Source organism: Cygnus atratus, chromosome 10 (assembly GCF_013377495.2).
Source record: "Cygnus atratus isolate AKBS03 ecotype Queensland, Australia chromosome 10, CAtr_DNAZoo_HiC_assembly, whole genome shotgun sequence".
Classification (NCBI taxonomy): Eukaryota; Metazoa; Chordata; class Aves; order Anseriformes; family Anatidae; genus Cygnus; species Cygnus atratus.
The window spans coordinates 4,252,218-4,322,544 of NC_066371.1; the positions used below are offsets into that span (position 1 = coordinate 4,252,218).

Below are 70,327 nucleotides of genomic sequence, written 5' to 3' on the forward strand. Positions count from 1 at the left end.
GGCAGCCCTGGGGCTGTGGCTCTCCTCCTCCCCAGGGCAGCACGTTTGCCAGCTGGGACGGGTTTCAGAGTTTGTTGAACACTTTTAGGTGAAAATGATTAAATCTTAGTCACCAGCCCAGACCCGTGCCGCACCTGGGGCCCAGCACGATGCCGCTAACCCCGCGTGCTGTCACACGGCTCCTACACGAGGCACTGCTCAGGTGCAGGCGCTTCTCATCCTGCAGAGAAGGAAGCCAAGGCGCTCCCAGGGAGCAGGAGCGAGGGATGCTGATAATCTCAGCGGCTCCGTTCTGACCGGTAATGGATCTGTTAACGTCTTCCCTGCAACGAGGAGAGACAGGTTTATTTCTGTGCCTCTCAGGAGACAGGCTGGAGCTATTATAAGAGTTATTAAGCTATTATACACAGGTATTAAGGCTGAAAGAAGTCAGGTGTTATGAGGGCGTATGAAAGAGAAACCTCAGAGGTGCACAGGAGATAGGCAGAAGAGGGGAAATGGTGGTGAGACATCCACGTGTGTGACCAACCAACGCTACAGAAGGTAAACCAGAAGTCACCTTCGAGCTCCTGACAAGGTGTTTAAACTTTTCTTCTGCCCTAGGGCAGATTCGTACGGATTCCTGCAGGGAGGTGAGCAAGAGAGCTTGTGTTGAGGATGTTTTGCTCGCCAAATCCTTGCTCTTGTTTTGGGCTTCTGCAAAAATTGTGTTGTAGTTAAAAAAGCTCGTGTTTTTGGTGTTGGTGTGAGCGAGAGTGCAACGTCTGTATCCGAATTAAACTGTCTGGCTGGAGGAAGGAAGCTGGGCGAGGAGGGAGGATGCTAGGTAGAGCTGGTACGTGGAGAGGATGCCTCAAAACCCAGCGTGGGCAGCATCTTGGATCCACTCGGCATGTAAAAGCTCTAAACACAGTGGGATGCAGCAGCTGGATCTTTTTACGGCCATCTGAACATCCACCACGGGGAGCAGAGCCAGCGCCGTGACACACGAGCGCAAAAACGCTAGTCAGAAAGGACAAATGGAATGTGAAAAACCAACAGAAACTCCCAAAGTGGGTCAAATTCCTTGATGCTTCTAACAATAGATGCAGGACGGGAAGGGCAGGGTCAAGCTGGTTGCACGCCTCCCCACGCCTGGGCTCGGTTGGGGCAAAATTTAGGGGGGGCAGCAGAAGCCCCGGTGGGCAGAGCCTCCGGGTGCAGCCCCTGCCCTGCCTGCCGTGCCTTCAGCTTCACGCCTGGGTGATTAGGGCTGGGTTATTAAACGTGCAGACCTGCCTCGTGCTAGCCCTTGGGTATTTCGGACCGCGGGGTCTCTGGGGCGGGATGCTCTAATGCTGCTTTTATGCCCTGCCTGCTGCAACAGGGCTGCTTAATGGGCTTGTGGTTCCCACCAGCGCTGCGAGCACGGGGCGAGGGATGGAGGAAAAACCCAGCAGCACTGGGGCAGCGTTAGCTCGTGTGTTGTGCCTCTCACCGAACACACACAGCTGAGCAGCCAGAAAGGATTGAAGGGAGGAACACAAAAAATCCAGCCTCAGGAACCTGGGGATAGGCCCAGTCCTTGCCAGCGTGGCCAGCCCTGCTTTCTGAAAGCCCTGCTTTCAGAGCACGGGGGCATGAACTTGCAGTGAAACTTTCTTCTTTTTTTTTTTTCCCCTCTCATTTCAAAAAGCAGCCCCCCTCTTCCCTGCCTTAATCACTTTTAAAGCATCCTGGAGGAGCGAGACGAGAGTAAATAACTGTGGGAACCAGGGGAATTCTTGAACTGTTAAAGGAATCAATATAAATCTCGAAGTAACCTTGCCCTGATATCTTCCTTATCACCTCTGAGGCTCTACCTGCCTTTGTCTAACAACAATTTCAGTTAATTAGATAATTAATCTAATTATCTAATTAGGTGGAATAGCTAATGGCGATTCCACCTAATTAGGCCAGTCACGGTATCTCGGCAGCGGCGGTTCTCTCTTCCTGGCCAATTCTCTACCTTCTGCCACGACTGAGACCAGGCAGCGACACAACTTATGGCTCTGCCTTTGCTTTAACCAAAACCACCTGGAAACGTTTTTATGTCATCTCTCAGTTTCTCTCAAAGTTCCCATTTTCACTCAGGCTTCCCTTCCACCTGGCAAGGTGGCCACTTGGAGAGCAGACAGGGAAGCTCTCGGCACAAGATTAATTTCTAGCAATGAATGCAGCAACCTCTTCCTTTTGTAATTCATCCTCCTGGTGTAAGATTAATTTTGCTACTGAGCACAGCAGCCTGTTAGGTTTGAATTGATTCTAGGGAAGCGTATTTCTCCTAGGCTGGGGGAACATTGTAAGCAGCTTTTTTTTTTTTTTTCCCCTTTTTTTGGGCAAGTTTGGCTAACTTACGGCTTCAGTCCTGAGCACAGCCCCTTCTCCCGGAGAGATGCACAGCGCTCTCCTGCCGCTGCAGGGCACGAGCTGCTGTTCCTGGGCTCCTCTCTGCGGGGTGCTGCAGCTGGTGGCACCCTCACGCTGCCTTTGGAGCAGTGACCACAGCCCTGCTGCCCTCCCAGGAGCTGCGGGGGAGCCTGTGGGCTTGCAAAGCTGCCATACGGCTCTTGTGGTGTTTTTTTTTTTTTTCTTCCTTAATGCCTAAATTGGATTTAAGGCCATTTTTGTACATTCCAAAACAAATCAGCAGCTGTCTGCCAAGCAGGCAGGCAGACGCGGCCCTGAGATAACGCTGCCGTGCTCGCCCTTTGCACCCAAAGGTCCCAGCGCCCCACCTTGCCAGCCCGAGGGCAAGGAAAGCCGTGCAACACCTGAGCAGTGAAGGACTCCGACTCTTCCCCCTTCGAGGCACGTTTTATTGCTAACGCCACCGCCATCGGTTGCTGGAGGACGTTGCCGGAGCCCCTCCAGCTGTGTCCAGCACCCCTCGGTGCTGAGCTGGGAAAGGAGGCGACTGGGAGCCAGCGCTGTGTGCCGCGGAGCCCCAGCGAGATGAGATGGGCAGGTGTGCTCTGCAGGCACGTTTCTGCAGCAGGCCACCTCTCTGTCCTGGAAAATCTTCCTTCCCATAGTGGTCCTGGGTTCATCTGCTCCGACAGCACCCCGACCTGTGACATGGGTTGGCGGAGAGAGCCCCGCTCCTGACTCTATCCTCCTGCACGACGAGCAGCAGATCAACCCACGGTTTGTCATTTTGTTCTCCTTGTTTGGTTGGTTGTTTTTTAATATATATATATATATATATGTATGTATATAACTGAAACACCATAAAATGTCTCCTTGGGGTAGTTTGATTTTTTCTTCTGTTCAAAAAAAAAAGAAAAAAGATTATATATATAATATTTCTATATATTTCTTAGCTGTTTGGAGCAAAGTTGTCTCAGCATTCTCATTTTGAGCCCCCCATATTGAGATGTTTATTACAGCGTGGTGAAAATTTACATTTAGTTGAAACTGGGCAAGTGCTTTTTGGCTTGAAGCAAGTTTTCTTTCGAAGGAGTTTACTATTAAGTGTTCAAGGTTGTTGATTTTTTTTTTCCCTTTCTCTTTCCCTTTTCAGAAAGCAGCATCTTTCAGAGCCAAATTCAGAAGCAGTAGGCCAGCTTGGCAGCAAGTGTGAAAGGTGCAAGTCAAACACGGGGCCGCAGCCATTCATGCTTTTTTCTGACATCTGTTGAGGGAATGGGAGGAAGGGAATTCAGCTGTACTCTAGAAGAAAAGAGAGGCTTTTTTTTTGTTCTTTTGGTCCTGTGGAGCTGCACTCCCACCAGATGCTGGTGATCCTAATGCCAGCTGCACAGAGCACAGCATCTCTGATTCCCCGGTGCTGGGCCCTTCATAAGCCCCAGAGCGAGCCAAATTCGCTGTACCTGTAAGAAAACCGAGGGCACGACAGGCTTGTTGCTGTTCTGTGGCTTGGCAGCGTGCTGGATAGCGACATCCCTGGCAGGGCCCGGCGTCGTGCTGCTGCAGTGCCGCTGAAGTGAAGGTGGTTGCTGCCCATCTGGCCGGCGCTACGGCCCCAATGCAGATGACACAGCCTGTGCTTGGCTTTATACTCTCCAGTTTTTCTTCTTTCTCAGGTGGGAAGACCCAGCGTTTCAGTGTGAGGACACGCAGGTAGATGATAGGTTTCCTACAGATGCTACTCAGGAATAAATAAGGCTTGTACAGACTTCCTAACTGCAGGGGAAGATGCCTCCTGCACAAAGATTCCTTTTTGGCAAAACTTTGCAATGCCTAAGGACTTAGAGGAATTTTGTGTGGGCTGTGCAAAACTGCTCCTGCCTCCCAAAAGTGTCTCGTCTGTGCTGTGGAGGTCATTTGGGTGCCTGCGCTACAGAAGCTGTGAGTGCTGCGGAGCCAGGAGCTCCCAAACCCTGCAGGAGGTAGCAAAGGGCTGCGGGGGGCTGGCGGTGCCTGTGTCTGCAGAGGGATGCTCCTCCACGTCCCGAGCGTGTTTGTGCTGGGGTGCTCAGCCGGCAGGCAGTGAAAATGGCTGAGGATGGGGATGGACGGAGCAGACAGCCAGGCAGTGCACCTGCAGGGGTGGTCTAAACGGCCTGATGTCCCCGTACGGAGGTGGGCAAATATCTCCGGGGGGAGCCAGGACCTCCCTGCTGCCTGAGACAATTTCTGACTCTGGAACCAAATGGGAAAAATTTCTTCTGAGATTCTGAAATATTGTAGAGGGGGCTCGCTTTTCTTTTTCTTTACTTTTTTTCCTCCTGCCACTTCCACTTTCTAGCAGCAGCCACAACTGGAAGTACCAAAAATCTGCAGCGAGCCTGCTTTCTCAGGCTCTGTCTTGAAAACCCAGGAAGTTTGAAGAGGTCTGATAATCACCCCTGGTTCCTTATCAGCTTTCCCCCACCCAGGGGTCTCCCAGCGCCCAGCGGAGGTGGCTGTGTGGCTCGGCCGACATCACGGTGCCAGCTGGCTGCCGCAGCAGCGCTCACTGCAATGGGAAAAAAACAGCCTTCGTACTTTTGGTCCAGCCTTTGTGCTGGTTTTTCTATTTTTGCTCTCCCATTGAGTTTCCACAACAGAACTGTGCCCGTGCTGTGAAGACACCAAACTATTCTCATGATTTTGTATCAGGGATACGACAATTTCGCAGCAATACTTAAGATACCTTGCTGGTATACCTGAAGTTGGACAAGGAAAAATTGGGCTCTGTTTGTAGTGGGGCTTTTCAGCCCCTTCCATACTTTATTTAGGTGGCTGAATACCAAGGGTGACTTGTTATTTTTCCCTCCTCTTTCTCCCCTCGTGTTAACCTGTTCTATTTTTTTTGTTTGTTTGGTTTGTTTGTTTTGTATTTTACTAGATATTACTTTTTGACACAGCGCTCCCATTGCTATGCAGATGCTGCACAGGTCTATTTATCATTTCCCACTCACCGTGTTTCAGAAGTCTGTTCAGCAGCGCCGTGTCTTTCCTTGTTGCAAGCTTCAGTGCTCCACAAACTGCAGGGAGCGAGGATATCAAGGTACTTCTTCTTGGCTGCCAGCGTCTAACATAAAGGGGGAGGCAGATTTGGAGACGTTGCTTGTTTCTATGGATAATAATCAATAAGGCCCATTAGGGAGACAACTACATACATCACTAAACTTTGACCTCTGCTCTCCAGAGCAGTCCCAAGATGCCTATTCATATGCTGGTGACATCCAGATTGCGCTATTGCAAAAGCCTCTTTGCTCGGGAAGGGATTACAGATTTAAATTGCACAGCCCTCGCTATCTGTACAATACAGCATGCAGGATGCTTAAGTGGTGCCTCTGCTTTTTGTTGGCTTTCCTTTCCCTCAGCTGAGTTCTGTATTTAACACTGTTGCGCACACAGCTTGTTATGCCTCCCTACCTTTTCAGGCTGTTTGCTGCTCCTGCCTGTCTGGCATTTTAAGGGTTTGCAGCCCCTGGGATTCTTGGCACTGGCTCTCGCTTGCATATTGCTCCTCATCTTTCAGATCCTTTTTCTACTAAGTTGTTCTTCGGCAGGCTGTTTCTGATAGAAAGTTTTTGGCTTGCTGTTTGAAGTTCCTGATAGTCGGCATTTGATCACTTGCTAATTCAGTTCTAAAACTATTTTCCAGAGAACCCATGAAAGACCATCTATAAATAGATCATATTAAAAGAGAACTTTAAAAAGACCCTTATTTTGCCGAACAGAGGAAGTTTTAGGTTTTCTGGGATGGCAAAAAGACACGTTCCAAATTTAGAATCAATTTGGAAATCCCTGGGTGTTTGAGAAATCTGTTTCTAGAGGCAAAAGCTGGATGAAGAGCTCTCTTCCTCCTGTATCTGTCCCCTCCTCTTGTGAGAGCAGTGGGTGAGGAGGAGATGCAGACCCGATCCCACGGGGATCCAGGGGCAGGAGGGACTGGGGCAGCTGCTCTGCCGTGTGATTCCTCCTGCAAGCGATCAAGGTCCATATTGACATCGCCTGCCTTTGCTCCTCCCATGGCAAGGCTGTTTCTGTTCCTTGCTCCTCCGAAGGTTAGAAACAGATGTCTGATTTCCAGCCTACATGGCCAGCATAGCTCAGTTGCGCTCTTCATTCTCATCTGTTAGCTCTTCTATTACCCCATTGTGCTGCCTGCTTCCTCAGAGTATTTTTAGAGAGTAGCCATATCCCCTCTCAACCTTTGTTTCTCCAGGCTGAGCACGTTGAACTCATAGAGACTTATTTTATAAAACAGGCTTCCCACTACTCTGACCATCCTCGAACCCCTCCGCTGTGCTTGTTCCAGCCCGCATGCAAATTTTGGTCAAGAATTGCCTGGAGAATGGCAACTCCAATAAGATCTTGCCTGCGCACTGCACAGTGCCATTAAATGCTTCCTTGTCTCTGTTTGTTGGGAGTTCTGATACCTGCAGCTTGACATGTGCCTTTCCAGGGGCTAAGTCACACCAGTGGCACACAAACTACTGAGACAGCTCTTTATCCTCCTGTGCGCCAAAGCAATGGGCTCCTAGCAAAGTCAGAAAGTTTTCTCGTGAGCACCCCACTGAGTAAGTCAGATAACACTGTATTTCACCCCATTTCCATTTCACTTTCTCTAGAAGTTATTCTTTTCTTCAGCTGTGACATCCACATCTCGTCTTCAGGCTATTAGCACAACCCCTCGTTTTCCTGATAGGGTCACTGATGAAAACACCCAAGGCATGTTGATGTTCATCCCAAGGCAGGTTTTTGAGGAGCTCTGCTGAGGATTTTCCTGCAGCCCAGTGGTTCTCCTTGCCTCATGCCTTGCCTACTGTGCCATGCCTGTGCTTCCAGCTCAGCTAAAAATATCCCATCTGACAGTGTAGCGGAGTCTTTACTGAAGTCTGGAAAATGGCATGCTGTGTGGGAACTCTCTCTTATCATTTGCTTCTCTCCCACAATTATCAGTAAAGTCTCTCAGTGTCTCTGTATTAATTCAACTCACTTGTTAACTCCGTGTGTTTTGCAGGAGCATGCATCAAGCTCGGCGGTGCCCCGGGGCCATCCATCAGCAAGTTCTCTGTTTACACAACTCCTAGCACAACCCTTTCCCCAAAAGCCTACAAACTCAGCCCGGGCCACATTTTTAAAGGTCCTGTCAAGTGCTAAGTGAGATTTCCAAGAGTAGTTTCCTCCTGACTTCTTGCTGGCATCAGCACCTGCGAGCCAGTGGCAGCTAATGCTGTGCTTTGAAAGCAGAGGAGGGTGCGGTTAGTTGGCCACCAGCGCCTCTGGCTAACGCGTGCTCTCCGGTTTGGTGTTTTGTTTTGTGGTGAAGACTTCCAGGCTTCTGAGCGCAGGCTCCTGCTTCCCTTGCCAAGGATGCTCTTACTGTATGGCAAACATTACTCTAGTTTGCGTGGAGGCCACCGGCTTTCACACAGCCTCTTTTCATTCCACCCCTTGATGTCTTCTCCCCAGCTTGGAAACCTGGGGAGGCCAGACATTTAATCCCATTCAGCGGGATGTGTTGGGCACAATGAAGCGAATGCTGCCTGCTGTAGCTGGCTCACCTTTTCACCCTCAACTGCTAATTTCCCTTTTCACCCACTTCTACTAAAAGGTGCTAATCACGCGGTGAGACACAACTTTCCTGCCCCAGAGCATCACTTCTGAGCCTTTTAGCTCTGGCTAAACTCACAGGGACCCCTGTGTCCCGAGCCCGATTCCAATTCCTGTGTAAGAAATTCCCTATTAAACCAACAGAAAACTCATTTACAAGTGGTTAGAACTCAGGCTGTTGAGGACAGCAGTCACTTCCGAGAAGTTACGCAGATCTGATGCAAAATCACAAAAATGCATCTTTACCACAGTGACTAATGGGGCCGAGAAGCTCGAGTTAATATTTATATTTGGCATTGAACCCTATGCACAAATACTGACTTTGGCTGGGTGTGTAGCGTCCTGCTTTGTTTTTAAACCCATGTATACGAGTGGTCCAGGTGCATGGAAATATCCTTGTGCTCTCGGCACCCCAGGTTTCGGAGCTCTTTCCCCTCTGCAGGGGTTGTTCACGGGATGCTCAGCTCGGGGCGGGAGAGCTGCCAGCGTGCCCCGAGCATCTCTGGCCAGCTGCAGAGGTGCAGACTGGAGCTTTGGACCAGTGCCTGCTCTCGAGCTGGAGTTCAGAAGCAGGAGCAGCTGCGGTGCTGCCGGAGCGAGGGAGGTGGCTCTGCGAGGGGCTGCTGCATCTCGGGTCCTGCCTGGGAAGCGTCTGCAGCCAGCGGCTCTGTGCAAGACCTTTGTTTTTAAAATGCATGTGATGGGGGAAGGGGAGAGGTGGAAAGATGTGGATTAACAGGATCCTCTTGCAGTTGGGAGAGCTCTGAAGCAGGCGGTTGAACACGGTACTGCTGAGAAAGTGGCATCTTCTGCATCCACGGGCAGGAATTTCTTCAGCTAGACTCACCACCAACACGGAGTCCAAAATATTTGGCTGGAATGAGTTCGGTTTTACAACTGGTGCCATGGATTTATGTGTGAGCTTAGAAATTTACTGCATTCACTTTTCAAATCAAGAGTGTTGGAGTTAATGAGAAGAAGTGCTAAATGACTTGCCCAAGGCTGCCTTGCGAGCCTGCGAGAGCCTGAACCCCATTAAAAATCGCCAGATGCTCAGCAGGGTACGCTGCCCACGTCATCGCGGCGACTTCTGAGGCAGGCAGGATAATCCACGGTGCAAGCAATGTGGTGTGAAATAAACACCCTACCAGCACAGCTACAATTTAGTTTGCTTTAATTTCCGCAAATGGCTCTTCTCTTGGTGTCTGGAGGGGTTAAGAGTGAAGCGCTTCCCATGGGATGCAGCAGCTCTGGAGCTTCAGCTGGACCCGTCCGCAGTCACAGTGCTGCTCCAGGAACCATCCCAGCTTTGCCATCCGGCCTGTGAAGGTAGAGAGACCTAATTGCTACTTGAGGAGTGTTTAATAAACCGGGAATGATTACCTCCTGTTGGATGTACGTGATTAAGTGAAGTCACACTGTCCAGAGGTTGCCAAGCTTTTACCATGTGACTTTGAAAACTTACTTGCTGAGGAAGGAAGGTTTCCAGGGGAATTGATAATAAAGGATGTAGTAGGTTTTTGGAAAGAAAACAACTTTTGCTGTGAATACAGCAACCCTGAAACTTTTTGAGGAGATAAACTGCTTTCTAAAAATGTCCCGTAGCTCCTTTGTGTTTCCACAATAACTTGCTCTGTGCTTGCCATGGCCATTGCTCTGTTTAACGCGGTAATGGAGAGCTCAGGTGAATAGCTGCAGCCTCTTCTTGCTGTAGCAGAAAATGGGAATCAGGCAGTGCTCAGACCTGCTTCTGAGTTGAAGTTTCAGGACTTTCTGCCTTTGTGTGCTTCTTCTCAGGTTCTTCGCTGATGTTGTCCCCAAACACATTATTGTTGTGCCCGTAAACATCACTGCAGTGAAGTTCTGGTAGCAATTGCACAACGGGACTTTGTGCTCAGCATACCCCTGTGAATGCTGCTGAGTGACTGTTCCCACACAGATTCCTGAAGCAAACATTGCTGCTACAATCTAAAAGAGCAAAAATGTTTGGAAAACAGCAGATGCAATGGGAAAATGACACTTCCTACATGTGATAACTACACAACCTTAACTCTGCCCTTGGAGTATGTCTGCTTCTCGCCATATTGTTTGGAAACTTGCACAGAGTACAAAAAAGTCATTTGAAGTCTTTGTCTGCACAAGCCATGGTTCAAGAAGTGAGTGGAGGTGCCAGCAAGGGTTAAGGTACCTGCGTGTGGATGTGGGGAACTGGGCACGGTGAGAGGATTACATGCAGCCCTTAAATATGGAGAGGTGACAGTCAGCACCACGTGGCTGCTCAGTGGGCACTGCTGGAGGGGGATAAAACCTCTGCCTGTGAACAACTCCAGATTGCTAACGCTTTAAAGCACAGGACATGGTTATGCTTTTGTCCTGTCATGGTAAGAGCATATCCTGTCTTAAGTCCCTTACATTGGTTTGCTTTTTAAGTAGCATTTTGTTTTTTCATTTTTTCCTTGTACTCTGCCAGGGGTTAACTTTGTTCAGACTGTCTCCATCCACTCCCTGCAGCCCCGCTCCTGCTCTCATCCTCCTTTCGCAGGCTGCAGGCTCCTTCCTGACTGTGCTGTATTTCTTGTCTGGGGTGAAGTCTGCTCCTCGCTGGCAGGAGCTAACTGGGCTTTGTTGCCACTGAAAAAGTGGGAAAATACAGTGGAAAAAAAATGCCTGTCCTCTGTGGCTTGCACGTGTGCAGCTACAAAGAGTTAAACCAAGTTTTGTCTTTATTCTTTGCTCTTTGTAAGTTGAGGGAAGGGGGAAAAAACATGCTCTGCGCCATGTCTGCTCTTGCTTGGATTGTAACAACGTGAATATTTGGAACTTCCACAAACCAGGAGCTGCCCCAGTCCTTTTCCAGCCGTTCACTCCTGGCCCTTCGGCCCCATCTCCTCTCACACAGCTGCTGCAGGGGACACTGAGGGGTTGTGCAGCGAGGGTGACATGGGCTCATCCTCGACCTGCCACCCCAGGAGCGTTTCTCCAGGCCCACGGGGCAGGCATAGCGCAGGCCTGGGGCCGAGCTTCTGGGGAAGAGCCACTCTTTGCCGCCTCAGGAGTTTCGCAGACCCGCGGCTTGTGCTTTCTGGTGAAGCGTGCTTATGGATCTGCAATGGATCGATGAGGATGTTGTTGAAAGACTAGGGAAATGCTGTCAAAATGCCTTAAATTCAGAGCAGCCTCTGCTTGGGTTGGTGACTTGACCCAAAGAGAGAAGGGAATTGGTGAAGGCAGTTGTTGAGGTGCTGGTGGACGCAAAGGAGGCATGTACCCCAGGAATGCGAAGCCCTGAGGCGAGCGGTGCCCCCCTGCCCCTCAGCGCTGCCTGTGGGCACCCTGCGGGCCACGTCCCGCTCCCCTTTCCCGCACGGCAGGAGGAGGCAGGCTCCGGCCTGCCTTCTTCCCCCCGGCCCCTCTGCCCCCTTCAGTGCCGAGGGGAGCTGCCCTACACCTCCCCGGGCCGCCCGGCCCCCGGGGCCTTCCCCGTCCCTCAGCGGGGCGGCGTGGCAGGGGCGGCCTCCTCCTGTTGCGGGCCCCGGGGCGGGGGCGCCTCCGCCCTCAGCCCCGAGCCCCTCGGGGGACGGGCAGGCGGGGAGCGGTCCTGGGGGGAACAAGGGAAGGGAAGGGAAGGGGTCGCCTCCGGCTCAAAGAACCCTCCTCGCCGGTGGGGTCCCGACGCGGGGGAGGTGGTTGTGTGCAGCCCCCCCCCAAACCCGAGGGGCACAGCCCCAGCTCCGCAGCCCCCCGGGGCTCCCCGCCGCCCTCGCCCCGGCCCGGGGGTGGGACCCCGCGGCGAGGGGGGCGCCCCCCTCTCCGCTCCGCTCCCCGCCGGGGCTGGCGGCGGGGCCGCCCCCATTGGCCGCGGCGCGGCGGCGAGCTCCGCCCGCCGGAGCGGCGCGGGGAGGAGGAGGAGGAGGAGGAGGAGGAGGAGGGAGAGAGAAGGAGAGGGAGGGAGGGCGCCGGGCTGCTCTGCTAGTCTGGAGCGGAGCCTGGCAGCGGCAGGAGCGGCGGCGCGGGGGTGAGGAGCAGCCGGAGCCCGCTGGCCGCAGGCAGCCCCGTCGCCCTCCCCTCCACCCGCCCGCCCTCCCCCTCGCGGCTTTCTTTGTGCGCAGGGCAGGGGCGGCCCCGATCCATGGTCATGGGCGACAAGAAGAGCCCGACCAGGTGAGAGCGGCGGGGGGCGGCCGGGGCTGGGGGGGGAGGGAGAGAGTCGGGGTAGGGGCCCCTAAGATGGAGGTGAGCGCGGGGAGGGGGCGGCGGGCCGGCGGCTCGGCGCTGCCGGGCGGGGGCCGGCGGCGGGTAGGCCCCTGGCTGGCAGCGGTGTGCGTGCGCTCCGCCGCGGGCGGGCGGCGACGAGGGGGCGCCTAAGATGGAGGGAGGGCGGGCGGGAGGAGAGGCGGGGGGCCGCCGCGCCGCCCCGCCAGGTGGGCCAACTCCGCGCCGCCCCGGCCCCGCGGGGTGGCTGCGGGCTCGGAGGGAGGCTCCTAAGATGGAGGGGAGCGTGGAAGGGCAGCAGCGGGAGGAGGAGGAGAAGTGTTTGTGCCTCCCCGCCGCCGGTGCCAGGGCTGCTGTGGTGTGAGAGCAGCCATGGCGGCTCCGCTCGCACACGCACTCCCGCCCCGCACACTCACTTCTCCCAGACAAAGGGAGATTTAACAAGGTGGAGGCGGCGGGCGGGTGCCGAACACGCCTCCCGGCCTTCAAACTCTTCGCCGCCCGCCCCTCCGAAAAAGGAGGGCGAGGGGGAGGCGGCCCCCGCCCCACCGGCGCTGCCCCCGCCCCACCGGCGGCGCCCCCGGGGCCGGGGGGCACGGGGGGGGCCCGGCCCGGCTCGGCTCGGCTCGGCTCGGTAGGGCCCGGCCCAGCCCTCGGGGAGGGCCGGGGCACGGCGCCGTCCCGCACCTCTGCGGGCCCCCGCGGGGCTCCGGCGACCCCCGGTGTGCGGGGGGAGCGGGGCGGGCGGGAGAAGGCGCCGGGCTGGAGGGCTGTGTAATATGGTTTCTAATGTGTGTGTTTTCCTTCTCTCCTCCTCCCCTCTCTCTCTCTCTCTCTCCTCCTCCTTTTCTCCTCCTCCCCAAACACACGCATACACACACACACACACACTTTCCCTCTCCCTCTCCCTCCTCAAGGCCAAAAAGGCAAGCCAAACCTGCAGCCGACGAAGGCTTTTGGGATTGTAGCGTGTGCACCTTTCGGAACAGCGCCGAAGCCTTCAAATGCAGCATCTGCGATGTCAGGAAAGGCACCTCCACAAGGTAATGCCCACCTTTAAACGCGGCTCTCAGCCGTGCCTTTGGTTATGCTGACTTGTTGATTTCCACCGTTTTCCAGATCCCCATTGTTCGTGCCCCCCCCCCCCCCCCCCCCCCCCCTTCCCCGAGATGTAGTCCCGACTGTCCCCGTTTAAAATATTGTGGTTTTTAAAAATTCTCTTTCAAGCACTTAATTAGACCTGGAAAATGTGTTTCATGACTGTGGCAGCGACCTGAATCTTTTTGTTGTTCCGTTCTGTTGCTATTGTGAGAAAGACTTCTTAAAGCTCTGCAGGCAGCCCAAAATGTTCGGGCTGTGTTTTGGGGCCGATGCTTTTCTGTGTTTTGGGGAGAGATCTACCTGTGTTTTCCCCAGGAGTAAAAAATAACTGAGGATTAGGGAGTGAGAAGGGAAACAGCTGAAACCAAGGATGCCACAAGAACAACAACTCCCTTCCTGAGATGTTGATCTCTCTGTCTGTTGTCATCTCAAAGGAATCGGCTTTCGTGGGAATGGTGCGGATTGCTGAAAGCTTTAGCTGTCAGTTCTCTCTGATTGCCTTACGCTGAGTAACTGGAAGTCTTTGCAAGGTTGTGCAGCTGAAGTACAGTGGCTAATTTAATTCCTAAAAACCCAAAATTGCACTTTTGCAGTTTAATTGGTTCAGAAAGTTGGTTCTGGAAATACCAGTTGGTGCTGAAATAGGCATGTCGTTGTCTGCTTTTTTTCTCTTTCTTCTGATTTGTTCTATGATGTTGTCTTCTGATATGCTTTTTGTAAATGATGTATGGCCTGAATATGAGTTCACGTTACTCTTCTCTGTCAAGGAAGCGGTCTGTAAGACCTGCGTTGTGAAAGGTGTCAGTTTTCTTCTTTGAAAGTGTGTTGAGATGTGCGTTGAGATGCTCTCTTGGGCAGGCTGTTCTCGTGACTTGGGTGTCTTGACTTGATTGACAAAGGAGGTTACAGTGTTTTTGGTTAGCTATTGTTTGCACTGTGCTTTAAACAATGTGAAGTGCCTGCATTTTTAATGGGGAGCATGCTTTTGGGCCATGGAAGCTCTCTGAGTTACAGCAATAGAGTTGCAGCACTTCGCTGTGTGTTTCATGATGCATGTTGATTACAAATATCCCTACACGTTTTACAGAATATGCCAAGGTGTTGAACTTAACTATGCTATTTAAAATTGTTTTACATCATTGAATAAGGTCTGTCTTTCGGGACAGTAGCGTTCTGTACACGCGTAGATCTGATTCTTCACCGGCTTTGTTCAATCTTGTTTTGCCATGCAACTAAACCTTCAAAGCGTGCTTGATTTCTGTGGGTTTCTGTTGTCTTGGCTTCCCCATTGATTCAGGTAAAACACGTTGATCCTGCAGTTGTCTGGTATTTTACTGTGCTGCTACAGCACAGTGCAGCCTTGCAGTCGCTGAAAGTTCTCACAGCATAATGTCGAGCATGTGCACGAGTGTTTGTAGGAGGAGAGTCTTAATGAGATGTAGGAGTCCACATGGATTGTATCTGCTATCATACCAGATCATTTTCATTTGGCCACCATACTGACATTCATTTTGAGAGCAGAAGGCTTTTTTTCCTCCCTTTTTTTTTATTTTGTAATGAGAAGTTTCAAAAGGTTTGTTGAGATAGTAAGATGTATTTCTTTTAAAGGGCCCTTAAAAGGGATAGCAATTGATTTCAGGTTAAGAACTGTAGCCTTACTTGCCAGATGTGATCCTCATGTCTAGAACGTCATACTTCTGCTTAGCTTTTAATAGACTCTTCTGAATGGCTTCTAATTTTAATTCATTTAATTCATCAGCTTTCTATTCATTTTTGCTGCTTTTTAAATTGCTTTTGTTTGTGGAGTTTGAGAGAAAGTATTCTAAATATTCAACGGACCATCATGTCTTCTTGCATATTTATATGATTTGTGAATAAATCTAACCGAAAGCAGGAGTGGCTGGATGTTGAGTGAACTTTGTGCATTGAGAAGACCTGGGAGGTCAGAGCTCTTTGTTGTGGTATTGCTCTGAGTGTTACAGTACGTGAGGTACAAGTCAATGGCTGGGAAATTCATCAGAATTTTTTAATAAGTCACTGGTGGAAGAAAACCTAGTGAGTTATGATTGATAATTTATTACTTCAAATATGAGATGAGCTTGACCTTTAAGTTGTAATTTGATGAGTTGATGACACCTATCCCCATTTAAAACCACCGTGCTTCATTAAGGCTGGCTTTGGTAACACTTAACAGAAACTTACCAAACTCTCTTTAAAAAAAAAAAAAAAAAAAACCAACTCAACAGAGTAGTGAAAGAAGAACATTGTAGATGTGATGGGGCAACTGGTTTTCATCAAATTGTAGTGGGAAATAACAGTATGCTCAGTATTTTAATAAGATTTAGTATGATCTACATCCCCCCCCCCCGTGAAGTCAGTTATTTGCTGTAGAATTTACTTTGGCGGACAAATATTCTCCTATTTGAGAACTAGTTAGGATGTTAGCTAATTCTACTGCGCGTGTGTTTTTTTCAGACTTGATACAATCTTTGTGTGGTGTGTGTGGGAGGGGTGGCTGGCAGCCTGTAGAATTTTTGCTTTCTCAGATCCAACTATCCCCTTTCCTTAGGCTCTTAAAAAAAGAGCTTTAGCTACGTACAGTAACTCTTAGAGATGTACCGAATAAAAATCGCTGTGGATGCTAGACAGTTAAGCTGCACCTGAATGCTTTTTCAAGGGATTGTTTGTAAATATTTCAGGTAGACTTAAAAAAAAAAAAAAAAAAAAAAAAAAGTCAAATCCATCTCAAGAGAATTGAGAGTTTTCAGGCAAAGCTTATATTAAACCTGTAGTACTCAAGTACTGAATTTGTTACATGTTGCCAGCACGCTTTCCCCAACTCTATTCCTGCTTTTTTATGGTTAAACTTCATTTCTCTGTACTTAGGTAAGTATATCGAGTATGGAGCACCTTGAGTTTTCCTTAAGTTTTCCTCTCAGAGGCTAGCAGCAAAGATGCAAGCTGTGTTCAGCACAACATCCAGTTCAGCGAGATGACAATTTAATTGGCTAGCTTGGGAATGAATAATGGTAAAGTGCTTGCTGGGGTTTGCAATAATTTTCTTTCCTGGAGGTTTTTGTATTGGTGTAATGGCTCAGGGAGGTGGTGCTAGTCACTGCTTCCACTTGTGTCCCTTGGCTGTCCTGGTGGTTTGCTCTGCTAGAGCCCCGTCGGTTCCTACCCAGAGGAAGACTTGAATTAAAACTTCTGCTGGGAATTTTGCTCCACAAACACACGTTCCCTTCCAATACCCATTACTACTCCAGACATGGAAAGAAAGTTTACTTTGGATTTCCTGAGAATGTTGGGGCAGAATTTGGCCTTGCATTTCCTATTAAGGGGAGTCGTAGGTTCCTACGTGAGACCGTCTCCCTGTTTCCTTTTTTTTTCCTAATGGTGTTCTTGCTCCTCTTCCCTGTTCTTTCTCTTCTGGTTCACATATGTTGTGTTCCTATGCACTTGTAGCTTTCTCTCTCCTCCCAGGCATGGCTGTGCAGAATGTTTCTGTGTGCTTCAAAGCATCATCATGAAGCAGGTTATTCCCCCTTCCCTCTGATTTCTCACAGATAGTTATTTTCTGCAGTTTTCCATTCGGTTTAACAGGCAAGCAGTGCGAGGTGGCGGAGCTTCTCTGATGTTAGGTTTTGTCTAACTTGAGGATAAGCACTTTGTTATCTGAGCTTCGTGTCCTTTATAGTGAAGAAACACACTGAAAGTACTCACCAAAAGGTGTGAGAGCAGCAATTAGATACCTGACGTGCAAATTAAGAAGAAAAAAGGGGGACTTTTTAATATAATTTTAAGATAATAAATCATAGCATACCTGTCTTCTGGAAGGCATACACTTAGTAATAAGCATTTCTGTTGTATTTGTTGCTAATATCTGTATACCCAAAGTACGTGATTTGGAGGTTGCATGGGGAGATGAACATGTATTTCATTGTGGAGTGCTCAAGGAGCATGCATCCGTAGTGTTTCACTCTTCTGCCATACTTTGGAGGGGAGGCCAAGCAGCGTAATTTTAAAATGAATTTTGTTTTGTGTGGAGCAGGTGCCTCAGAAGCTGCTCTTCCTTCCTCTTCAGTTCTTCAGAAAATCCCTTTGCACGTCTGCAGTATCTAAGCTAGCACCTTGAAGGACATCAGCTGCTCTCTGTGTCACCGGTGCAAGTACTCTTGTTCTGCACCCAGGCTGGGCTGACCAGAATAGACACCAGATAGTCCTGCTATTCCTGGAATGAGGAATCAGGCTTACGAGCCCAGCCTCTGTGGAGCTAATATGTGCCCTGCTTATTTGCCGTCTATTAGCAGGACCCTTCTAAAAATACGTGCTGGTGTGTCGTGGTGGTGTAGATTAGAAGCAAAGTGGTTTTCATTCAGTTCTTTAAAGTTAAGTATCTTTCACCTGTGTTAGGCGGGGTTTTATTTCTGCATCAGGGCTGTCCTTTTGAGTGGGCTATATCTATACAAATGGGGTAGGGGACTTCTAGAAAGAGCTGTTGGGGAAGGGAAGTTGGTGCTCTTCTCTAGAATATTAGCTTTACTTACTGGCTGTTTAGGACTATGTGTAAGTCGTCTCTGCTTTTCCCGTTGGAGTTAAATGGCAGCTGGGTTGTAAGGGAGCTGAGCAAGGTCTGTCCCAGCCCGGAGCCGTGCGACTGCCCCCTGGGCCATCTGGGTCTGGAGGTTGAGTCCGCTCGGGGACTGCTTGGTTGGTAATGGATGAGAGCAACGTAATCGTGCCTCGGTCACTTGGAGTGCTGGGATTCACAATATGCGTTTGCTAAATGTTCGACCGCGTGGAGGGAGCTCTTCAGACCACGGTTTTCTCAATTCTTGTTTACCAGCACTGTCTAAAACTAATTGGCTCTTACTTTCTGAATTTGTAGAGGAAGAGTACTTTCGCTAAGTTTGGCAAACCCACTGTGGCACGGGAGCTAAGAATAGGAGCCTTCTGCGAATCTTACATACAATCAGCCCTTCACAAGCAGAAAACGCTGATTGTTCCCAGCCAGACCTGAATTCTGAGGCTGTACTTTGACGATACACTGTTTGACTTCATGACTTATATTGTCAGACCCGAAATGCATCAGCCATGAGCCATTATAAGCTGTCTGCTGGTACAGATTCATGGTATGCTTTTTTAACCAGCATAGCCTTAGTCTGTAAGACTTCATCTGAGCGGATGAAGCTATTCAGCTTCAGATCTGGTGTTATCTGTCATACTGGTGCAGGCAAAAAGCTGGCATAGGATCAGTCTCTTGTGCTTTGGCTGCTGGAAGGAGTACGAGTTGTGTCCTGATTTGCTCTTTGCTGGTGTTTGGGTCTGGCATTGATGATCTCATTACCACAAATGTGTTTTTTTCTCTTGGGCCTCAGCACCTCTGGGGAATCGTTCTGAGCAGGGAGGATCCTCTGCATTGATGTGGAGTGTCTTGGGATGGCTCCTAGCTCTAGCTTCCAGCTTTGGGTACCTGAAATGCTGTAGGTGACGAGCATAGCAGGGCTGTGTTGGCTGCTGTGACTCTTCTACCATGTTTTGGTCCTGAAGATCGTGGTAAGGCATACTAACTGCACCTACTGTGGCCCTTTTGTACTAGGGAAAGAAAAAAATATGTTTAATAGCATAGTAAAATGCTCAGTGTGGATAAGGTGTATTACAGTTTTCATGTAGGTGACACGTTTGGGTTAAATGATCGCAGGTGGTAGGATTTAAAGCTCCGTCCCCTGTTTCCAGTGGAGAGAGTCTAAAGGTCTAATTGATAAACCGTGGCGCTGAGTGTGTTAATCTGTCATCGATAGTATGCAGCGTGGATATTATTCATTTTCTCCTTCCTCCATAGGCTGCTTTTTTTGGAGACAGGAATCTAAATCAAAGTATGCATGCGCGTGTGGGAGGAGAGGGCACGCAACTTTCTCCTAGAGCCGAGAACAGCCATCGCACCCAGTGGGACGCGGGCCTCGCTCTCTGCAGGTCCTCGTGGGCCGAGGAATGCAGCGCGGCTTTCTCTGCGTGCCTTTCTCAAACCCACCGGATCGTTTCGTGCTGCGGAAAGGCTGGTCCAGCTGCAAGATCGGCGTGTGCGTCTCGTGCCCTGACGCAGGTTCGTCAAATAGCTGGGACCTCGTATGACCTGGGAATAGGAACGTTTTTGTACAGCATCGCCCTGAGGAGTAGCTGCAAGGAGGGAAGTGGTGGATGCGAGGAGCAGTTCTCTGTGGACACGCTCGGCTCACGCATGATCTGACTTACTGTCGTGTGCTGCATATTAACGTTCCCCAACAACCCCAAGTGCTGTGGGGCTCTGTTTTGGCTGAATTATTAGGTCTCTGAAAACAACGCCTGTGACCCGAGACCCCGGAGGGATGAAAGGTGTCGGGGAACGTGCAGTGGGCCAGATGAATTATTTTGGTTGTCTCTATCCAGACTTGGTGCTCGGGTACCTCTGCCATAACTCCAGGCCAGTTTGCTGCTGGTTATGAATCAGGTGTCGCTTGTGCTCTGGCTACTTCAAGGCCCCCTCCGCTTCAGGACTGTGAATTGCTTACACAGCTTCACGGGTGTAGCTTCTGCGCGTGGGGCTGCTCCTTTCCTCCCTGCCTCACCAGACCTGAAGGAGCAGGCTTCTTCCAGGGTCCCTCAGTGAGAATCAAAGCAGTTCGTGTTGCTTGTGGGAAGTCCCGCCTGCACGCAACGGTGGCAACAGGGTAAAAAAAAATAGGATTTGCAGCGTGCTCCTGTATTCGTTAGGTGAAGGACGCAATCTCAGTGTTCTTTGTTACGTGTGTGTCTTTTTGGCTGTGTAATTCTTCCTACCAGGAAACCCACTGACCTATTTTGTGGGCTTTCAGATGGTTCTGTAGGTTAGTGGGTTTTAATTCCACAATGTAGGTCACTTGCAAGGTGTGCTGGAGTTTCGTAACACGCAGCTCTGACCTGAAATAAGACTCACACAAACTACAGATGCGGCTGCATCTTGCAGCAGCACTTCGCATCTCTTTGCACTCTCCTTCTTCCCAAGGCGAAAGGAGAAATTTGGGCATTTTTGCTCAAATACTCATGTCCTGAATATACATCCCTACCGTAAGCAGGTGTCCAGGATTAGATGGTATAACAGAAATAAGGTGAAAATGCCTGTTTCGCTTATGTAAGTCCCTTTTGCAGGTTACATCTGCTAACTACAGTGATTTTCCTGTATATCAACCACAGCTAGATTCACTCTTTTTTGTTATGTCTGGAGGTATGACCAAATCCTCAGCACTGTTCTTCCCATAAGCCAGCTATTAATTAGGAACGTGTTCTTTGGAGAAGACTGCTAATTGGCATGCCAACAAATTCACTGCCTGTTAACCACTGGGAAGATTGTAATTCTGAGCAGCTCAACTAAAAGGAGGAAAAGCTTCATTTCTTGCTGGCCTAGAGTGTTTTGTTTGACTGCTCACTAACTCGGTATCTTCAGAGGTGGATCTTAAGTCCTTAAAAGAAATGAAACCAACTGGATAAAATCGGACCTTGTTTGAGTTTGACAGTGTTTTATTATTGAAGGTGCTGCCCGTGTTTCTGCAAGTGAAAAGTAAACCCACGGTTAATCGTCTATTAATAAGCAGTACTGGATTTACCTGAGGAAAAGGGGTTGTACGGATTTGAAGTTCAGATCCTGAAACCAGGAGGCCTGATTTGGAGAAGTATGGTGTCTTGCTTGGGGCACTGGCCTGTGATTGCGGAGTAACAGTCTGTGCTGCGAGGGTCAGAACAGTAAAATGTGAAATTAGGTACCGCAGAAGCAGAAGTCATCTGACTTTTAAATGAATTTTAACTTTGGCTGATGTACATTTTGAACCTCCATTGTTGAGCACTTTGCTGAGAGCCGGGCTGTTCCGTGTTTAAGCACAGCGTGTGCTTTTTGTCAGTTGCGATACGGAGGTGCAAACTTCCAGAAGTCCAACTTAACGCTTGGGTATCTCCAGGAGTTCCAGAAACTCTAGCGTGAGGATCTTATCAGACTTGTTGGAGTCCCTTTAGGGGTAAGCGAGGAATAAATATTTAGATGTGTTTTCTGAAGCAGATTGTTCGTTGGGATTTCAGAGTTATGATGGATTGCTTGTAATGTGCAGAGGTGCTAAGTGAGACAAAATGTCTTGCCTGAGATAAAAACTGCCTACTTCAGATTTATATTGTTGGGCAGACAAATGCGAGACTGATTATAATCAGAAATTTTTCCTCAACTAAATTATTTTTGCGCAGGTGGAGCGATGTCTGGGTAATTCATGTGCAATTTAACATAGTCAAATCGCAGAAGTGGACCTATGATGTGGGAGGACTGTATTAGAAACTCGATCAGAACGTTGTTGGATGGGGTTTAGTGCCTGTGTCCTGTTCCTGCTGAAGGATGTGCAGCATTTCTGGAATCACAGGGGTAGTTCCTAATTGAATAGATCCCTCCTTTTCTTTTTTTCCATGTTATTACCGATGTAGTAGATAAATGAGAAAGATCTGTACGTGCTCACTTCCGTTTGCAGGTGTCACTGGGGATAATACTGCATTAGTGTCATTTGAGCCTGTGTCCAAGGAGCTGGAACTCATCTCTTAGCAAATCAGGTAGCTAAATACCCTCAAGGTTCCCTTCTTTAATCTGCATGGCTGTATTCGCCGTCTGTGTTTTAGCTTGACCAAGTAAATTATGCCTGTAGTAGGTGTTTCATTCCTCTTTTTAAAAACAAACAAAAAACCCACCACCACCGAAAGACCTGGATTAGCATAAGGACGTAAATCTTTCTTGTCCTGGTTGAACAAAGCATCCATATATATGTTGGGGTTGCTGGAAACGTGTGTTTCTGCTGAAACATTTGGCTCTAATTGCGTGCCTTGGAGCTCTTATTCTGAAAGCGCTTCCACTGTTTTCCCGAAGTGGTACGAGTACTTTCTCTTCCCGAGATGAGATTTCAATAAAGGAGGCAATACATTGATGGACGATGGCCCCGTGATGGAGTCAATCAGCCAGTGCAGTCATTTGTCTCCTGGGGATAGCAGGGTAGAGCACATCATTAGCATCGGCAGGAGAGGCTCTCCTCTGTGATGCTAATCCAGCCAGGGAGCTTGCTGGTGCCTGTTTGCTGCTATTACTGAGTTATTACAGGTGCCGTATGGAGAAGGGAGGGGAAACAGCCGTTGCCAGTTGTTATCTGCAGCAGGCACGGGTGTGTGGTTCAGCTTAACAAAAATATTAAATACGCTTTATGAGATGTTTCCAGTTCAGCATGTTATTAGCTATAGGGAAACCTACAGCAGATAAAACTTTGTCGTAAAGATTGAGGCTTGTTTGGGGGGAATTATGTGCATCTTGTGTGTAAAAACAACCTGTTCTGAAGGAACTGTAGGACTGGGGTTCTGCTTTTGTCTAAGAAGTGAAGTATAGAAGGAGCAAGAAGGACATTTTAAAAAGTTACTGGGTTTTGTGTTTTGCCTCACTGTGGTAGGAAAATAAAGCAGGACTAATTTATCTGCTTCAGATGCATCTTCTGCAGCGAGACTTGCGTTGTCAGTAAGAGTGGTACTTTACGATTCGATCAAATATCGTGTGTGCTGCTTACACGTGGAGTTACGGTGTAAAATTGTAAACATCCCTGATGTGGAACAGCTGAGTGCCCGTAAAGCTTTATCGTGTCACCGAGGAGTTGTAGCCTGCGTAACTCTGGTAATCTTGTCCAGTGAGAAATGATCATTGGAAAATTGTCAGCAATTCAGGCGGCTGCAGCTGGAATGGACTTCTTCGGTGAATAGAGCCAGGCTCCTAAAAGCTGCTCTCCTCGGTTATTTATTTATTTCTATTATAACCTGTGGCACAAATTGTTGGCAGTTTTTCCAGTGGTTTATAAACCCTAAAACGTCTTTGGAAAAAAGTAGCTGCGTGGGATTTCTCCCACCCTCAGAAGTGCAAAGAAAACGTCAGAGCAGGAGCGTGCCAGCACCTTTAGCGCTGAGCACAGCTGTGAGAAGATGCCCTCTGGTAGGGGCTTCTTCCCTCACACGTACCTCGTGTGGCTTCACGGTAGGGAGTCGGTCTTTCGTGCTTCATCTCCGCTCGGCTTGCTGGTAGCAGAGCTCCCCGGTTTTGCAGGGAATATCTGCTCGCTTGGATTCAAGGATGGCGTGTCTTACTCAGAGGAAAACCACTGGAAGTGAAGCCTGCGGATCCCAGAGGTTATTGTGGTCGGATGGAGCCAAAGCACTTGGTGGGCGCTTGGAGAGGCTGCGGGGTTGCGCTGTGGTGTGTTCGCAGGGCACTGCTGACCGGCGTGGGCTGCTCCCCCATGGCTCCTGGCTCTCAGCAGCATAAAGGCTGCGGCAGGGACGCTTGCCAGGAGCCAGCCCGGGCTTTCCTGAGGCGCAGGAGCTGTCCCCAGGGTGCAGGAGCTGTCCCTAGCTGTGGCAGGTGCCTGCAGGGAACCGCTCGCCTCCGCGAGCACAGGAGTGTCTGGGGTAATTCCTGTGCGAGATGCAGGGCTGGGCGTTTTATGTGAGTAGTGCCTGGGTGTCCGGAGCTGTTTGATTGCCACGTGACACAAAACGAAACCGAATTCGGCAGGAGTGGTGGCAGAGGCATGGCTGAGCCGGGCGGGTTGAGCGGGGAGGGCGAGGCGGGGCGGCTGGGTCCCTCTCCTTTTCCCCTTTAGCTCCCGGTCACATCACAGGTAGGTGATGGCGTGCTTTGGCTTACCTGCCTGTCGAGCAGATGTAATTAGAACTCCCACCGCATATGGCTTGCAGGAGGCGAAGTCAATTTTTGGAAACCGCGACAAAATCCCGCGATGTTTTCTCAAAAACTGCACATGGAGTCAGACTTCAGAACGAGCCTTCTGCTTTCTGAACAGCATAGAGGTGGTCATTCCGAACGAGAGCAAGCGCAGCAAGAAAGTGAATGAGGATGCAGCTGCGAAGTGGTTCCTGGAAGGAGGTGGGCAGGCTTTGTCCACTGCTTCGCCGCTGTAAACGGTGATGTCTTCGCTCCTCGGCTCCGGTGAAACCTCACAGCTGCCTCCCGCACGGCTACCAGAGGCACGGCACCATTAGAGTTGCATAACTTCACGTGTGGGCTAGCAGAGCGAGGAGCATGCTCAGCTGTGGGTGTAGGAATATAGTACTCTGGGAGCAATTAAGAGTCATTAACTCCAAGTACTTGTTAGCGGATGTGACGCAAGTTAGTTGCAAGTTGCTTAACTTCTGAGGTCAAGATGAGCTCAGGCATCTCCGGTGAGTGCGCTTAGTGCCCCTGAGGCTGGGGGGCTGTCCGCGGGGACAGGCTGTGACACCAGGGCTCGAACTGCGAAACCCTGAGGTTCGTTACATGACTTACGTGGAATGGCAGCTTCACAGCACCTCTGCAAGCTGGGACCGCGCGTTTGCATTGAGAAGTGCAGACCCGTGGGTTCCTAGCTTGTGTCTCCTGTGTTGAAGTGTGCAGGGAATTCACAGCGCTGTGCTGGGACTCGCTGTTATTCAGCCGGCGTTCAAAGAAGCGATAGCGAAACTTCGTAATAAACAACAGCCTCCTTACCTGGGTGAAGAGGATGATGTTTTTTTTTCCCAATTACAAATTAACCAACTGATACAAAAGCCAACAATGAACAGAGCGGTAGAGCATCATGCCCACATTGCCTATTCTAAATGCATAGGAGATGGCACCTTAATATTCAGTGTCTGCGTTTATAACGATTTAAGTGTGAGGACAGTCTCACCACCTGTGCTTGGAAGACTCACGCTTGTGCCAGATGTCAGTCATGGAAAGAAGTCCATAATAAGGTACGTGTTACGTTTCTCTGCCAGTTCTCAGATTTTTTTCTAATGTGTAGGGATAACACTTAGCAGTACCTGGGTTTTGTTTCCATCTCTTCAGTTTTTCCCCTCTTGCCTTTTTTTGCACTGTAAACCAGGCACTCTGAATTCAAAGTTAGGAGATTGTACAGCTGTGTACTATGCTTGCTTGTTTCTAAAAGCCTGTCACAAGCAGGAATGGCTTTTTTTTTTTTTTTTTTACGTGAAGGTATATAGCGTAAGGAGCATGCTTATTTAGTCATGGGTGTGGGAATCCAGAGTGCTGCTCTGAAATTAGTTTAATAACAGTTGGTGGCTTTATTTCTGAACGTGCTAGCTTTTGAAACTTCATCGTGGTTCGGCAGGTAGCTGACGCACGCAGAGAACGTGACCTTTTGTTGTTCACACGAGATTTTTCTGAATCATGTCCAGGGGCTGCAGAAGTGAGGGCAGCGCTTGGCTGTCAGTTGCAGGAGCTGGGTTAGGCGTCTGAGACTGACACTTCGAGAAGGATGGGAGTAAGATGACATTAAACTTAAGCAAGATCACAGAAAATAACTGCGTTTTTTCCAGGACTATTTTTTTTTTCTAGAGAGTGTTTTTTAACAGATAAAAAAGAATTGAGAAATGAATTGTATTGTGTAAAGCCCGAAATGAGGCTCTGGGGAAGAGTTCTGTGTCCATTTGAGCAGAGAACTCCTTCAGATTTCTCGTTGCTTTCCTTGTCCTGGTAGTCTCTGAAGTTAGGACAGTGCTGAGACCGATAAAACTTAAAATTAAAATTTTTTTAATTTAAACACACGTCATAGGTAGCAATCGAACCCAGCCCAGATGATTCCTTGTTACTAAGTGGAAGAAAACAACGTGCATGCTCCATTATATTCACAAAATAAGGCATGGTCCTAGCTTGTGATGAGTCTCGTCTGTCAAAAGTTTCTTCTTTCTGCTGCTAACTGAGTAAAGTTCTTGGGTTTTGATCTTAACGTATAAAGACCGTATTCCTTCTCCTGAGTTGTATCCATGCCTTTCCTCATTTAGGTGGCAGGTGAGCGGTAGGTATGATGAGTAAACTATCAGCAGCACGCTGCTTTTCCTTGCTTCTCCTTCCTTTATCTTCAGTAGCTCAAAGCAGAGCTCCTCCTGGAAGAATTTCTGGCTCAAGGCAGAAAAAAAGCTTTCTTACCAGTTCTGAACTGCTGGGGCTATTGTGTTTTTTGAGATCCTATTCATCTCTTCACAAAAGTTTTACAAGTACATCTTGAATCATGCATAGCCTGAAGAATATCCCGGGGGCAGGGTGGCACAAATAGCTGTTTTCTTGGGCTGCTCTGGTGTGTGGCTTATGTCGTGCTGAGTGGACGGGCAGGACTGATGTTCATTTAGTGCTGTACTAAGAGTTCTCCCAATCTCAAGCTGAGCATTTATCTTGGTAAAACTTAGTGTGCTGTTAAGCAAGACCGTGCAAATATATTTTGACTTTAGCTTTTAGTTTGTGAAAAGGTTGTGGGTCTCTCACCTTTCAAAAACTGGGCAGTTACACCCATTGGAGTCTTACAAGTCAAATGAATTCCTATTGTAAGGAAAACGCTTTCTGGTTAATTATTACATTAGTTAATATATAATTTTCTATCTCGCTAGTTTTCTGAAAAAAAAAAGTCTCATTCAGTGGTTGTTAGCAGGGAGAGCAAAAATGTGAGCAATATATCAACATTGTTTTTATTAAAAATAAACTTAGCTTTTCGTACTGCAGGAAAATAAATTCTTGTGCTCAAAACATGCAGCAAGAGCAATCCCATGAAAATCAATTAGAATAATAGAGTACAGCCATTGCAAAATATCATTACAATAGTTAAGTAATTATCCCACTGCATGACTTAGCAAGAGGGATAAATAATGCATGCAGAATTGTGTTGGAGCTTGCGAGGGAGCTTCACGCTGGCAGAGCGGGTGGAAAGGGCAGACAGAGCGCTTCCAAGGGAGGGGGCTGCTGGGTCCAGTGGATGCTGATGATTGAGATCTTGTAGTGCCCGTGATAAGTAAGATGCAAAAGAGATACAATTTTCTATGTTTCTTACTGGTTTTGAGATAACCTTGAGGAGGAAGTCTTTCTTTGCTGTGTTAACCAATGTACTTGGTGTGTCGGTGTGGCGTGTTGGAGGAAAAAGTGCATTCAAAAAAAAATAATATGAAATTTCATTTCAGACTAGTTTTAGCTCAGAATATGTTGAGGATTTGTCTGGTGAGTGTGCTTTGCGACAGCCCTCTGGCCTGGAAAGAAGGAACGAAGCAGTGCCTGCAGGACCAGAGCAGAACCCGCGTGGTGCCGCAGTACTGAGCAGGTCGCGGGGATGCTCAGCTGTGGAAGGAAAGCACGGGCAGGGACAGTGGAACCAGCAACCTGCAGGAGCCAGCTTTGCTTCTCGTAGAAGGGTAGCGAGGGGTAGAAACCCCTGACAGGGCACTGTGTTGGGGTGCAGATTGCCACCAGCTGGCCCAACTCTGTGTCATCTGGGCGAGCAGGTGCTTTCAGCTTCTTGCTTTACTTTTCTACATTTCACCTGGTGAAGCTGTGGGGCTGGTCAGCAGGATCACTAGCCGTTTTTTTCAGCCTTATTCCAGGGCTGATGAGGGTTTTGATTTTTTTTTTCTTCCTTTTGTTAGGAGCTGAGTACTCTGAATCTGTCAGTTGCTGTCAGAGGATCGTACTTTGGGTTGTTAAACTACTGGAAGCAGTTTGAACCATTGCAGATGAATTATGCTGAACTACAGTATAATTAACGGTTATATTATATAATGTCATCTGCAAGCTTATAAAAATAGCAGGTAAGGTGAAAAGAAATGTCCTCTTGAGGGAAATTGTCCTTACAGCCCCGTGCAGTTCCCGCACAGCCTGAGGCGCGCGGCGTATTTAAAGGGCGCCACGTTTCTGCCTGGGGCTGTTACGATTTCAGGGCAGGATGTGGTCCCACCTATGTGATCTTTAGCTTCTGCTGTTCCAGGAAAAGGCATGTGAACAAGACCAGCCACCACACGTGGCTTTTTGTGAAGCTGACAAAGACTTTGGTGGTATTGACAGAGGTATTGTGGCTACTCCCCAGGAAACGGAGCTACCAGGACAGATTTTTTTGCTGTTACATTGGTTCCATCACGAGACGCGTGGTAGCAGCTTGCAGTGCCTTTCCCCTTCCCCTCTTTGATACCTTTCCCACCAGCACAGGATCAAACCAAGAATCCTGCCCACTGGTTGGATCTATTCGTTGCTTTTGTAATTGCAGAAGTCTTCCATTATTGTGTAATTACAGATAGCACGTGAAACAAATCTTCAGGCTGAGGTTCATCAGCGTTTTTGTGGTTGCGTTTGGAATAGAAATTTCAGGGAAATTGTACAATAGCCTTGTGCTGTGCATTACTAGTAAAGCTGCACCACTTGTGTTTTTGGGGAAGCCAAAATGGTGATTGAGATTTCCAAAGTAGCTGCTGTTCTGTGGTGAGCTCAGACCTGCTGGGAAAAGCTACGTATTGCAGCTGGACAACAAATGAGACCGTGCGCCTCAGGTGTGCCTTGTCGGTATCAGACTGGGTGTGTGATGCTTTCAGGTTAGCAGTATTTACTTCTGTGACTGTCCAGGGGACACGGATCAAAATTCCGAGTTGCTGCTGGAATTCTGAACGAGTTTGATGAAAGATTAACGCCATTATTCCACTTGCTGACTTCAGTTGTCTGAACCGTACTCCAACACTTGAAAACATTTCTTCGTCTTAAAGAAAAAAAGGGGAGAGTTATGCTGGTACATAACTTGATAAAGGTTTCTAAAAATGGCGCTTTATCAAATGTATTGATTGATTATTCACAAAGTGATTCCCGTGCCTAAAAAGAGCAACTTTCTGTTAAAATGTGCTACTGCTGCTAAGCACGTTTGAGACTGCCTGCCCTCCGGTTTCGCATCTACACGGATTCCCCGAGTGTTAGTTTGTTCAATATTCACTGCCGCTGACCTTGGATAATTAAGAAGAAAGTCTGCTGTTCAGAGGAGATAAATGCAGCTTCTGTTTGGAACGTGGCTGATTAGCTCAGCTGGGGAAGCGTAATTTCTGCGGGCCCTGGCAGGATGGATGCTGCCTCTGCAGAACTCGGCGTCCCTCCCTCTTCTGCTCCCCGACACGGCGTAAAGATGCTGGGGGAAGTCTCCCGGGGCTCCAGAATCTGAACTGTGCAATGAGCCTCTTCCCTTTAGTTAATACAAGCTGCTTTTAGTTACGGAACCGCTCGGCTGTTCTCAGGGCAAACACAAGGCTGCTGTCGTACGCTGAACCAGGCTCGAGATCTGGGCAGCGGGGTGGCCGGAGCAGATGCTGGAGCACGCGCGCTTCTTCCAAAGCAGCGCCACTCCTGGTACGCTCCTTAAGGTACATGCTCGTTTGCAGAGGACTGCGGCGTCCTAAACATCTCCGCGATGATCACTCACTCATCTGCGTGGTATTTCGGTGGGCTTTTTTCTTAGGGTAGGATTTTCACTCGAGATACTGAACTGTACTTGCAGGGCGTAGTGCTCCGGAGGTGGAGGTGGCTAACAAGGTTGCATTTCTGGGGGGGTTTCTGGTCTCACTGATTTCAGTGAAACCATCCTAGTGCTAGAAGAAACTAGGCAAACCTTAAAAGCAACTTTAAAAGTGTAGCTGCGTCCATGCTGGATTTTTGTAGCTGGTGTCAACCACTCTACATTCTTGAGAGACAGATCTGCGGTGGTAAGTTGTGGATTTTGCTGGGGTGTCTTTTGGTTATCCGCAGTGGGACGCTGTTCCTGATGGGATCTTTGGGTGCTGATGCAGTGTCTGTAGTTATCAGGAAGATTCGGGATGGCATGCAGTTTTTACAAACTCTTGGCCTCTGAAACCAAATCTGTAGCCTTGAAAGTCTTGGGGACTTTGTAATCTTCCCTCCTGCAAGGGTATTATTTATTTGGGAAATTGCATAACACTTGTTATGCAAGCGGTCTCTTTTCAGCCACTGTGTAAAGTTTATTATGGAGAAAAATGTAATACATTTTAAAAAAAAAATCAGGCATCAAGTGGCACAAACTAAATCCCACAACTGAAATGTTTTAAAGAAGAGGGGCTTTAAGGAAGGCTGCATTCTGTTTATTGCAGAAGTGAGGCAGAACGGGATGCAGCTCTAACTTCCACACCTGTTTCCACAAAGAAGTTCACTTCCCACTGTGCTTCCAGTTCTGAGAAATGGTGATTAAGCGGACGGGCTGTGTTGCAGGCAAAATCAACACAGGGCTGCTAAACTGATGCGTGTTTTTTCCTGGAATGTTTTTAGTAAACAAAAGTTTATGGTAAATACGTGCCTACCTTACTCTGTGGCATGTCACTTAAGGATTTGCTGCTTACGGTAATTTCTGGGTCCTTATTCACATGCCTGTGCGTGTCCTGAAACAACTCATTTCGTAGGCTGGGTACCTGATATGCAATTCTCCTTTTCCTTTGCAAACTGCTGCACGGTTTTGTTTTCAAGTTTCCCCGAGAATCTGGATTACAAGCAGCAGCAGCTAATACTGTGGGCAGTGACTGCTGCTGGGGTTGCAGGAGGACACTCTCACATTGTCCCCTTTGTAGCCATTGTCCCCTCAGCGGGCTTGTGCAAGACTTGGCTGCCTCTGAATTCACCGGGATCTGGCTGGAGGAGGTTGGCATTTGAGGAGTGGCTACTGAGGAACGTTTTGGCCAGTACAGCCAGCGCTCTGGAGAAGGAGGGGATAGATAACACGCGTAGCTGCTTTCCAGCTCACCTTGGTGGCTTACCAGGTGGCTCTGGGCCACAGATTTTATATTCAAACTAGGTTTTCCTTCAGTGTATCTGTTTAATTCAGAAAGGTTTGTTTAATGCAGTGTAGCTGAGTAGAAGACTTAGTCACTCGAACAAAAGAGACTTAAAACGAAGCTGCTGTCACAGCCACTGACTCCTTTTTCTCCCCGTGTGTTGCTGTCTGTTGAGAGCTTTTAAACTTGCCTCCAGCACAGGAGATCCGTACCCCTTAATGTCAGCAGTGGAACCTGTCTCACAAAAGCAGCAGATGAGTGCGTTTGTGAAACTACCCCGGTGGTTTTGTTTGTTTATGAAGCAGTACAAAATAATTTGTGGAAGGCTCGGGTCCTTGTTTTCCAGTGGGCTCTGCACAGGCATGCTGCTGCTGCTGGTGAACAGGCCGGCTTCGTTAGACTTGACGTTTTAATGTTCTTTCTATAAACTTACTTTATGTCACCACATATCAGTCATTAAAATGATGGCTTTTAAGAGACAACGTCTGTTAACATTAAAAAGCGACTATTTTTTTTCCTGAAAGCTTTTTATATACGAGAAGCACCTTACCTTAATGACTTCTTTCTATTAGGGACTTCGATGGGAGTCTGTGTCTGTTTCGGTAAAACTCTTTTTACAGCTGTTAACTTCAAACACCTTTACTTAAGAGGAAGAAGGAGTGCCCCAGAGTGGACCAAGGTGACCGCCACCGTATGCATGTGGACGGATGGCGTCTCTGAGTTGTGTCCCCATCCTTACAGCAGGGTCACCGTGCCAGCCTCCTAGCCGGCAGCCGGGCTTTACAGCAGGCTCACCGTCAAGCTTATGTTTTCTCCTCCCCGCTTGTATCCCACCACAACACAACCAGAGCTGCTTTTCCATCTTTTCCATCTGCTAATGCCACATATAGACCTGGTGGGATGTTTATTTTATGAACAAAGCCAGCAGCAGGGGAAGCAGTGGCTCAGGGTAAGCCTCCACGTGAGGGGATGACCTCTTGCTAGACGGTGCCTGCACTGCCCAGCCTGTAACACGTCCCTGCCTACGTCCACACGGTGTCCATCACTGGTTTTGTAGAGCTTGGGGGGAAGAAAAAAAGAGAGAGTGCTGAGGTGTGGATACCTGCCAGGCACGGCTGAAAGGGCTGAGGATTTCTCGGCCACCACTGCAGCATGGCTGAAGTTCAGATGAGACAGAGGGGCGGTTAGCTCGTGTTCCGCAATAACCCTTCTTTAAATGTTTTGTCTTGACTTCCAGGGTGGGTGTTGCAGAGTTTTAAGCTGCCAGCTCTGCTGCTGTTCCTGCTCTGGCTCCCCTCGCTGGGAAGGGGGTTACACGTGCCGAGCCCAGCAGGGCTGTTGGTTGGGTGCGGGTGATGGAAGAGCGTTGCTCAGGCCGAGGCTGTATCCGTGCAGTGAAGTCAAACCACGGTTGCAGTCCAGCTCTTGACGATGTTAAGGACAGGGCAGCACGGGCTGGCAGCAAGGATACGCGTGCCTTCCTGCGAGCATAATTCCCATTTAAACCTGTGCTGCAGCGCTCGCCACCAAGCTCTCACCGCTCGCTTCGCCCCACGTGATAGTTTTGGCTTTCCCTCGCTGTACGAAACGTGACGGTGAGTTTGAACTCTGGACCATGGCACAGGCCTGGCTGCGTGCCTGTGCCCCGCTGTGGGTGGTGACACCGGCTAGTGCGGGCGCTGCCGTGTCACCGGAGGGCCCTGGGGCTAAGCTGTGTCAAATCCCAGCCCTGCAGCTTTTTGCTGCTGCTTTAGCCTGTTACAACACCACGAGCAGCACAGGTGTCTTATATATCCTGCAGTCGTGTTTCTGCCTGGGTGTGCCTGAGATCAGGAGAACTGTACCCCTGGATTCACACCTTGATGCAGGCACAGAGGTCTGAACAGAAGGGGAACGAGACCTGTACTCTGTCAAAAATCTGGTGTTCTGCGGAAGTCCTCACAGAAGAGCTGTACCATTAATGTAAAAATGAGGGTATTTGGTAGCCAGCCTTCCTGCTGCAAATGTGTCTGCTTGAAAGGTTTGCCGTGTTACTCTTCGTTCAGTCCTAATCCTGCAGGAGCGCAGTCCTTCGCCTGCACGAGTAGTTCCCTTGCAGGTGGTGGCACTGATACCCAGAGGTAAAGCTCCAGTATGGGATGGATCATCTGAAGCACCGCTGAGGTGTAGGCGTCAGTAACCAGAGGGATCTTGGTGCTTGCAGCAGCAGCAGAGACCTGGGTCTGGCACTTTGTAAGAGGTAGCATCAGGGTCCCTGGGTGTAGCACAGGGCTTAGACTGTGTAACTCTTGGTAGCTGCGCCCTCTTCGCTTCTGTTACTTTTTTTTTCAGTTCAATCTGACACTTTGGTTTAAAAAAAAAAAAAAAAAAAAAGGTTATTTTTTTAAAGCAGCTTGGGAGGTGATTTTCCACCTTCTCATTAAAAGCTACGAGAGTCCTTGCCCGAGTCGGGCAGGGAGCAGCCCCCCGGGCTCGGGGCAGCGCTGTGCGTGGCGGGGCTGCGGGAGCGGCTGGCCGCAGAGGGAGTTTGTTGGTTTTGGACGAGGCCGCTCGCCCTGCGCCGCAGCCACCAGCGAGGAGCCCATGCTGCTCGGCCTGCTACCGGGGGAGGGAAGAAGCTGAATAAACAGGGAAGCTGTGAAATAAACAGAAACAAAACCAAACCTAGCCCCTGCGTAGGGGAGCGCGTCCTGGAGGGAGTGAGGCAGCTGTTCCAAAGTCAGGCTTTATTCTGTTAAAGTGAGGCACGTAAAAGCTTTCTGCTTTTGTTTTTGTGCCGTAAAGATGACTTCCATTCATTTTTCTGTGTTACTTTTGGGGTTTCTTTTGAGGAAAATCACCTGCAAAGCGAATGGCTCTTTTTTGCGGTTGTTCCTGCAGTGTTTACTGAAGGTGGCTGCTGCAGCCTTTTCTGCTTTGCACACCCCTAGCGCTCCTGGGAGAGGTCATAATTTCCGAGCAGTGAATTTAAGCCTACACCGTTTTCTAAGTTACAGCATCTTCATAGAGTCAGTGGTGTAGACTTCTGGGGTTTGGGGTCAGGCTGGAAATCCTCATGTCAGGGCGGTCCTGTCCCTGTACTAGCAAAAGGCTTGGTTCAAATTCTGTGACTTACCGCTACTGAGAGTCACCCCGGAGATTAATAAGGGACAAGATAACGAGGAAATACCTTCTGCTTTTCTTCTAGATGGCTTGTCGCAAAATTATGCTAATCCAGTAACTTCTGCTCTTTTTCAGTCCCTGGCTTTGGTGCCGTGTGGGGTTATGAACTCCCTAGGAAGTGGTTGCTGCAGTCACTCCACGCTGTTTTGTGCAGCGCACTTGAGTAAAAACACGGTTCTGTTTTTAGCTTGCTTTTACTTGGAAATCCTGATGGTAAGCAATTAGCTGCACAAATCCAGGAAGAAATTAGACGAGGAAGCAGTGTAAAATGGTAGTATCTCACTGACTCATTTTTGCAAATCTGTAGCAGCAAGTAGTATCTCTAATCTTGGAGACGTGCATCTCTGTGGTGTAATCCCGGGGTTCAGAAAGCCTTCATAGATTTTCTTCTGCTGTAGTCACCCTCGAGCAAGTCACTGTTTGTCACAGCTTCGTCACGGTTAGATGGAAATGAACCTAACTTTGATGCATATACGCGCGACTGAGGTGCCTGGATGTTGTGGTGCCAGGAGCTGGTAGTCTGACATGAGCTGTGAGAAATTCTTGGTGCGTGTGGGCAGCGGGGGATGTCTGGGGGTTGTAAAGGACGCGCCACGTGCTGCTCTTGGCCTCTCTGGTCGTGTTGTGCTGTACAGAGGAAGTGAAACTTCAGATGTATTTTGTGTATCCTTTTCTTCCATTTCCAAGAAAGATCTCCCCTGGCATCCGTATTTCATTCATCTACAAACAGGTTTCACTTTCCTGACGCTTTTTAGTTGGGCACAACAGTAAATGTGCACCCGTCTGCTATTAGCACGTTGTCTGGTATTTCCTTTTGCCCTCGGTTGTGTATTCAGCCTGTAAGAGGGAACAGCAGGATTTACAGGGGTGATGTATTGCCCCGCACTGGAAAAGGGCTGTGTATGTTTCGTATACAGAATGTACCGATGCCTCCTCTCTGCCTGCCGTAACCAAGTGCCTGGCATAAGAAAAGGTTAGCGGCAGCTCCTTAATACAGCGAGCACCAGTTTTTGAGCTCTCACTACCCCAATTTCGTTAGCAGAAGACGGGCTACGTGGCAAAAGGAGTTACTCAACCCCAGCATCCTGACTTCCAGGTCCCGAGGCAGTGCAAGGCGTGTGCGGGAGCGCCCGGTGCCAGCCGGGGCTCGGTGACGCCGACCCCAAACCCGAAGCCCGGGGAGCGTGCGGCGGCGTGCTGGCGCTGCCCTTCCCCTGGTGCTCGCCCCTCGGGATGCAGGCGGCGGGAGGCACCCGGCGGCATCCTCCCCGGCACCGCGGGAGCTTTGGGAAGCCGGCGGCCGCTGCAGATGACATCTTGCATTAGGCTGACGGTCCCACACGCGCTGCGGGTCGGGCGCGCTGCCAAGCGCTCAGCCGGCGGGGGGGGTGGGGAAGCATCAGGAATCCCAATAATCCACACGTCGGTCGCCGCGCGGTCCTTGGTCAGCGGAGGCCGGGCGAGCGAGCTGCGGAGAGATTGTGGGTATTAAGTGGGACGGGTAATGAAAGGCTATCCCGGCGTTGATGTGAGGCTCTTTAAATGGAAAATGACTCGAAATGATGGTGCCAGGGTGGTTGGAGTGATTCGCAGCTGGCACAGGTTCATGGTTTAACTGGTAGCTTTCAGCGAGGCTGACCGCTTCTTTAGGATGGAGCACCGGGGGAAAAAAAAAAAAAAAAAGAACTTAACTGAGTTTGCTTTCTTTCCCTCCTTGGGGCCCAGAAGGAGGGCAGCTTGAGATTTTTTTCCATCTGTGCGTATACAAATACGTGCAGGCTGTGCGAGCGTGTGTGAGGCTGCAGCGCAGTAATCAGCAGGATGGTAAATAACTGACGGTATGCTCAAAACGAGGAGAAAGGGAGTGGTTTAGGTTCGAGGCTATCTGAGGGCTTTATTTAAAAGGGATAGTTTTGTCTGGACAAGCAGTTATGATTGTTATCTGCCGATCAGAAGTTGACTTGTAGAGGACTCGGAAACGTTTCTGTTGTTTTAATCAACTGCTCCCAGCTTTTTGTTGTGTGGGATAGCGCTCTGCTGGCTCCATTCGGAGAGGTAATTGAGTTTCCTTATCCTGTGGGGTGTGTGTTAGGCACATGTAGGCATCAGCACTGCTGCTCCAAGTGAGGAGTCGGTTGTTTATTTTCCTAAGGCTTTTCTAGTTAGGGTGAGAAACTGAGCTGAGGTCAGCTCCTTCAGAGCCCAGGAGTGATAATTGTGAAAACACAAGGTTTTGTGCTTCTTTGCATTTCATGCAGGTGCCTGAACGTCAGCTGCTGATTGCAGCTGAGCACCTGATTTCTCTCTGGGCTTCCTCTGGCAGAAACACGTGTGCAGGGCAGGGATTGCAGTGCCTCGTGCCACCTGGCTGGGGCTGCAGCTGAGCTTTCGGACACCAGAAACCAGCCTGCTACGTCTGCCCTGCCACCGCGTGCCGGCCAGCCCCTCGCCGATGTCCAAGGACTCTTAAAACGTCACCTAATATGAGAGGAAATCCTGCCATTGATGTTCCTTTACAAAAAGGTCTACCTCGCTGGAAAAACTCCAGGTCCCTCGTTGAGGTGAAGCCTGCGGTTTCTGATGTAGCTGAATTAAAATTTCTGCCTTGCTCAGCCGGCTCTTTTTTTATTGCATCCCTGGGGATTCAGAGCCTATTGAGACTCTTCGGCATCTGTTGTAGAACAGGTAGTTTCTCATTTTGCTTCTGTGGGAATTTAGGCTGGCTGGTAAGTGATAGAGAAGCGTTTTCCCCAGGTGTATGCTGTTCCAGTGTCTTGCCAGTGCGGTACAATCTTGTTCTGAGCAACTCGCGCGTCCCTGCATTGCCACGTAGCTCTGCAACACAGCTACTCCATAGACGTTTTGTGCTTGCTTTTAGGCAAAGCCCTCATGCTTTTCTGTCGGAAGGATAGGTGTTCAGAGTGTCTGCATTTCTCACAGGCTAAGTGCTATGCAAGTTTAGGCATTATGCTTTCCAACAGCGACTGCAAACCACGTCCCATAGTTCTTGCTAGTGCCCATCGCTCCCGGGTTTGCAGGCTGGTTCAGTCCTGCCGCTGCTTGTCTTAGGACAGCAATTGAAGGGGTGGTGGTGATGGCCAAAAAAAAAAAAAATGATCACCTTGCATCAGAGCTGATTTACAGGAGGATAGGCTCTACGTTTTACAATTTCAGTCCCAAAGTTTATAACTTCCCATCATTTGAGGGTTTAAAGTTTACCCTCCTTTTTCTAATAGAAATTATGAATGTTTGGAATGTGTTGTCAAAGTACAAAATCTGCACCGATACTGGTGTGCAACTTGTAAGCCTTAAAATGCTGTTCAGCACTAGCTGTACAACAGGTTTTTAGGTGGTATTGAAGTATTGTTTTTTGCAGATACAGATTAGAGCATGTTGACTTTTCTTCTCCTTTAAAAAATATTATTAGGCATTGGATATCTGATACACACTCAAATTTTGAGGTGCTTGAGGATGTTCAGAGAAAATGCTGTTAGAACGTGTGTTCCGGTAAGAGAAAAACGTGCGTTATTTCTGCTTACATGACAGCATGCTTTTAAGAAGGATGCTTTTGGGAAAAGTATTCTATGTAGAGACTTTTGGGGATGGGAGCAACTTCAGAACTGGGTGTATTTGTTGTGGTTTTAGAGAATAGTCTATCACATCTCAGGACTTCAGGTAGTAAATTTGACAGCTGAATCTGTATTTATTTATTTATTTATTTATTTATTTTAGGGACCTCACTTCATCAGCATTTCTCCTTTTCCTTGCTTGCAGCTTTTTCAAGTATGGTCTCATTCCTGCTGCTTTTTTTTTTTTTTTTTTTCTCCTTCTTCCACATCCCCTGGTGGGGAAGCTGCCTGCTGCGTGTAGCTTGGGGTTGGTTTGGTTTTCCTCTCGGTGGATGGGCTGCGGGAGCGGGGACGAGGAGCTGGTGACACCCGTATGAATCCTTCGTTCAGCTGCTGCTGAAGGCAATCCCCACCCGAGCCTGAAGAACCGTCAGGCTAACCTTGGCTTTCAATTAGCACGAAACAAGAAATGTCTCAAAGCCTCGAGGCAGATGCTCCTGGATGGGACGTGTCAAGCTAAATTAAATGATGATCGATACTTGACAATTTCCACTTCTACTCAAGGTTTCAGTGTCAGAAACTGAAATATGTATTAGCAGTGGTTACAAAACGCTTTTTTAGTACCAAGTCTGGTATTCCTGGTTTTTGGCTTCAGGTAGAGTTGCTAGAATTACTGTTTTCCTCAAATTCTCATTGTTTCAGTCCATAATAAAATAGACGTGAGTGGTTGTTCTGGGGAATCTGCATTTCATCTGACTCGTTTATGCTTTGTTGCTGCTAAATGCACCTTGTTGCTAAATAGGAAGTTTGAGACTTTGGCTTTCTGCAGGATTATACATAGCTTAATAAAGAGCCAAACGGGAAGGAGTATTCAAGGAATTGTTTTTGTTGTAAATAGTATGCATCTTGGTTGCTGCCACCTTCATGAACTGTTTTCAAACTTTTCCTAGTGTGAGCAGCTTATTTTTGACAAGCAAGTGAAATCACTTTAGTTTTATCACCGTTTTGGTGGTGGTAGGCAAGTAAGCTTTGTGCTGGTATCAGTGAATTTTCCATAACAATTTTGTAAGTCCTTGTAAATCGTAGGTTTACAATCGATAGTTTGGTATTGCCATTTTGCAATCAAGTGTGTCTGCAGATGAACGCACCAGAAGCAACCGAGCAACAACAAATTGTGCTGTGCCTGTCTACAGCCTGATGCTGGCCGGAGTTTTCGGGGGTGGGTTAGCAAGTACCTGAAGCTCAGTGCATCAGCGAACGGGGCAACAGCCTGGTGAGGGGGGCTGCAAGCAGAGTCTAAAAGTAAAGCTTGTGCAGTGCTTGCAACGTAAGAGTGAGTGTGTTGGAGAGCAAAGAAAATACCTAGGAAACACGAGTTCACAGTCTCAGGGCCATCTTTTTGAGTTCAGCTTTGCTCTGATCTTTACAGCTGCATCTAACTTCATACAAACTCACTTGTGGATTTTTTTTATTGCAAATTTTGCAGGAGAGATTGCGCTCTCTTTTCCTAAATTCATATTTTAAAATCTGCCGTTAAAAAACCCTAACCTTAGTGGAAGAATAATTTTTGTGTAAAATAGAGAAAGAAAGCACCTGAGAAGCTGTAGTTCTGGTTGTCTGCTTTTGTCTGAGGTTTCATAAGTGGACACGAATCAGCAGTAGCTTTACAATGTTCGCCTAGTGAAGCGTGATGCCTTCTTCTGCACCTTGATTTAATTAGAGATGCCTAAAATCTTCACGGGGGGAATAGATGTGTTTGAGCAGGTCTCCATTAAGACAAAAAGTGTGCTTAAAAGGTAAAATTGGGAGTGTTTTTGCCAAACCTTGCTTCATTTCACAATAGTTTAGGAGTGCATTCTGAACTTGGTGTTCAGGGAAACGTCCTTTATTTTGTAACGAATGAAGAAGATGGTCATTCAGCCTGCCCCATCCTGAAAAGATGTTCCCATGAGAAGTAACTTCAAGAAATTAACGTGGCTACTTTTCCTCCACAATCTGGTATCAAAGGAGCCTAAAGAACAACGTGTGCTCAACTCTTCCTCCTGGCATGTAGCAATTTGTAGTTACGTAGCTGCAAGGAAGGGATTTCGCTCTCAGAAGTGCAGTTTTGCAGAAGACCTTGTAAGGCTGCCTTGCTGCTCTTGTGTCTGCAAGAGGAGCTCATGTTTGCCGCTCCCACGTGCTCAGTGCTGTGAGCTCTGTCACTTGTTCTAAGTATGGGAAACTTCAGAGGAAACTGAGGGGGACTCTTCTGAGGCCTTTTGCCATGGCTTATATAAAATATTACTTGAAGGACTTTAATTTCTTGCCTGTCCCATATATTTCTTTAAGGATGCCAGGTCTGCCCGGTTTCAGGAGCCAGAGTGTAGATGGAGGTGGGTGCAGCTGATTCTGTAGAAGTGCAGAGGCATATCAGAAGCCTTTAAACTTTTTTTTTTGGTGTTTGGTACCTAGAGTATGTCTGTGGAAAGGACACAGGACAAAGCACAGCCTCGGTGTTTCGTTACAGGTGTCACTGTTCCTTGGTTCTCTGGCATCAGCATTTACCCTAGTCAAAATCCTGCACCATACACTCTTAGTCATAGTTTTGATTTTTTTCATAGGGGTGTGCAGTAGAGAAGTAGAAGGGCACAGGGCAGTAATGCTGGCAGAGCCCGTGAGGTTGGGTAAAGGTCCAAGTTTATGATTGCTCCCTGGCTCAGTACATTTTAAACAGAGAGTCTCTTCTGTGATTTATCACTTTCCCTTTAAAGAAGGAAGCTTTGTGCCAGTCCCGTACGCTCACAATAAAGCAGACAGTGGTGCTTCCCCAGTGAAGAATATCCCAAGAAACACCCCATATCCCCGCTCTCTGGCTTTAACCTCGCAGCTGGTTATTCCTGGGGGCATTTCTGGGTTGGTGATGAGTGCTCCAGAAGTGGCCGAATGAAAAGCCTTGGTCTTCAAACAATACCGAGCTGCTTTGGGAGGCTTCTACTGAAGAAAATCCACCACGCGAACACATCTGGTGCAGCTGCACGTTCCCGTCCCCATCAACCCAACAGCTTCGGGAGAGCTCCGGGCTGGGGACTCGCTTCTGGCTGGTGCTCCTCCAGCTCTTACATTGTGCTGTGCAAGCACGGCATTAGGCATATTTTATTTAATTTGGTGCAAGGTTAATGCTGCCGATTTGTTTCCACATTTGGATTTGCGGTGGTGCCCGTGCAACCGATTACATGAGGTGGTATTTGCAGCTTTCAGCTTTGTCCTGTGCTACAGTGAGCGTTTTGAGGAATTTGTGACCACTTGCAGCTTTACCATGGGAAAGCTCTAGTCAAACCGCTTCCAAAACCACCTTCTGGCCCTCCTCTTAGTCTACTTTGCAATGGGATTCTATGAAATAGTGCTATGATTTGTACATAAACCCAAATAATTAGGAATAAACAATGTTGAGACTCATGGTAGCATGCAAGAATTGGGTATTCTTTTTACAGGCATCATTGAAAGAGCCTCAAAAAGCACAGAGTGCTAGCTGGGCTGCAGCTGGCTGCTCCCTGCAAATGCTTTCTTCAGCAATACTTGCGTTTTATTTAATAACTTTATATTATTAATTAAAAAAGGGAGGTGGGGAATTGGAAGAAAGCAGCTTTTTCCAGTAAGAGGCAGGGGACCTAGCAGCTTTGAGGGACCACTGAATAATTAAGTACTGCTAATAATTTCAAACTTCTGGAAGTTTAAAATCCTAACTACTACAGGAGGTATGCAAACTTTGAGAAATGTCCTAAAGTCTAACAACTTCTGGTAGACAACCGGAACGTTCAAAATACGGTTCCTTGGGAAGTCTAACAAGCTCAAGGTTTGTTGTCAGAGCCAGGACGAGTTATCAGGAAACTGAGGCTCCTTTATCTCTGCTTTGCCTATTCTTAGCTCCTAAGAGGACGTGGGTGACAGCAGGTGGGATGGTCAAGGAGTCACCGAACGGTTTGTTGGAGGCTCTCTGGAGGTGGCCGTGCATTTTTAAGTGCACTTAGTGAATGCTGTGGTGAACAGTTGTTTGGGGTTTTGTGAAATTGTTGCTTTCTTTCACGTTTTTTCTAAAATGTTCAGACTTAACACTAACAGAACGCTTTGGTGTGTCCTTCTGTATAAGGTCAGCAGCAAATCCTGTTCTTTCAGCTGAAAGATAATTGTCTTGCTCATGATGCTGTGAAAAAGTAAACCTGCAACCCAAGAGAAGTGTTCCTTAGGTTAACTTCTTTATGTTTAAACGTCTATTTTAAATAACGGTACAGCATTAGTACATCAGTGCTAAAGGAAAATCCTGTTCTTTCGACAAAATATTGCTCAATCCCATATTTCTTTCTGTTTGTCCTTCTAGTGCTGGCTGTCTTGCGGTCTTGTATTGCACAGAGAACTTCAGATAAACGTATATAGCTTCCATAGTGCTCTGCAGTTGGGCACGAAGGACAGTTTGTCCATTCATCTGTTTTCTTGTTGCTAAAAAGGACAATGTGTCATCACAAATGAGCTGGAAAATATGCATACAAGAACGAGTGCTCACCCCGTCATGCTTATGGCTTAATTTCTAAAGTTTGGGGTCTTCTAGATGTGAAATTCTTTTAAGGAGGTGATTTATTTTTCCATTTAACATAGTAATGGGTTAGTTTCTAACCTCCCTGTGCAGTATTTCTCAGAAGTAGGCTTATTGTACTATTGTTCTGGCACTAATGGTTTCATAAATACATAAATACTTTTAGTCTTGTTTTTCCTTTGAGCAAAGACATATTCATGTGTTACTAGGATTATTAAAATAATCATGTACTTCAACTTTACACTGTACTGCATATGAAACAGATTTCCTCAAAGAAACAGAGAGCCTCTCAGAGGTCTGCTGTATCACCACTTGCATCAAAGCTGGAACAGAATGAAATTATCCAAATCCTCAGTACTTCATGTTACATGAGGCTTTTGACTCTGAAATCCCACTTGATGCTACTTTCATTCTTCTGATAACATAGTTGTAGGAAAGTAAGAGCAATTTTAATTAGATCCACAGTTCTGGGGATTGGTGGTGTCCCTCAAGGTCTGCGGGTGTTGCTGTGGGTATGAAGCAAGCTGCGATTTCTGCTCCTCCAATGCTTCCAGGAGATGGGTGGCTTGCATTTGCTCAAGCAGGACCAAAGAAATCTCAAACAGATAAAGAAATTAAGGTTACATGGAGGAAAAAAAAAAGTGTAACTTATCCTCCTTTATCCTTCTGTAAGTTCAGATCCACGTAAACATTAACAGCATGAATGTGTGGGGTGTGATCTGTGCACGCAGCTGGTTGCAGCGGTTCCACGTAAAGCAGCAGAATTCCTGACCGTGTGTGTTCTGCATTTAGTCCTGAAACGGGTTTTTAAAGGCATGCTTTGAGATGTGGAAGAAAACGCACTGGGAGATATTTGCAAAACCTTAGAAATACCGATTTTTTTGAGAATGTAGTAACACATGCAGAGAGCCCTTCGTGCACGGGCTGGTGCTTACACTCCGCTCCCCATGAACCAGCCTTGGCAGTGCCACCTCCTGGGACAGTCCCAGGAACGGTAGGTGCAGGCACAGCACTTCTGTTGGTGAAAGGCAGCAGGGACTATTTGTGTGCAGCATTTCCAGTAGCTCATGTTAAGGACCTAAGTGCCAAAATCACTCTAAATAGAAAAATGTTTCAGCTTTTGCATGTATCAGTATTTCCTTGCTGCAATGATCATGAGAGTTTTGCAAATACCTGCTCCTGTGCTGCAAATCGCAGTGTAACACTTTAACTAATGTGAAACAATTTGGCTGAACACACCTTTGAAAGCACAGTTTAATTTAGTTTAATTGCTCTTAGTTTTAGAACGGGAGAAGACGATCTTTTTCACGTGATACTGAAGAAGTGGGTAATGCTCATTTGTTTGTCACATCAGGGCTGGATCGTGACAGCTGAGTCTACCCAGGCTGTCACTTTAATTAGGCTTTGCTTGGACAATTTTCCCTTTACTTAATGTCAGGTAGAAGAAAACTTAGCTCTTTCAGACACGTGTGCTGAAGAACTGTTCTTACGCTCATCTGTTGGCATCGTGATGGCAGTTTTGGTTTTCTTGTCCCTGGTGTGGGCTTTTGAGACCGCTATGGAGGTGAATGTTGTAGCTGGAAGGAAAATAATTTGGTTTGGGTTTCAGGTGTTGTTTTTATCCTTTTCTCTTTTTTGAGACAGCGTGATATCATACTTAGTATTTCCAGAGGAAAATACTTGCCGTTTTCTCCTTTCTTACCTCTTGGTTTGAGCCATTCTGGTAAATCCTCACTTCTGGCTGGGCTCTTGATTAAACCCTGGGATGTGTGTGCGTGGAGCATCAACTGGGAGAATGCACATTGTCCTGCTCTTGGTGTCTGCGAGATGGGGCACGGCACCGGGGCTCAGCTCTTGGATCTGCGTGGGGATTCGTGCACCGAATGCAGCACCGAGAATTTCATCTCTTCGCATAGCTGCTTTTGGAAGCTGAGGTTTGCTGGCTGTGCTTTGTGTACAGTGCTGTTACTTCAGACCTACTAAATGGCACGGTGAGATGTTCCTAAAGCGTGAGTGCCGGTTGGAAGGCTTAGAAGAGCCTGAGCTGGGGTTTGATTTCTGTCACCTAAACGTGTTTGCGGTTTATATGAATTGTTTTAATGTTACAGAGAGTAAGGTGACAGGCAGATTTGGGGTAAAAATGGTTAATGCACGTTTCTGAGGCTCTTCAGTCTTACAAAAGATCTGGAAGGGGCTTCGAATTTCTGTTCAGGTTATTCTGCTCGAATGATACACCATTATTATTTTAATATAAGTTATTTGAGTTGAAGCATTCTCTTTGGAGAGTGCCAAAAAAAAAAAAAAGTGCCAGATGGGAACAAAATGAGGGGCAGAGAGACTCAGCCACATTGTACTGTTCAAAAAAAAAAAAAAAAAAAAAAGGAAAAAAGCAGTAAAAAGGGATCCTTCTGGTTTTATGACTTGAAATTCTGTGGTGTAAGCCAAAGGATGCTAAATCATTGTAGCCCACGTGGGAATGAGACTTGTTTCTCCGCTGTGTTTTTTTTTTTTAATTTTTTTTATTGCTCATACTCTGAAAGGGAAGACGGCTAGTATCCACTGCAAACCCTTATTGAGTTTATACCCATTCCTGTTTCTGGAAGGCAGTGCAAGCTGTCGCAGCTGGAGGAGAGCTGACAGCCTGAGGCAAGGGGTGGCAGCGAGGTGCGCTGCTGGTCGTGCCTGGGGAGCTGTGACTTGTGCTGCTGAGCCCAGGTGACATCGGTGCCAGCCCTCGCCGTGTGGTTTTGGTGGGCAGGGAGACTTGGAGCAAGGCTTGGATATCGCAGATATTTCGCCTGATTGTGGTTACTATGGTTATAGCTCGCGGTGGTAAAATGTGCTGTTGTACTTGCTTTGCTTGGCTTTTTCGTAAAGGGCTTGTAACCAGCGTACGCTGGCTGTAGTAGGAGTGTGGGCCTGCCTCTGAGGATTTTATGACTCCAGTTATTATTACTATGCCAGTTGCTTAACGGACCTGTTCTTTAGCCTTCCTGAGCTTGCTGCTAGTGTGAGTGAAATGGCCAAGTCATGAATTGGAAAACCACTCGGGCATTTGCATCATTTAAACAAAACAAAAACAATAAAAAACCTGTTCCTCAGATCCTGAAGTGTGTTCACCAAAGCCCTGGCAGTTTTTTGGCTGGGTGCAGAAGACGCCCCCAGCGCCGCCGGGCCCCCTCTCCTTGGGCACGCGCCTTCCCGCCCGCGGGGCTTTTGCTTTCACGTCTGCTGGTAGCAGCGAGCAGGGGAGTGCGTAAGGAGGAGTATGCAAATGCGTTTTTTGGAGAAGTTGTGCTAGTTATGTCAGTGGCTGGCCAGAAAATGATAAAACTTAATAAATGGAGTGTGCTGTCAGACGCACAGATAAGGAGTGGGAGGTCATGGGGGGAGGCGGCTCTGCAGGAAGCTTTTTTTTTTTTGATGTGTAACCTTCCCTGGGGAAATACGGTGTGATTATTGCATTTTTCTTTTAGTTGGTAAGTTTCCATTTTAAAATTCACATCTTTATTCAAGCAGGGCAGTGCTCCTGCAACGCCAAGTGCATGTTGGTAGCCGTTAAGGTTAGAAATAAGGTTTGGAAATAACATCACAACCAGGCACAGCAAAAAGACTTTGAAGGTGCTCTCAGATTCTTGAATTGGGATTTCCCATGAACGGCTCAAGTTTCTGATTTAACTGGCTGTGTAAACAGCAAATAACTGTAAGTCTGGGCAGAGGAGGCAGCTTCAAGCAGTGAGGTTAATCACGTAGGGAGATAGTATCTGCCCTTCCTTTGAAGGTTTCTTGACACTTTTTTTTTTTTTTTTTTTTTACTTTATTTTTTAAGATATGGGAAATGAAGATCAGAAAACAGTGTGTGAACATCCTTTTTTTTTTTTTTTTTTTTTTTTTATCTAATAGAATTTGCTGCTGGCAAGGAAAAGTTTCACAGCTCTGCCATTCCTGGAAGAGCAGCAGGTCAACAGGTTGCTTTAGACAAGCTGCTGCCAGCTTTTATTGTGCTCGCATCAATCTGAAAATCACTTCTGTATAACCAAAACGCTTACTCTTACGTGTTTATTCACAGTCACCCAGACAGAAGTTGCTGTATACCAGGATTTTAAAAGCAAGGATGCTAAATACTTTCGCTATTCTGTAAAATATTTGGTGGAACAGGTGGCTGCTTGATCTGATCTGCAGAACTTCCGAGGATCATAGTTATATAAGGCTGAAGTCCATATGATTTTTGTTTAATCACTTGGAAATACATATAGATTGTTGCATAAAATGCATTATAGTTTCTGTAATGGTTGAAAAATCCACATGCCAGCGTTGTTGGGATAGATTAGTGGCCTGATTCCAACCTGTAGACTTGATGATAACCTGTGGTAGTGAAATCGAATATCTGGGTATATATGGCTTCAGTTACGAGCCTCTTCGTACTATTGTACAGAAAACCAGCACTGAACGAGGCGTATTAGGAATTTGGATTTTTATGTGACCGGAAGGTAGGACTCTGTAGAGTCCCACTGCCTGCACTGATCTCTAAATGCAGATGCTACATTTGAGCGGTTAATGTTTTGTATGTTTGTTTAAGAACATGAAAACATCGCGTAGCTTCTTAAAAAAGGCTCTGTATGTGTAGTTAAAGCACGGGAGGTGGTTCTGGAGGGTAACGGTGCTTCTTGCTGGAGCAGGTTTACCAGAGCTCCTCGTCCACAGGGGCAGCAGCCGCCAGCGCCTGGGGCGCGTGTAGCTGCCGCGGGTTTTGTGCTCGCTAACACTGAGCAGGGCCAAAGGATGACATTTTGGAGAGCCGGGTAATCAGCAGTGCAGCACTAATGAAGTAGGTGATGATCAGACTAACAGGGTTCAGCGCTTCGGGGTGCGTGTTTCAGTAGCAATCATCGCAGTAACTGTGGCGTAGTCAAACTCGGGCCAGCTTTGGGCCGCGCGGGCGCCTCGGCGAGGCCTGGTGGCGATGGCCGAGGCCGTGGCCTCGGCGCTCCCACTGGTGGCACGAGGAGGGCTGGCCTCAGGCCCCGTGGTTCCCCGACATTCCTGGTGGTTGTGTGCTGCCCCTCGAGGGCTTCCGTTCACAACGTGTTAACATCTGACCTGTGCAAGAAACTTGAGTTGTGTTTGTAACCCGCATAACAGCTGTGGGCAGGTACAGACAACTGCTGCAATTAGCACGCGGCTCATAATTGAAGACGGTTGGAGCTGATAACCCGGCCTTCTTCCCCTCCTAAGCTGCATGGATGGTGCAGGGGGCGTTAGATGTCTCTGGCAGGTCCATCCATCACGGGCAATCAGAGTATTCAGAGAATAAACTGCTTTGTGATGTGCCAGGCCACGAGGGTGAGATTTCAAGTTGTTAAGCCGAGAGGAGATGAAAGTCTGGACGAGGAATGCAGAAGAGACGAAGGCATAAATCTGTGAGACTGCGTGAGCACCAGGTTCTCCTTGCATGCTAAGGCATTTTTTTGTATTAATCATAATTTGAAATGCCCTTTTAAAGACAGCTTTGCTTACCTCTCTTCCTTTTCTCTTTGACTCCAACCTCTGAGTTTTATTCCTAAGCATTACTTGTGCCGTGCACTGCCCTTGAACTCAGTTAGCTCCCTCAAACCGGAGCCTGCTGCCAGTGGTCGCAGGATGAGTGTCGCTTCCCTTGCCTTACCTTGGCCTGCCCCATGCTCTGGCAGCAAAAAGGCATGCTGGCGTGCTCTCCTGCCCCTTGCTGTGTAAATCGGCCTGTTGGGAATCTCTGTGTGCTTCGCAAGTGCCTGACTTTTTTGCTGCTTTTTCAGTCTGAACATACAGCGTGTATAGTACTGAGCACCATTCAGGGACTTCAGACAATTGTATGAGGACAGTGTGTCGGAGGCTGGCACAGCCTTTCTGCCGATGGAGTACTGAATGCCTGTTTGTTTCCTGTGTTCTTTCCAGTGAATTTCAATCCCAGTGTTTGGAACAAAGTCATCTCAGTTACCTTCTCTTGTTCTTTGTTACATGCGCTGTTCGATGCGTCAGCAAACTTAGAAACTCATTTGAAAAATTAAGTTGGAAGATACTAAGGAAACCAATGTTTTAATTTGAAAACTTCTGTCTTGTTTGGTAGCAACTGTAGTACTCGACATTAAATAAGTGAATCCATGTGGTATTTCATTAGTGAAGTATTCTTCCCCAGTTGCTGAAATAGATGCTTTTTGTGAAGTGGTCTTTGCTGTATGAAGTCTGACTGCAGATCTCTTTATTGTCATTATAGAAAACCTAGGATAAACTCTCAGTTGGTGGCACAACAAGTTGCCCAGCAATATGCAACCCCACCGCCACCTAAGAAGGAGAAGAAGGAAAAGGTGGAAAAACAAGACAAAGAAAAGCCTGACAAAGAGAAGGAAATTAGTCCAAGTGTTACAAAGAAGAACACTAACAAGAAGACTAAGTAAGTTTCAAGGATGCTCTATTACATGTGGTGTGACTTCAGTACCATGCATTAATTAAGTTAAAAGTTAATCTAACTAACATCATAATCTCCCCTCTTCCCTCCAATTTTTACAGACCAAAGTCAGATATTGTGAAAGATCCTCCTAGCGAAGCGAATAGTATACAATCTGGGAATACTACAACAAAGATGAGCGACTCAAATCACACTTCAAGGTAACTTTATAGAAAAGTTAAGCTCTTAATATTTGAGAATTGTATAAATTGCAGACGCTGTTTTTTTGGTGGACCATCAGAGTACGGTCTAACTGACAGGATCTGGCCGAGTTGGTATGACAAGGCCACCAGTGGCTACGGGCCTTGCATGCGTGCAATAAGCATTCAACCACGCTTCTGGTGAGGACAGGTTCAAGCATTTGAAATACTCATTCTATTAGCCACTTGGTTCTCATTTTTCTGCTTAAATAAACATGTGTCAACTGGGCAGTAATGTCTCCTGGCTGTAAAATACACTGGGCAAAATTCACCAGCAATCATAGTGGTCTTTATCAAATTCATACCGTCATTTGGTAGCAGTAACGAAGGTTACTTTTAAAAAAAATTTCCTTACCTGTAATTAAATAATTGTAATTGTCAGGATAATTCTCTGAGTATACTGGAGTTAAGACTGCATGAACAGATTTGTTGGAATCTTGCTATCAACAAAAAGCATGAATGGTTGGCTTTGTATTTATCTATTTCAAATGAGCAGCTGTTTGTGGAGAGCTGTTCAGTCTACACTGATGCTCCATGCTTGTTTTCGTTAGGGTGGTGTCTTGTGCTTTTTTCATAATTCAAAAATTCAGTCAAAGTACAGTTCTTACGTTTCTGAACTTACAGAACTGCAAAAAGCAGAATTCAACTGGGTACTCTCCTTGTGTGGGGCACACAAGAATTGCATCCGTCCTGTAATCGCATAATGTTTTATAGGGAAGCTAAGTGAACAGAAGCACAATTTTTGTTAGCTGCAAACAGTCGTAAAGTACATGCAAAACATGGCTTTCACTGCTGTGTTAGCATAAAGATGGGCAAGCCATGACTGCAGAAAACTGTCTTGGAAGATTTTAAATAATAACATGAAAACATTTAGTAATAGTGACTGCCCTTTACAGAGTAATTCACTGGAATGTAGCGAAGGCATTGTGAGATTTGCTGTGCTTAAACTGGAAGACCGAGCTCTTTGTGGTGACTACTGCCAACTCTTCCTCAGTCTCCAAAGATTTAACTGTCCGTTCCTGATTTGATTGTAGAAATACAGCTTCATTGCAATGATATTTTTGTCTTGTGCTTTTCAAAACAGTACTTATTTTGAGGCTTAGGATGCAGGAGACTTGATGCACTTGACTAATGAGATAACATTAAATTGATAGATTGCGTCAAATAATTGTTTTTACTCCTTAAAGGGAGTCACTTTGTCTAGTGCAGAATCATCTAGTCCATCTTTTGTGGCAAGATTTTTTTCATTCCTAATTAGCCCTTAATAATAGTATCAAGACTAGCTGGAGTATTTTTAAGGGATGTATCATTTCCTTCAGTTATTAAACTGTCTTTTTAAGTACTTAGCTTAGTGGAACTTTTCTTGCAGCTCACTGCCCTCAGGAGTGCTCTCAAGAATCTTTTAAAAGGACCTGATTTTTTACAGAGTTCCAAGTTATCTATTCAATTATTTGTTGTGCCCAGGTTTCCTAGCTTTTTTTTTTTTTTTGGTAATTTGTATTTTAAGGGATCCTGTTTGAACTTCTTGGTTACCATGGCTGTTTCTGAAAAAAAATACCTTGGTTTGTTCTGCATCTTCCTGCACTCTTTGATTGTTTTGAAACACATTCCTAGCTTGGCCATAAACCTTTTCAGCTATAAAAGAGGATATGAAGCATCGGTGTGTTTAAATCAGTGATGGCTTCTGACAAGCAATAGCAGGAATGCACGTTCAGCCCTGCAGAAAGGTGGAGGCAGTAAGGTCTGTTCCGGTGTCTGGGCCGGCATTTCTTTGGCTGTTTCAGAGTACAAGAGAAAACAAATGACCTAGTCAAATTACAGGAAGAACCGGGTTTCCTAGAGGAACTCGGAGTTTAAGGAGGAAAATACGTACGTGTACTACGCTTCCGGGAATGTTTACTGCTGCCTCTGCTGCCAGTGCTTTGGGGGCAGCGCTGGTCTGCTGAGACGCTAGCCGAAAGCTGATGGAAACCCCAAAAGTTGCTGAGCTGGCTGGCCTTTCTTGCTACCCGCAAACACGGTGACATCATTTCATCTAGTCTGTGGTTACGTGTTAAGTTTGCTAACTCTCACAAGTGCGTACGTACAGCGCATACACGTGGGTGTATGTCTCGCTGCTGCAATTCAGTAAGCACAGGTACTGCTTTGAAAAGGGCAGTCTCTGACCCGAGGGGCAGATTCAAGTAGGAAGTTTTACTTGTAGTTATTCTTACACAGTAGCATTTTAATTGTATTTTCTATTAGAAATGCTGCTCCTGTTCCACATGTGATATGTTGAAACAGCCTCCTAGGTTAGACATGAAAACACTGGTTTTGGTGCAGTAAATTCTTTTTTGCTAAGGAAGTTTGCAGAAATACTGTTGTTTATTTCTGAAGTTGTACATCCATCCTTAATACTTTCTTCTATTCTGTCCAGTTCTGGAATACCACTTGGATAGCTACTCCTTAAGGACTTCCCTTTTGTTAACTTAACGCTGTAAGCTAATGAGTATGCATGGCAAACACAAAGTCAGCTTAGTTTCCTCTGTTTTTGTTTAGGCTGCATTAGCCTAATATTCTGTAGACAAAGAGAAGATAGGTTTAAAAGCTGGAGCTTGATCCCCAAGTACGCTATCCTTCCCTCCATCTCTTGAAATAAGGCAGTTCTCAGCAAGCTACTTTTCACTGAAGTATAAAGACTCTCGTTTTTAATTTCCCTACTGGGAATATTCCACTGTTTAAGTCTGACCCTTAATTAGGAGCAAAAGCTGTAAATTGCAGCAGTTGCTGCAGCCGACTTGGAATTGGTTGGTAGCTGGAGGAGTGTCCAAGAGCTTGTTGTTTCAGAGCTTTGGACCAGCCCCTGAAATGCACATGAATGTCAGCTTCCTAGAGTCTAGACCCTTATTAGCTACATTACTAATTGAATGATAGCACAGCATGCAAATTACTGAGATAATCCTGAGCTATAAATACCAGTGTGTTCTCTTCTGTTGTGTTTTTTTTTCCCTAACCAAAAAGAGCTAGCTGCAAGAAATATCATTGTACGTTCTGGATTTTATTTTCAATAGCTTTGTTTCCAGAGGGAATGTTTTGAGCGATTTTATCCATAGCCTGATTGGGCATCTGATTTGTACGAGCTCAAAGCAGTTGAAAGAGAAGCCAAGTTGTCCCAGTGCCTGTGTTGTTTGCAGCTGCAGAGTTCCAATATGGGAATGAAAGAACCGTGTTCAAATGCTTTCATGTGGTTTTGTATTGCGGAGTCACAGCCTTGTCTCATAGCATCAGGGCACATGATGAGATGGGGAGTTTAGATAACAGAATTCTTTCATCTGCCCCTTGGGGAGGAGATCCCTAGGTCTCCCTGGCTCCTGTCTGCTTGACTCTCTTATAGTGTCCTCCTTTCTGGCTGAGCTGGATTAAAGATAACCGTCTACAGCACAGCACCTTCTGCCGAGCTCTACAAGACAGGTCCTCCCCTCGGGATCCAACGCGCTGCTGCAGCCCTCGCAGGCTGCGCTGCTGCAGGGAGCAGAAGGTCAAACCTTTGTCCTCTGCTGAGCAGTGCTTACTGCTACCTAGATTCTCTTCCCGATTGTTGCAGTCTGCGCAGGCGAGTGGAAGAAAAGTCACCGAGTTTGTTGAATACTGTTTTTTGTAACAAACTCTTCCTTTCTCATTTATTTTTATCCTGTTTATAAATGTTTTCTCCTTTATTTTAGACCCAGACTGAAAAATGTGGACAGAAGTACTGCACAGCAGCTGGCAGTCACAGTGGGAAATGTCACAGTAATTATCACAGACTTTAAAGAAAAGACTCGCTCCTCTTCCACGTCGTCTTCTACAGTGACCTCCAGTGCAGGATCAGAACAACAGAATCAGAGCAGCTCGGGCTCTGAGAGCACAGACAAGGGTTCGTCCCGTTCCTCCACGCCAAAGGGGGACATGTCGGCAGTCAATGATGAATCTTTCTGAAAATTGCACATGGAGTTGTGGAAACTATGAATCAGGGTATGAAATTCAAACACTCCACCTGCCCATGCTGTTCAGATCCTGGAGAGCCTCTTTTGTGCTTGAACACACACTTTCTTGGACATCGACCTCTTACTGATGCAACCAGGATAATTTCTGCTTGCCGTGGGCATCTGGCCACCAAGGAATTTCTCACCCTAACGATTACTCTTGACACTTTTATGTATTCCATTGTTTTATATGATTTTCCTAACAATCATTTATAATTGGATGTGCTCCTGAATCTACTTTTTTATAATATCTGCTGTGCACAATTTTCCATGAACATTACAACTTTTTGTTTTGGGATAGGGAGTGGGTGGGGAGGGAAGGGGGCTTTATTTATTGCATTCACAAACTCCATCCTCTCTCAACATATCCTTTTTAAGTTCAGTTCTTCTTCCAGTTATACTGTGTACTATCAGTTTTGATATAAATTATATATAAATATATATATAAATAAATATATATAAAGGGTTATTTGAAACCAATACATGGAAACGCTGGTGCTTGAAACACTGTGAAGTGAAAAAAAAATATTGAACAGTTAAAGATCCGGGACAGTCCCCTTCTGTGAAAGTGCTGAAACTGAAATGGAACTGGTCTTAGGTGAAAAGCGTTCCTGAAGGTTTGAACCTAGATGGGACCCATTCTCTCGATTTGTTCCTTCCCCGTTTCTTCCCTAAGCAATGGCTATAAGTGTACTGGACACAGTTTTGATTTTTTTTTTTTATACCTTGGGATTTGAAATCAGGAGATTGCTCCAGATAAATGTGTATTTCTACTAGGGTAACTCAGCTTGACAGCTTGCAGGTTCGTGTCCAGCTGGAGCGTAAGTGTTCAGAACTAGTCTGGTGCCAGCACGCCACGGATTCACGCGTTTCGGTAACATCAGCACTGCTATGTCGTGCATAGCCAACCCCCCAGAAGTTCGGTATCCTTAGGTTTAATGACTTTTATCAGTTTTCCAGTCCTGTGTCGACGACTGAGGTAACATTAAAACTGGAGCTGTTCGCTGTGGGTTTTGCTGCGCCCAGCGGTGTGCGGGTCGGTCATCGTCCGCTCCCTCCCGCCTGTCCTGTCCGTGCTGCCGGGATCGCTGTTCTGTTTGAATTCCGGCCCTATCCCAGGGATGATCTCTGAGCAGCGTGTCATCTGGTGAGGATGTTAGGCTTGTCCACACTAGGACACTCTGGGCATGCTGCTGGGGAAGCAGGCGTAGTGATGAGCTGCCCCGCTGGCGAGCCCGCAGCGCCTGCGACTCCTGCTTGCGCCCAGTATCTCTTCGGTTGCGTTCTGAAGCTGTTCGGGCTGTAACTTCTTCTCCTGGCCTGTTAGTGTTGCTTTACAGTTTACCTTCCATGCATTATCCTGCTAAAACACTAGTCTGAGGAGGTGAAACAAACTTTAAAAAAAAACAAAAAACAAAAAACACACCTCTTTGGCTTTTCATCTTTGTTTAGTGGCCCCAGGGTGCCCTGCAGTAATTTCAGGCACAGAGGCTGTGGCTTTATTCGACATCAAATGCATAACTTCTGGGTGTGAGGAAAGAGGGCCACTTCTTGACAACTTCGTGCCAGCTTGTTGTGTTGTGAATTATTTGCTTAGCAAGAGTGATTTCTCTTTGTGGAGGCAATGGATTTGAAATTTCCTTTAAAATCGTGTGGTTTTGAGTAGCAGACGTAGGTTCCTTTCACACTAGCGACAGAAATCTGCGAGGTACCAATCCATTACCACCTCCGCTCGAAGATACGTGCGGTGGCAATGCCTTTGTGGTGGTGGTTTTATTCTGAGTACGTTGATATGGACACCCCAACTTAATTCCGCTTATATTCACAGTATAGGCTGTCTGTACCTTTTTAAGCATTTTTGAAGTATTTATTAAAGAACCAAAGGAAAACAGATGCTTCCTATGAGCATCAAGACAATTTATTATACATAGTTTTAAATACTATGAATTTCTCAATCCACATTTTAACATTAGTGGGATATTGCAAAGACATTCCTTTTTCCAGTTTTTACTATTCCTTTAAGGGTCTCAGGGAGGGTAAACTGGTCAGCCATATTTATTTATTTTACTGAAATGTATTGGAATAATTTTTTAAAAGAGATTTTTTGAAGATGCCCCTGAACTTGTATATTTTGCACTGCTTTATAAATGATCCATTATCGATTAGGCTTGCGTGCATTTTGGCCGTGATCCAGCAAAGCGTGTAAGCGAGTGGCAAGTCCCTTCAGCGGGGCTCTTTCTGGTGCTTAGTCAAACACGTGCTTGCATTCTTTGTTGAATCTGGGAATTTGTGCAAAAAAAAAAAAAAAAAAAGCATTGTGTGTACCAGGAAATTGCTTCTTTTTAAAGTGAATGGACCTGTAGATTAGTTGAAAAAGCTTTAACGCAGTAACCAGCTACTCATAGGCTACTGATTAAGTCAGTGAAATCTGTTTCTTTGGGTGTGCCTCCTTGATAAAGTAGCTTACTATACATAAGTGGGAAAATTTATTTTGAACAAGTGACCTGTAATTCTGCATTTAGTAGAAATTGCTAGCTAAGCGTTGAACTTACCCGGCCTCATTCGTAGCTGTTGTGTTGTGGATTTGGAGGATAGCGTTTGCTTTTACACTTGATTTCTGAAGTTAGCACCCCCAAGGCATGTGTCTGGAAATGGGATTCCCTTCACACGTTGCGTCCTCTGGTTATCCTGCTGTTGTTGGGGAGCATGTTTAAAGCCAACCAAGCCAACAAAAACACTAGTATAGAGGAAGGACCAGGCTCTTGGTATTCAGTGGCACGGAAAGCAGGTAAGTAAAGCACAGTGTTACGTTCGCTAAGTTTCAACTTTTACACAGACACACACATACACCAACACAGCTTGCCTGACTTGCTCAGTTTGACATAGTTACGCAAAGGAGAAATTAAAAAAAAAAAAAGGCATTTTACACAACCAGGCTATTTATTTTAATTGGAACACTTTGCTCGTTTTGAATTGGACAGATCTAAAACATGGCAGTAGCTTCCGCGAGTTTATTTCCACTGAGACGTCTTCACCTGCCTTACCAAGATCATTCTCAGTCTACTTTTTTAAGCTCTACCATAAACTTAAATTATTGAAAATTTATTAATTGCTGACTATATAATAACCTTTGCTTGTATGTAACCGAATGGTTTTAAGAGCCAACATTTAGAGTATGACAATGGAGCTGAACAGTTTTTAATGCGCAAGCAGTTCTGTTCTTGTGTATGACTTGTAACCTTAATTTACTGTGTAAAGATGGTTACATTATTTCCTTAGCTTTGTTTGTTGGAGACAAATATAGAATGCTTGTTTAAGTATGTCAAAACATAATCTTATCTTGTGGATTTTTATGTTAATGTATTATACGAGCTATATTTTTCATTTGCCCAGAAAGACAGCTTGTATAACGCTTTTGAAAGTTTTTCCGCTCTGTAAAGTCTTTAGAGCTGACAGTCCTGTTAGGTTTGTTTTAATCTTCATGCTAAAGTGTCAATGGTGGTTTTGTGAACTGGTCAGAAATTCACAGGTCTTAAATGTTTTCGGGAAATTTATATTGGACACTGCTCTTTGTCTAGCAAATAAAAGATGTTAATATATTCCTGTTACTGGCATGTGCACGACTGTTATTAGAAGCCACTTTATCATTTTCCTGCTTTAAATAGAAATGTCTATTTATGAATTCTGCTTGTAGTTTTTTCACAAATAAAATAGTAAAATTTAATTAAATCTGAAAGCTCTCTTTTTTGGGAGATGCCAGCATTCGGAACCAGTGGAGTCCTGCTGAAGCACTTTATCTCTCTGTACGTCTTGCCCGTGAGCCATCCCCTGAGCACCCCAGTTCTGCAGACACGGTTGCACACGTGGAAAGCTTCAGGCGCGTCAGTACGTCCGTGTTGTTCCCCAGGACTGCCGGTACAAGGAAAGCTCGTGGTGGGTGTCTGCAGAATTTGGGTTCTCTTACTGTGAAGTAATCATTTTTCCCCTCTCTGTGGCTGCAGAAACAGCGAAGCTCAGTGCAGAAGATTTTAGTGAGAGCCCTTGGGAGTTCCTTCTGGTGTCTTGTGCTGACAAACTCCCACGAGTAAAATTAATAGAACTTAATTGAGGGCCTAATTATATTTTTTTGTGACATAAAAATGCAGGTATTTTGTAAGCATTTTTTTCCTCTGCTAGGAAGCAAGCTGGTGTAAAATTGCTGTTCTCTTTCTAGTTCGTTTGTTTTTTTCCCCACCTGAGAGGGCAGACATATGGTGTAACTGTGCCAGTCCAAATGCCAAGCTGAAATTTGGAAACCAAGTGATGGGTAAAATGCAAAGAAAAAGCCTTACTCCAGAGGTGTGGGTGCTGTCGATTCTCCCCCCTCTCCAACCCCCAAGGAATACGAGACAGTTACTAAACCAAAAGCAACCTGGATATTTTCATGTGTGCTGGGGGAAGTGTATGTTACAGCCAGAGGTCGCTTTAAAAAAAAAAAAAACAAAAACACTATGCAAACACTCTCTTAAATGCTTTTAACCTCAGCTGGAAACGAGTCAAAACACTTGGTGCCAAGAATAAGAAGAAACAGGAAAGGTAGCGCTTGTTGTACGGACCCGAGGAGCGCTGGCTTGCCCTGCCAGGCGAGCGAGTGGAGAAGCGGCCTGGCCGCGAGGAGCGGAGGCTCCTGGCCGTGTGGGCTGGCAGCGATGGCACGGGTAAGGCTGGGGCTGAGCCGTGCTGGTACCGCTGGCTTGGGTAGCACAGGTTGGGCCAGCCCGTCGTGGGACGACGTCTGCGTGGAGCCGTGGAAAGGCAGCAGCCGGCTGCAGCAGCGAGGGCACCGAGTCCTTAAGGTATGTGCTGAGCTTAGTGTCATGCTCAAAGGCTTTACTTCGCTACCTGCAGGGGATGTAAACTTAAATCTGAACGTACCTCCCTTACACAAGGGAGGCAAAAAAGTCTGGAAAGCGCTGTGGCAGCGGTGGCAGGCCGGTGCCTGCTCTCGAAGCACCAGATGCGTGGCCTGCGGCCTGCAGCAGCTTTGGTGTTTGTCACCGTGGGAGTTCCCAGGGGCCGAAGCGAGAAGTTTGTCTACAAAAGCCGTGACAGAGGTGACAGACGGCTGTTTCTGGCCCAGCTCTGTCGAGGCATTGGGTTAGGTGGAAGTGCTGAGTGCTGTCAGGCCAGCAAAGCGCCGTGAGACAGGGGTTGTGCTTGGATCCTGAGCGCGGGCAAGCTCCTTGCCTCCTCACAAAGAGCTGCATCAGAAGAAATCACCCTTGGCACAGTGGAGCTACTGCCCAAATTTCCTTTTTTACATGCCCCCAAAACCCCGGTTCCTCATTATTTTAATTCCCACACGCCAGCTGTGAGGAGGGGCCGGGGGTGCTGCTGGCAGCAGCACGGTGCAGCCCAGCTGGGGAACACGGTGCTGGGTCCTGTGGGAGGGCAGGGCAGTGAGGTCCTGCTGTGCTGCTGGCCCTGGATGTGGTTCCTCCGTGGCTAAATGTGGGCCTTCAGGCAAGTGTCTTGGCTCGCAGAGGGCCTGCTGCCGCCCCGCTGGTGTGGTTGGGTAGGTGGAAACCCAAGGCTCCAGTACTTCAAAGGCAGCGGTGAGACTTTGCCTGTGATTCACAAACTGGGAGGAAATAAAAAGAAGAAAAAGCTAGTATATAATTTTCATCCAAGAATCCATGTTTTGCAGACCTTTTTTTCTTCTTTCATCCTGTGCTCCTTTCCCATCGCCCTCCTAAAAAGAAATTGCTCACACCAAAGCTGTAGAGATCTCACCTAATGCTTGTCTTGTTTAAGATTTTTCTTCAATCTCCTCCTTTTCCTTGGCATTCAGGTAAATTCACAGAAGGTTTGGTTGATCGTCTTTCGCTTTTTTTTCATTTGGGTCCGCTGCCCCAGTCGCGGAGGCCCCAAGGTGCCCCGAAGGGATGCACAGGGAGGACGGGTGCTCCCCAGCAGCTGGGTTTGGCAGCCGGGGTGCCAGGGCTGGCAGACTTTCCTTGTGTGCAATCTGCAATGCTTCAAGTCTGTTCATGGCTTTTGCAGCTGTAATAAGGACAGGGAAACCTCAGGTTTTTCTGCCTTTCCTTTTCTCTGTTGTTCCTTTCTGTAGTACTTAGGTACATAAGCCCTGCTCTTTGTCTGCGCTGCTGGTTGGTGTGGTGAGGGTTTGTTGGGTTTTGGTCCTGCTGGAGGGCTACGTGGTCCTGTAAGCAGCCCTTTTCTACACAGGGTTGAGGCCAGTGCTGATCCTGTCTGAACCTGTTTAATAGGAAGACTTTTAGGAGCGTCTGCAGTGTTTTCTTTTTGCTTGTTTGTGTATCTCGGCAAAGAATAAGATGCGCTCAGAAATCACCAGTAACATCAAACAGCGACCTCAGAAATCCCAAACTCAAAGCGTTTCAGGTCAGACCAGCAATTATCCCACTTGCAAAACCCTTACAGGGTAGCGTGGAACCTTGCAATAGTACAGAGCAATCTGTATGTAACTCTGGTCTTCATTTAATATGAAGCTAGGAACTAATCGTGTAAATCTTGTAGCACAACTATTGCACATCTATTCTGAAGTCCCCTGTCGCTCCTCGAACAGGGATTGCTGTCCCCAGAGCAGGGAGATCAGCTCCTGGCAGCGCAGGAAGCACCGAGGAGTGAGACGTGCACGCCTCTAGGTGAGGAATTGAGAGATAAATACTTCTTTGTCTGCACACCAGAAAACAAGTCTCCACCATGCCAGTTTATTCTTTCCAGGACCCTGAAAATTTCACGACTTTCTTACATCTCCATTTTTCCCCCAACTTCTTACATTTGGAGTTGTCAGAACTGGTACAGCTTAAAAGGATGTTCCAGCACCCGGATCACCTCCCTTTACAGAATCATTGTGAGAAGGACTTATACTGGCAGGTTAAATACTGGAAAGTTACGGTGTGAAAATCCGCATTGTTCTGCTTTGGCAATCCTCGTTTCCTCCCGCCAGCAGGTGAGTCAGAGACGTTCAAGGCGTGTAATGCTGATAGCACTCACTTAAACGCCGTGAAATTGTGAAATTCTCGGTGTAACGCGCGCTTGATAACAGCACATCAAAAGCTTTTAGGAAGCATTAATTGGCCACAGCTACTGGAGCTGGCCAGAGCAGAGGGAGGAGGTCCGAGGTGTCTCATGGGCTGCTGTAAGCTCCTCGTGACCGCTGGGGAAAATAATGAGCCTGGGAGCTGAATTTGGGCAGAAAATACCCACGTGGCAAGGAGCAGGTGGGTGTGCTGCAGGAACAGCGCGCTGCTGCCCAGGTGAGTGGAACAGGAATGAATAAACTTGTGTCTGGTCATCCCCGAAATGCGGTCCTGGGGCTTGAAGTGGACTTTGCAGGAGGAATTTTTGGTGTTTGTGTGTGTATTCTGGGAGAGATTAAAGCTTGGAGCGGCGCTTGGAGCCACTGAGGTTTTAATTCTACCTTCCTCTGCACGCTAATAGCTAATATGTATAATCTATTACATATAATCATATACATTAGATTTTAAATGGGCTGTAGGGGTGTTCTGCGTAGCAGGTTAATGGGGTGGTGGGTTTACTAGCATGACTTGCACCAAGCTGTCCCTGATGAGGGTTTCCAACATCCCACCCACCCCGTCTGTCCTTCGGGTGGGTCCAGCAGCAGGCGGGCTGCACCCCGCTCACCACGTGCCTTAATTCCCAGGGTGGCTTGTAAAATTGAGTAAGAAAAACACAGTTCTCGGTTAAATTCATTTCTTTCCGATCCAAGGACAAAATTAGAGTCAGGAGGAACCCTGCGTGCCACTGAGGGGTGGCACATGGTGACTGGACACAGCCTGGTCAGGGCTCGATGCTGCTGCTGCTCTCGGGGAGGGTTGATTTTTTTTTTTACCCATCCTGATTTGTCCCAGATGTGACGAGATGTTAATACCTTGCTGGGTACTAACTGGGGTGGAACCAGATTGGGGAGGAGACGGGGCCGCCCTGCTCCAGCCCCAGCTCTGCTGCTGGGAGATGCTCGTGGGCCATGGAGGGAGAAGATGCATTCGGCTCCAGGGCATCTTCCAAAACTTAAAACTTTCTTGCATTTGCACATGCCACATGACTGTGGGAACCCTCTGAAATCTCCACATCTCAGCGCACAGGGAAAGGTTTTGGCATTTGCCAAGCGCTAGGGCCACATTCGGCCACTGCAAGCGAGAGGGGCTGCACCAGCATCGCTGCCAGCGGGGCTCCGTGATGGCAGCGGGAGGCAGCCGGCGGGGTGCCAGGGCTCGGGGTCAGCCCTCGCAGTGCCCTGTGGTGGCTGCCTCCGCCTCCGTGCTGCTCCCACCGAGTTGGGCCCTTCTGCTCGGGGTTCACAGCACGGACAGGAGCCTGGGATCAGTGGCTGTGGCCTGGGGACAGCCCCGCCGGCCACCCTCGATGGTCACTGTGCCGGCCCTTACACTCCTTTCCTGCCTCATTTGCCCCCCAGCACAGCACCAGCCTCAGGACCCCTAAGGGCCCATCCACCCACTCGCCATCATCCTGTAATGATGCCAGGCGGCGCTTCCCTCCCGTGCCAAGCTATAAATCCTGCAGATTTACATGCCACGAGGCTTCATAAATCAAGAGCGTCAGCGAAAGGCGATGAGTTGGAACAACGGGGAGGCGCCTGGAGTTCCCCTGCCCGCGGAGCTGGGAGGGGGCCGGGGCAGGCAGGAGATGTGCGCACGGTTTGGAGCCAGCAGAGCAGTGTTCGTGGGCACTGCTGGCACCCAGCGAGCCCTCTTGTCCAGATCCTGGTGCCCTGAGCAGGGTATGTGGGGCTTACCAAGCCCTCCAGCCAGCGCAGAGAAGTTCCTTGCCTGAAGGGCTGCGGACGAGGGCCCCCTTTCCTCGTGATTTTTGGCCAGCGCAAGTGACGGGCCCTGGGAGCCTTGCAGCACGTCCCGAGCTGCTCTGCCCGAGCGGGAGGCAGAGCTCAGCCCAGCGGCCCTGGTGTGTGCGATCCTGCCATTAAATAGATTTAAAAAAAAATAAATACAATAAACAGTGGTGCTCTTACCTCAGGCGATCCATTAGGAGTGTGATTTAGTGCAGGGAGGGCTATAAAGGCAGTTGGTAAATCTTCTGTGCAGCACAAATAACATTCCTGTTGGGGGAAAAGGGCCCCTGATGATGGAGCAGCGAGGGGGCCCCCGGCTCTAATTGTGGCATCCAAGAGAAGGTGATGTAAAATGAAAAACCCAGATCTTCTAAACCTTAGGAAGGGCTTCATCCCCTTAAATTATCAGGCAAAGTCCTCATTCAACGCTACTTTGAGTGAAATCAACTGGCAGTGCTATTCACTGCGACGGAGGGCTCAGCATTGGGCTCCGTGTGATTATGGCACCTTCTGAAGAGCTCTCTTGTATTTCCATTGAATGCTGCTATTTTTATCCTCCTCCAGTCCCACAGGGTGTTTCCAAGCGGGAGGCAGCACGGAGAACGGCAGATCTTAGCTCTGCTCCGCGCAACGAGGTCTGCAAAAAGAAAAAGGGGCAAGGACTGAAATAGCTCCCAGCTGTTTTTGGTGCCGCGGTGCAGCAGGGGGGCGCGAGGGTCCCCGGGGGGGCTGCCGTGGGGCGGGTGGGACGTGTCCAACCCCGCGGGGCAGAACGTGGCAGTGGGATGGGGATGGCCAACGCTGAGGTGCGAAGAGCTTCAAGTCTTGAAGCCTAATGCCCCCATAACACCGTTGCTTTGGTTTGGGAACCAAACACGTTTGGTTTGGTTTGGTTTTGTCCGTGCAGAGCTGGGTGCTGCAAGGCAGGGTTTGCCTCGTGCTCGTTCCCTTCTGCAGCCCCGGGTTGTGCTCTTGTATGTGCTCACCTTCCCCAGAGCTGAGCTGGGTGCTGGCACACGCGGCGCGGTCCTGTGCTGAGCAGCAGCCGCCAGCTTTGCTCGAACGTGAAATATAAATCAGAGATCAAGTGAGTTACTGTGCCATGCCGCTGCTTGGGCAATGGGGAGTCTTTAAATCAATCAGCCCCCAAATAAATAAATAAGCGTGCAGCAGACGTGCTGGAGTGCGTCTGATTCCTATCAGAGGCAGTAATTTAAGTCAGACGGCTTCTTTGCGTTACCTGGGCTGCTGGAGTCACAGAGAAAGCAAAAATTTCTCCGAGCTTTCGCTATTGTTGCCAAAGAAACCATTTCATTTGGTTGCCACGTGTGCAGCAAATCCGGTTCCATCCGTCTGGATGCTGAGGGCCGAAGGAAAGGGCGCTGGGGAAGGAGGCCTGCAGAGCACAGCCGCCGTGCCGAGCACGATGCTGGCTGGAGGAGGAAGGGTCGACGGGGCCGGGACAGGCTCTGGAGGGCCTCATACAGCTGCACATCCACACGAGCATCCCCGAGGCTGCGGGGACACCCAGGGGGGCCAAGGATGCTGCTCACCCTCAGGGTGCTGTCCAGGGGAGCAGCTACATGTGAATTGCTCCGAAAAAGCCCTGGAGCTACAGCTTAAAACATCTTATTTCTTTTCCTTTCAGCTCACGCAGCCGCTCCGGAGGGAAGTGTTCAAAGCTTTCACCTTTCTGGGAGGCTGCTGGCTCTGGAGGGCTGCCCCAGGCTGAGGAGCTGCCGTGGGCTCTAGGACATCACCAGCACCGGCCGAGCACCCTGTGGTGCTTACAGGCGAGCACAGAGGGCAGGGAGCAGTCGGTGGGTGCCTGGGATGCTCTCCTGCTGCCTGGCGCTGGGGACGGCTCCGACACCAGCCATGAATTTGGGAGGTTGTTCTCTTTTCCAGGGCAGCTTTCATCGCCCACAGGTGGGACAGGGCCCCCTGCCCAGCCTGCAAGGCTGGAGGTGCACCGTGCATTTGGATTTCAGCAGCACTTTGAGATGCCCTGCCCTCGTGTACCTGGTACGAGGCCACCGGCGTGGCATGGCAGTACTTCCCTTCGCACCATCCGAGCTGTCCGAGATGGGTCTGGCAGTGTCCCGCCGGGCTGCCGTCAGCGTGCTGACTCAGCCTCCTCGTCCCCAAGTTCCCCCAGGACCTTAATGAGGCCAAACCTTGGACCAACAAAGCCGATGTTTTCCCAGCACCTCGCGACGGAAGATAAAGCAACTGCAAAGCGGGGACTTCAGCCTGCGTTCCCAAAGCTTTAGCCCTGGGCAGCACTGAGCACGGGGAGGTTTCCTTCCAAAGCTCCGTCGTGACCCCGAACAAATAAAGGCCCGTCGGTTGCGTCCAGTCAGCACCTAACCACGTGTCCTCCTGCCTTAGCACAGCCCCTGTAACAACCAGGGCTGTGGGTACAAATTGTGGTGTGCAGAGCGCAGCGGGGCCACCTCTCAGGCCTGCAGCCCCGCTGCTCTCCTCCTGCTGCCCTGCATCCCTGCCCTGCGCCGCCATGTAAATCCTTCCTCGCAAATCATTGACCCGAGAGGTCATAAAAGTTCCTTTACGGTCTGTCAAGACAAACTAGATTCTTTACGTGCACCCTAAGTCAGCACAGTAAAACTTTTATGATGTTTTTAATAACAAGAGCTACTGCACATGAACAGCAACTAATTTTTAAGGCACCGGTATTTCAGCTGAGATGGGTTTTTCCCCCTCTGAACTGGAAAAACACTTAGGTCAGTGCTTTCAGAAGTCCATGTCTAAAGCTAATTTCTTTGCCAGAACTTCTGCAAACACCGAGCACCCTCGGAAAGCAACTTCTGAAAACCAAGCTGCGTGTCTGGGAGCATCTGTGCAGAGACGCTGAGCTCCGGGTTCCCGTCTTAAAAACATTCGGGACTTGATCTGTCCTGTGATGTTAGGACTTTAAGTCTTTGCAAAAGGAAATCCTTGTGCAGTCGCAAAGTTGTTGTAGGGGCTCAGCGCGTGTTTATTTAGCAAGGCAGTCGGTGCAGGTGAACAGCAAGCCTGCCTGCAGCGGAGCGGGGCGCAGACGGCCGGACCTCCCGGGGCACGCCGGCACCCGCCGCTGCCAGCCCTGCCGAGGCTGGGCTTTGCAAAGCAGGGGGAATCAATCTGGCTGCTCGGAGAGGTGCAGCACGGAGATGCCCCGGATCCGTGCAGGATTTGGCCCTCCGTCCGGTGGGAGCAGCGAGGCTGCCGGCGTGGCGGCTCAGCGCTGCGAAAGCCAGCGAAGGCTGCGAATGCTCAGGGGAGCTGCAGGGAGGAACTGTTGCTGTCGATCTGTTAATTAAGATTAATGTGCTAGCTGATAAGGATGACTCTGCGCCAATTGCTATTATAAGCCAAGATCCTGCGAGGCAGCGAAGGGTGCGCGCCTGCTTCCTCAGCAGCGGGAGGCCCCGGCCGCCGCTCCTGGGGCTCGCAGCACAGAAAGGGGCCCTGGGCAGCAGAAAGAGGGGCGCTGCAGTAAAAAAGGGGGGTGTTGCAGTAAAAAAGGGGATGCTGCAGCGGAAAGCAGGGTGCTGAGCTGCTCTCCCAGCACTTCAGTGCCTGCTGAGCTCCCTCTCTGCTGACAGGGTGCTCGGGGGCTTGCTCGGGTGCTGTCGTGGCAGAACAGGTTCTATATTTTTGGATGGTGTCAAGGCAGAGCTTTGTATCCTCCTGTCCCAAAGAGCAGAGGGGCAAGGAGGTATGACATTTAAGATGTGTGTGCCTGTTCCTGCCCTCTACCCCAGGTCTCTCGGGCTGGATGTGCCCCTGTCCCTGCAGGCGCCGTGGCTCAGGGTTGTTCAACGCTGCCGTGAGTGCTGGCGGTGCATCCCCGAGCTCTGGTTCTGGGCTTGCCAAGGAGCTGACTCTGGAGTCCCTTACCCACTGCTCTGGCTTAACAGCCCTCTCCTCCTTGTTTTCTGTGTCTGGCAGTGGCTGAATTCAGGGCTGGAAGCTTGTGTAGTCCCCAGCCACCCTGAGCCAACGCCAGCACAGTTGTTAGAGCCCCTGACTGACGTTTTTGCACAGCCTCGGTTTATTAACAGAAGGTAAAATTAGTGGAGGGCTGCCCGGATCCCAGCTGGGTTCCTCCCAGCACTGTCCTGGTGCTCCCCACAGAAACCCCTGGCACCAGCCCTAATGAGGAAGTGCTAATTAACCTGGAGCCTCCCCACCACCTGTAAAATTTAAGGGGGTATAAGGAAAAGCTATTTTCCTTTTTTTTTTTTTTTTTTTTTTTTTTTTGGATTTAGGAACGTGATCTGCTCCTGGAGCCTTGCTGGAGCTGAGTGCTCCCCCGCACCATCCCATAACCAGTTACCCCATGTGGGTGCTGCTGGGCAGCCCCATCCCAAGGCGCCGCGCCGCTCCCCAGCTTCGAAGCTGAGCCGAAGCCCTCTCGACCTCCGTGGCCGAAGTCATGCTTAGCGCAAATTCATCCCAGTCCCACATGCAGAATTAGATAACCTTATCACCGCATCCTGCACAGATCAGTAACTCTGCATGGCTGTCAGCTCCTTTCAGCCAGCCGTAATTGCCTAGCAACGTCGCGCTGTCTCTTTGGAGGCAGCCTAATTCGGTTTCTGGTCATCCATACCAGAGCCCCACGCAGGCATCTGGCAAAGCGGGGGGCAGACGGGCACGGAGAGCGGCCGGAGCAGCGGGCACCGCGATGGGCAGGCAGCAATAAGGTCTTCCTGAGCAGTCTGAGATCCTGGTTAAGCTGTATGCCCGTGCCTGTGCCACCACTTATCCATTCATTCCGAGGAATAAAATGGGATTTAGGCAAGGGCAGGCATCTGGCGTTGTGCCTCCCTGCCCAAACCCGACCCGCAGCGAGCGATGCCAGCTGTGAAGGGGTTTACCCATATCTGCTGCTGTGTCTGGAGGTGCCTTACAGCAAGGGCCAGCAGCAGGCCTGGTGCTGGGAACTGTCAGCGGAAAGTCTGAGTATCGCTGTGTTGTGGGGCAGCCTTGGCTCAGGACGGGGTACAAAACCTTCGTTTTGGCATTTACTGACCAGGGAACGTTTGGCTGCGGGATCTGAACTCTTCAGCTGTGTTCCCATGTAGAAACCACGCATAAGAAGCAGTGAGTCTCTTTAAGATAAATTAAATGCTAATGCTGATTTAGAAAGGGTTTATGGGAGGTAACCCGTGGCTCAGGCTGGCAATACAGAGGTGGAAAACAGAGGCTGGGTGAAGGAACAGGGGCCACAGCTGCTGTCCTGGCCCCATCCCTGCAGTGATGGGAAATGGGTGCCTGGCGCTGCAGGGTGCTGAGCTTCTCCTAACAGTGCCAAGCACTGCCCAGCTCCCTGGGGATCGGCTGGAGCTGAGCGTGAGTGTCTTATGGTGTTGGGGATGTTAAAAAGTAAATATAGGTAATTTCATGTAGATAGGTGAGAGCCCTGTACTGCCACAGAAATGCCGCCGTTGAGCTTGATGATTTCCCCTGGGGATGGGTGGGCTCGCGCTGCAGACTTCTCCAGGTCTGAGATTTCCCCAGAGCTGTTGGAGCTGCAGTTTCGGAGCCAGCCTCCCACCCAGCCCAGCTGTGCCTGTGAGTTTAAACCCAGACCCAGACACCAAGTCTTGGGGGGGGGGGGGGGCCAGTGGTGGAGGCTTTTTCTTTGGGCTCATCCCAAACTGAGACCTCCAGCTCCACCGGCGCAGCTGCCGCTGTTCGGTCTCATTGCACTGGGCTCCTGCCCTGCCCCGGACCCTCACGGAGCACCCCAGGGGCATGGGGCCAGTTTTAGATCTCACCATCACAGCCTCGCGTTCAGGAATTACTACTACTATTATTTCCAAGGAAACAAGGACTCACGCTCGTATCTTTTATGTGATTTCTCACATCCGGAGGTTTTCACGTGACTTTGCTGCCTATTTTTAGCTCCTCAAACATCTCTGCCAGGATGAAAGCTTTAAAGAAAACCCACCCTCGAAACTGATGAAGCGGGCATTTGCGTTAATGCTAAATTTGTGACTGCAGCCCCCCCGGTCCCTAAACAAACGTGCCCATGGACAGAAAGCACAAAGCAAGGCTGCAGCCGACTGTTGCCTTGTTTGCTCTCACCTCCTCCAGGTCCTCCTACAAGACATGTAAGAGCCTCCTGCCCCCATTTCGCAGGTAAAGTGTTAGTCTAACAGGAACAGCAAGGCGGGGTTTCCCCCAGAGCTGCTCTCTGGTGGGTTCATGGGAGGAGAAGAGCCCCAGCCCCACGGGCTGCAGCTCTCCTGCCCTCCCTCCTGCCCCTTCGGGCACCCACGGGCTTGGCTGACGAAGCCCAGATATTTGTGTCCTGCAGAAGTGCATTCTCCTCTGTTCCATGCCGTGCAGCTGGCAGGATGCACCCCTAGTCACCTTGCTGAGCCAGGCCTGCAGGGGCCATGCTTTGGGCCAACAGTCCCCAGATCCGCCTGGCTCGAGCAGTTGTGTCCAGCTATTAGAGTGAGTGGAAAAATCGTTCCCGTTTTCACAAACTTTCAGTTCTGCTTTTGTCAAATTCAGCTTTGTTAACGCTTTCTTGAGCCCCCTTATCAATTACCGCAATTGGCAATGAAACGTCGGGACAGCCTTCTGGGTGCGGAAACCTTCCCGATGCCTCTCACCGCCACCAAACGGGGCTGGGCACGCAGCACTGACACCCTCCCCGCTGCCACACAGCTACACACAGCTGGCGCAGCCCTGCTGCGAATATGGCAAATTTATCCCAGATGAGTCGGGGCTAAATTTGCTCTCCTTTCACAAGCTCGTCCCGCCACACGCAGCCCGTGGCTGCGGACAGTTGCCGCTGCGGGGCTTCAACCGAAAAATCACGTCTGCGCCGTGCCCAAGGCTGGGAGCCCCGGGGGACCCCAGTGCTGGGGGGCACGGGGGCATTTGACAGCCAGGTGGGGGCTGCGGGGATCCAGGGGAGAGGATGGGGCTGCTGCAGCAGCAGCAGGTGGAGGATTTATGGGGCCTCTTGGTGTCTGCTTTGCTTTCAAACAGCGGTCCCCAGGGCAGAGTGCTTCTGGCAAGCAGCTCCATGGGCTGGGGCTGAGCACAGCGGCACCCACCTGCCTCCAGCATCTCGTTAGTGGTGCTGCTGATAAATGTGCTCCGGGCAGTCCCTGCCGAGCCCTGTCTCTGTCTCATTGCCTTTCTGCTCAGGCCATCGGGTGGTGAGAGCTGTCTTCATCGTGGGGGACCTGGGGTCCCCCACCCCCTTGATCGGGGCCAGCCCCTCACAGGGAAAGGGCAGCCCTATTATCCGGACCCTGTGGATGGATTTACCTTTTCACTCCAAAGTTACGAAGCTGTGGAGACCCCGTGGCCCCATGCCACGCGCTGCCCTGCCGAGGTGACAGCTAATTGAGACGTGACAGCTGGCAAAACAAACCCAGCCGTGCCTCGGTGCGGCTGGCAGAACTGGATAACAGCTGGAGTCCTGTGGCTGTGGGAGGCTCCGGGGAGCTGTGTTCGAACCAGGTGAGGCCGTAAATCCTCACGAGGCACCTGATCCACAGGGAGACGTGCTGAGGGACCGCTGTGTGACTGCCCCTGTCCGCCCGAGTACCCGTGCACGCAGCAGCCCCCGCCGTGTGCTGCTCCCACCCCGCGGCGTGCTGTCGCGGTGCCACCGGAGACAAATGAGCCCCATCGTGGCACTTGTCCTTCTGCAGTCCCCGGGGACCCCGTGCTGTGCCGGCAGCTGCTGCAGCCCCGTGAGGTGGTGGCCGAGGTGCACGGCACGTCTCGCAGCGCTTGGTCCTGTGTTTGTGTCTGGGCACGTGTGCCTGTGCACATGGCGCCTGCAAGAGCTCTTCACTTGGTCTTGCTCTTAAAATATGTTTCTGTGCTTTGGGACGGTGCTGAGAGCACACCGCAGCGTCCCTGCCAAGAAGAAGCCCGAAGTCATGGTCTCTTGGGTTGGGAGATGGCATCTGCTGCGGCTGGGCCTTGAGGTCTCCTGCACCGCACCTCTTTTGCCAGGTCTGCATGGGATGGGCTGGCCCAGCCTGCTTTGATTTTATGGTTGGAAAAGCAGAGATAAGCAGCAAAACACTATGGCAATGAGACGCACACCTGTTGCTCTGTTTTAATCCTTCCACCTCCTATTTGACCCGTCTTTCCTTCCTGGATGGGAGCACAAGTGACCCATGGAGAGGAGGTCGGTGAGTGCGAAACCCCCTGCACAGCCCCCCCGTGCCCTGTGGGTGAGAAACAGCAGAAGGCATGCCGGTGTTTGGGGTTGTTACCTCCAGCGTCCATCCAGCTGGAAACCTGCTTCGGGGTGAAATCCCTGCGGTGCCCAGGTTTCACAAACCTCTGGCTGTGCCCAGGACTGACGTGTGGGACTTGTTTCACCCCAGCCCTCTCCTTGTGGGTGCCCCGTCCCAGGGCTGGCAGCTCGGCGGGGTGCTCAGGGCAGCCCCGCAGATCCCGGTTGTGGGCTCAGCATGGCTGGGAGCTGCCTGCAGCGATGCTGGGCAAAGCAAAT

At 48.7% G+C, this 70,327-nt stretch overlaps 1 protein-coding gene across 1 annotated transcript; it reads left to right on the plus strand.

Annotated features, from left to right (window-relative positions):
• The first annotated feature begins 12,160 nt into the window (after positions 1–12,160).
• Positions 12,161–56,615, plus strand: RYBP (RING1 and YY1 binding protein). The gene is made up of 5 exons (XM_035546992.2): positions 12,161–12,192; positions 13,161–13,286; positions 48,533–48,709; positions 48,826–48,924; positions 52,665–56,615. The coding sequence occupies exons 1-5, from the start codon at positions 12,161–12,163 to the stop codon at positions 52,915–52,917; spliced, it is 687 nt and encodes a 228-aa protein (XP_035402885.1). The 3' UTR covers positions 52,918–56,615.
• The last annotated feature ends 13,712 nt before the right edge of the window (positions 56,616–70,327 follow it).

Bases quoted from the DNA above. Each gene is read 5' to 3' on its own strand.
- RYBP (XM_035546992.2), top strand. From the start codon at position 12,161: ATGGTCATGGGCGACAAGAAGAGCCCGACCAG. The intron at 12,193-13,160 runs GTGAGAGCGGCG...TCCCTCCTCAAG, and splicing joins GACAAGAAGAGCCCGACCAG to GCCAAAAAGGCAAGCCAAAC. The intron at 13,287-48,532 runs GTAATGCCCACC...TTGTCATTATAG, and splicing joins AGGAAAGGCACCTCCACAAG to AAAACCTAGGATAAACTCTC.